The 64,215-nt window shown below is 47.6% G+C and overlaps 2 protein-coding genes, 1 long non-coding RNA gene and 1 pseudogene across 4 annotated transcripts; 2 read left to right on the top strand and 2 right to left on the bottom strand.

Moving 5' to 3' along the window:
* The first annotated feature begins 16,331 nt into the window (after positions 1-16,331).
* LOC149362845 (uncharacterized) lies at positions 16,332-21,623 on the top strand (annotated as a pseudogene).
* Positions 21,624-25,042: 3,419 nt separating this feature from the next.
* Positions 25,043-28,439, bottom strand: LOC149362844 (uncharacterized). The gene is made up of 2 exons (XM_089569829.1): positions 28,059-28,439; positions 25,043-27,803 (listed from the first exon to the last, which is right to left on the bottom strand). Exon 2 carries the CDS (start codon positions 26,633-26,635, stop codon positions 25,154-25,156), a length of 1,482 nt encoding a protein of 493 aa, XP_089425955.1. The 5' UTR covers positions 26,636-27,803; positions 28,059-28,439; the 3' UTR covers positions 25,043-25,153.
* An 18,238-nt stretch (positions 28,440-46,677) lies between these two features.
* On the top strand, positions 46,678-52,846 carry LOC149362843 (uncharacterized). The gene is made up of 3 exons (XM_089568393.1): positions 46,678-47,780; positions 48,942-51,174; positions 52,073-52,846. Exons 1-3 carry the CDS (start codon positions 46,678-46,680, stop codon positions 52,511-52,513), a joined length of 3,777 nt encoding a protein of 1,258 aa, XP_089424519.1. The 3' UTR covers positions 52,514-52,846.
* A 7,633-nt stretch (positions 52,847-60,479) lies between these two features.
* LOC149362842 (uncharacterized) lies at positions 60,480-62,708 on the bottom strand. 2 transcript variants are annotated; one of them, XR_016289054.1, is made up of 3 exons: positions 62,309-62,708; positions 61,917-61,985; positions 60,480-60,625 (listed from the first exon to the last, which is right to left on the bottom strand). It is a non-coding gene; the product is annotated as an uncharacterized LOC149362842 (long non-coding RNA). The 2 variants fall into 2 exon arrangements; XR_016289053.1 differs by lacking the exons at positions 61,917-61,985; positions 62,309-62,708 and adding an exon at positions 61,353-61,887.
* Between the last annotated feature and the right edge of the window lie 1,507 nt (positions 62,709-64,215).

The raw sequence follows: 64,215 nt of genomic DNA, 5'->3' as shown, positions 1-64,215 counted from the left end.
GGCCAGCCGCTGGCCAGGTAATCCGGCGCCCAGAAGCTGCTGTGCGCCAGCCACTGTTCCCGGATGCGGCGCGCCCGCGTACAGCGGCCCGAATTGTCCCGATGTCACCTGGGTCGGAAGCAAGCCCTGTGGCAGGCCCGCAGGGCGGGCGGCCCCGGGCTGGCCTTGTGGCTGGAGGGGGTTGGCCATGGCTGCTCGGAGACTGGAACGGATCTTCTTCTTTATCTCAGTAAACTGGAAGGGATCTGGTCGTCTCCTCGTCGTCTTCGTGTTCGCCTCTCGCCGCTGGCTCGTGCGAAGCATCAGAGAAGTAGAAGTTGTTGTCCTCCAGATGAATTCAACCTCCATGCCACCAAGGCAACAACAACAACAACAATTAAACCTCTGTTTCTTTTGGAGGCGCGCCCTCTACGGCTTTGCCTCGGTTTGCCAAAATCAGTGGCAAATTGTGTCCAGTTTCTGGAAGTTCGCGTACTGGACTAGAACTCTCGCTTCCAGCTTCTCACAGTGCCCTCCTTCTTACGGGGACTTGAGCCTATGCCTGGTGCTGCTCCTCCAATTTTTTTTACTAAGCCAGCTTAGTTTCCAGATAAACATTGGCTGTTCGAAACCTGCCTCAATTTGTGTTTACAGAGCACTTGTTTTCTGGAATTGCAGTTTTGCTTAGGTCCGTGCAATAAGTTAGCGTTGTGCAGGCTGCAGTAGTTCTGTGCGTCGACCATACGCTACCGCTATATGCAAAGCAATTATTTGCCAATGTGCCAAACGGCCTCCTGGAGGAATACCTGCTCCAGTATACGAGCCATGCTGTTATTTTCACAGATGCCTCTCAACAAGGCGTAAAAGCACCAGTAGGTGTTTATTCCCGCATACTAGATTAGTGTTCTTCTATCCTAGTCCCTGATTAAACACCATTTTTTGCTGCTGAATTTCTGGCTGTTGGTTTGGCCTTTCAAAATGTTCGCCGCAATATTTATCAAGTAATCATTCTTTTGGACTGTCTCTCAGTCTTGGCAGCGCTTGAAAGTTTGGGAACTAGTCTCTTCTACTGATCTCTAGTGTGCTTTGTGCCACTTCGTCTGCAAGAAGTGCGTTTTCAGTGGATCCTTGGACACTGTGGCATTACTTCAAATTCGATGGCCATTTCATAGCGAAGCAGCCATCAATGGACCCGTTAACTATTTTGTTTCGAACCTCACCCTGCTGACCACGACCCGTCATGAACGTTACCAAATACATTAGTACCTGATCCATGAGCCCATCCTTCGTACAGCGGATTTCGAGCATTTAAAATTTCCATGGAACACTTTCTAGCGCATCAAGGCAAAGTGAGATTTCCTTGACGGTGCTGCGCTGCAGGATTCCTCGCCTTATTCTATATTTATGCCGTTCTGGATTCACACCGTCGAGTCTGTGTGCTTTATGCGGGTACGTTGAAACGATAGATCATTTCATCCTCTACTGTGAGCGGTTTGCACGGCAGAGAATGCAGTTTTTTTCAAAATCCTCTCACTCAATAAGGGCTTCCGTTTACTCTTCCCGTCCTCCGCTCCTTTGGTGCAACCGTCAAAGGAGATGCCCTTAAACAGGTGTGTCAGCTTCTTCGCAAGTATGTTACTGAAACAGGGAGATTTTTGTGTTAACTTCTCGATGCCTTTACTTTTATCTCAAAATTATTTCCTTTCTGATTATTGCTTCAAAATTTAGTTATTCAACCCACAGCGCTATGTTTCCTCGATTTTAATTCCTATTTCTTCAAGATACCTCAAAATTTGTGATTTTTTTCTTCACAGATACCTCTATTTATATTTAAGAGACGCTTGGGATAAACCTGGATGAGTTTTTTCCTGTTTGGGTCTGCACAAAACCTTGGCCAATCCCCCACCGTGGGTCTCAGCTGTCGTTTTTTAGGCAACAACAACTGCAACATCATTCCTTGCTCCAAGAAGATCATGTCCTTGCTTACGTGTCCTTGTTGGCTGCTGCTGCTATCTAATTCTCCTGATGGTTCCGGTTTATTCATAATTGGCGAAGAAGTTCTACGTTGGGGCGCTTGGCCAAGGTTTAGGTTAAGACGCACTCAACCTGAGGGTGCGTTTCGCTTAAAGATGTCCTTGACCTCCCCTGGTGGAGGGCTTGCAGCTTGGTTTGCCAGCTTGCCAGCCCAAAGTCTGCCACTTGAGTCCTTCCAAAAAAATGGCATTGATGCAATTCCCGTGGCTCTCGTTTCAATAGGTGAGGGCGCGGTCAAAATAAAAACCCCCAAACTAATTCAACAGGAGCTAAGATCTTTGACAGCCCGTTAACTGCCGATCGCTGAAGTGCGTCAATTTGGCTGCAGAGGCATTGTCTGCAAGTCCTCAGACAACGCTTGTGTAGCAGACTTGCTTCAGTGACAAATTTCCAGCTCACAGCTGGTGAAAGCATCCATTCGCGAACAACTCGCTGGTGTCAAGGGTACGAGGAGTCTACCCAGAATCTTTCCTGCAAGAAATTCTGTAAGAGTTTCAGGATGCAGGAGTTGCAGGGCTTTTAGTCTATCGCTGCAGTAGAGATTTAAACGGCTCGGGTGTTGCTACTGAGTCTGTAATAACAATTTTTGCTGGCTCTTCCTGATGAACTAAAAATTTGGATGAAGTGAAGAGCGTAGCTTGTTTGATATCATCAAAGAGAAGCGGTGCTCTAGATCCGATGTTCAAACTCATCTTAACAGGAAAAAAGGATTCACATGCTAGTCGTCTGCGCTCTTCTGTTGGGAATATTGAGTAAAAATTTGACTCCCTCAATTGTGACCACTGAAGAAAAAGCCTATAACAATGTGGTTGAACAAAGCTAAACACTTTTTCTGGGGCGTTGATACAGCTTGTTACAATTCATTTGATGTCACCATCATCAATGTCCATTCTGGCAGCAACGCCTGCATCATTGCATCTTGTGCAGGAAGTGCTAGCCACTCAACACCACCTCCTGGTGCTTCTCAGGTCCCACCTAACATCTCTGTTATTAGAAGTGTATGTCGCACCGATATCCGCACAACAGACGTCGAAATGTCGTGCCCTACGCAGAAGCGCCGTGCTTACTCGTCACCATCTAAATCTAGTTCTCCCCAGACGACAGCTAAAAAGCGACCACCGAAACTTTTTCCCCAGGTTGATACACTCAAAAAGGCGGTTTCTGCCTATTCAATTGGTGAATAATCATGGCAGCTATCAAAGATGAATGTAGCGTTGAATTTAAATAGCATGCCGCTACAAAGAGTAAATAATTTCAAATATCTTGGTGTACACTTTGACCCTGATATGCACTGAAAAAATCAAGTGAAAAAAGTTTGCAGAAAGTTAGCTCACGGATGCCATATTTTATTCCAAGCGCGAGAATGATTCGATTTTTCAATCCTTCGAATACTCTACCGTGGTTCTATACAGAGTCAACTAATTTATCGCATAGAGTCATGGGGTAACAAGTATCCTACATATCTCGAACCTGTAATCCGATCACAGAAGAGAGCGGTAAAAATTATTACTTTTTCAAAATTATCTGACTCTTCCAACCCACTATTTAAGTCAACCCGTATTCTGCCTTTTCACTCAATATACATTTTAAAGGTAGCGCAGACAATTCACCTAATCTTAGGAATCAATGATCCACTTCCCCATAGCGTATTTATAAGACCTAAAATGGAAACGAGAGCGGCTATTGCCAAACATTTCAGCTTACCAGTGTGTCGCAATAGTTACGGGTTAAGACTATTAGAGTTCAGTGGAGTTTTGATTCGGAATAGTATACCTGATGATATTAACCTGAAAACAAACTTCGCTCAATCTTTCAAAACGTTCCTGATGAACATGTGAAGTTATGGTACATTGTTTTTCTTTCTGTTTTTGTGAGGATGTGTGTACTGTGTGCGCTTACCTTTGTTTATGCCGAAACTGTTGAGAATGTGACTTTTATTTTATGAACGCAATATGTCGTCTTAGCGTGCCGCATTTATAATATACAGTTTTGTGATGGACACGAAACTAGCCTTTGGCTATGGGTCCAATAGCATTGTGGGTTTGTGCCCATGTAAATTGATTTTCTGCTGAAATAAAAAGAAATCAACAAAGTTCTAAATTTGAATAGTCACTTCGTGCTGTCTTCTTTTCCAGATCGAGAACTACTTATTCACAAACGTAACTTTACAGGAAACGTGGTTATCACCTTATCAATCATTTTCAATGAGAAACTTTCGAGTTTTCAGATCAGATCGAAATGTTGGCAGAGGAGGTGCATTGATGTCCTTGCTATCTAAACACATATGTCATCTGGCTTCTATCTCTAAGAAAAATCTCCTCCCCGACTGTGAGCTTTTAGCGATTACAATTTCATTTCCGTATTGTGCCGATATTAGAATTGCTAATGTCTCTTTTCCTATAGGTGTACACAGGACAGACTGTTTAGACAGCTTGGTGGCTGGCGTAAGCATTGTATTCATTGCAGAAGATTTTACATCACACTATAGTGACTGGGGAAGTCGTACTGATTCCTGCGGCCAGCTACACTGGCCGTGGCTTTCTCCAAATGTTGTACGCCGCTGCAATTCCACAGAAATAACCTTTATGTGACGTCGCTCAGCCATTGACTTTACATTATCAGCAGGTAGGCTAGAGGTGACTGACTGGTCGACAGAGGATTCGAGTACATCTAGTGACCACTTTCCTATAACTTCAACGATCCGGTTATCTCCGCTAATAAATAGTTGTGCAACCCATAAATTCCTCAACTACAATACTTACAAAAATTTTATGTCTGCCTCATTCGCCTCTATAATTAGTACAAGCCGGGATGACAGAGCTCAGCAGACGGATTCATTTTTGCAAAATGCAGCAGACCACTCAATATTCGCAGTGCCCGCAGCAGCCACTAATAAACAGCCGTCTACTTGGTGGACCGAAGAATGTGCGAATGCCTACCGTCACAGAAAACCGGGCTGGAAGTGGTTATCCTGCAACCACAGTCTAGTTTATGTGCGCAGTTTTTCTTAAACTTGTAACCTTTCACTATTGCTATCACTATATCCGCCGATCTCCCATCGGCAGGCTTGGATTTTTTTGCTATTGACGTTTATACAAGCAACGAAAGCAACAAGACACGGACGGCGCACTTTTTAACACTTAACGTGATGTGTAAGCTTCTCAACCATTACTCTACAGCACTCGAGTGTGATTTTAAGATATCACAGAGAAAGTGTGCATAAGGCACAGCCGCAGAAAATGCAATGTCGTCCGTGTAGACGCAAGAGTGAACATGGCGATGGAGAGGAATGGAACCCAGAAGTAAAGTACTGAAACTGCAGAACTGTACGTTCTGAATAACAGTTTTTTTTCATCATAAGGTCGTTTACGAAATAATACAAACGATGGCGTTTTAAGTAGAACAGATTATTGCCTTTCATTTCTGCAATTTTAAATCAACGTGATTTTTGTTCGAGGCGAAAAAATAAGTTTGAAGTAAAGCTCTCGCGCCGCAAGTTGCATGGTCTGTTAAGGCTCCTTCACCGCAGAGCACGGTCGCGTCGACATTGCGGCCAGGCGAAATTTACAGTTCTCGTCCCTAAGTAGGTTTGCACTGCACGAAGGTAACAGAACATTGTGCAGTCGAACAGATATTCGTGCGAAAAGATTTACTTACCGCTGCCGGGCGGCATATGCAGCAGTGAGATTGTCCAGTCTGTTCATGCCGCACTCAGTCGTCGCTTTCAGAGCAATGGCGGCGTGTAGAGACCGCGAGGTAGAAGCAAGGCGGTGCGTCGATACCGCGGTCGCCAAATGTTCGGTCACTCGAGAACGAGACTCCTCTGCGCAAGCGTCCCGCGCTCACCGCCAGCGTGTATCGTGTTACTCGACGCAGCGGTGAGGACTTCGCTCCGTCACGTGCGCTCTCCGCGATCTTATCCGAACATGAACGAAGAACTGATGTTGCGGTGGCCGACTGCTCGTTCCTTCCTCGTAGTCCATTTTCGTTCTGCTCTTGGCTTCCCGGTACCAAAGCACGCCCGTTTGAACTCCGAGAGCGAAAACGATGAGGGACAAGCAGTGCGCCATTTGATTTCCTCAGAAACCAATTTATCTAGCTTATTGCATACCGCCCACCGAATGTCATGAGTTAGATCCTACCCTAAAGATGCACGACTGCGAGAGAGTGCAGTCTGTAGTGCTACCTGGCCATAAATGTCTTGTCAGGCCTGGTGTCGACCTCTACAGTGAAGAAGCATTAAGAAACTTCAAGAATTTTTTCTGGTTAAAAAAAATCTTTTAAACAAAAATCACCTTGATCGATATTTCAGAAATAAAAGGCAATTTGTGCTATGCAACAGTCTATCGTTTGTATTTTAGCGTCGGCCACCTCATGATGAAATGAAAGGGTGTTTGCGGTTCAAAACTCAATTTTCTGCAATTTCAGCATTTTATTTTGTTTCTACATATTATTGTCACGAGCTGCAACATTTTGTTGCAGGCAATAGACATCTGTGGAAGCAAGATAGCTTTTTAATGGTTTCCGAGAGCAACCTTGTGTTTTTTAAATGTACTGAAAGTAGTAGAATTTTAAATTTGGTTTCAATTCTAGAAAAAGATTTATACAAAAATGCATTATCTGGACCTTATCATAATGTGGAAACGCCATTAAAAAAATTGGGGTGTACGACTTTTTCAGTCTCGCATCACGCCATTGGAAACCTCTCAATTGAGCTCACATCATGTATAAATTTTGCGGCAAAAAGTATTTTGCGCTTGCATTAAGTACGTTCGTAGTGGTTGAGGGCAACGTCTGGCATGGGATTGTTTGGCCAATCAATTACCAAATTACCAAGTTTAGGAGCTGGAAGAAGCGATCATTAAGCAACTATTTTAAGATCAGTACTTTCTTTACATTAGTTAACTTGGCCTCCGCAGAGGCCATCCAAAAATTGAGCCGACAGAAACTCGTAACCGCTACCACTAATCATGCAGTGTGTAGCGCCGAGTGGCTACAAGATTCAAGCTTGTCAAGGCATATTTGTGGCAGTGTGCAAAACCCTTTTGAATACAGCAAGTACGTTTCTCTACTGAGGTCAATCATTTAGGCCGCCAGAGAGAAAACACTAACGTTGCTTAATCAGTAAAACAGAGTTTGCCTAATTCTCATCGTGCTTTCAATCTTTCACCCCAACGCCGATAAGAATCTTTGTTTAAATTTTCCTCTTAAATAGGACAACAGCTTGCTAGTAAGCCAACCTCCAAGGCATTTAAACTAGTTATCTATTCGTGAAAAATCATTTTCTTTCCGATGCTATTGCTCTCTGACGAATGGCTGTGGAAGTGTCTGTCTGTGTATTGGGCCTGTGTCGATAGATGGCGGTAGCAATTAAACGCGTTCTCGCGTTGTTGGCGTTTGTCAGCCAGGGTGTCGAACAGGAATTTTTTCGGGTTCGGTTCAGGTTCGGGTTCACGCCTTTCGGGTTTAGTTCCGGATTGGGGTCCGGAGCGACATTCCGTTCCGGTTCGAACCGGTTCGGACCGTGTTGAACCGGTTCAAACGGGTTCAGACTATGAGAAATTCTTAACGTAGATTGTTTTTATTCAACCTTATTTTGCCGTTTACTTTTCTTTGTCAGGTTATAAAACAAAACTGCAAAATTTGCTCAGTGCGAGATATATTGACTTCACCCACTTTAATTTACTGTCCGCGGCGAAAAGATTTAAATCTACGCAAGAACCGCGAAATCAAAAGAACTCACAATTAGTGTGCATCACCTATGTATATATAGTGGACTCTATCTGATGAGGTACGTAAGAAGAAACGCTGATGAATTTTTTATCTACAAAACCTTTCAGCTTCAGCAGTTTCGGAGATCCCGTCAGTCCAGTATTAGGTCTCTCTTGAAGCTTGTGCCATTCGGGAATTTCTCCTGCGCAGAGTACTTACGCGGGAACCGCCGGAACCGCTGCATGCGCCAACTATGAGCGGAAGCTGCCTTGTATTTGCAGGTATATACAGCCAAGACATCTTTCTCTCATCCCCAAAACGGCTTGCCAGTCATCCTTTCCGACGACCCACCTGCAGCATGCATATAGGCAGTTTACCAAAAAATATTTTATTTCCACCACCTGCTCTACATCGCTTTGTTAACTGGAGTTGTATACCTAGGCCACCTATAGCTCAGCTTCTTCAAAAACACAGGTAATCATGGCTTCTCTTTAGTACAGTGTAAAATTAAGATTTTGACCTATGCTGATGTCTTCGCCATCTCTTGTTCTGGTGAAAAGAATATGAGAAAAAAAAACAGGTTTGGATTGGTTGGGAGCACTTCGCGTGTGTGCGGACACAAACTTGCGACGTCGTCGTTGCGACATTGCGTTGTGACACTGTTGCAATTGCTGCATTTTGCGAGGAGTAAATTACAACTGTTACATATAATTTTTGTAATTTTTCTGTGGCGTTTCAAAGGGAGCCCATGCGCGGGGAGAATTTCTTGCTACCTTGATACAGTCTGGTGAATCTTTGAGGCAGTTTTTGTCCACTAACCTGTTTCAGGATTTTTATTTTTCAAAACCGAAAACCACTGTATCGTGGCAGCTGCGCTAGTTAGGTGACTTAATGCTCATCAGTCTTTTCTGCAGTTCATAATCGTGAGAGAATTTTGTGCTGATACATTCGATTTCCTCAGTTTTCTCTTTTCCTTAGAATACCTGTACATGATCTCCAGAAGGCAACGGATAAAGGTCCTGATCGCTCATTATTTTCTCTACGTGCAGCGTTACCTGGCCTTTCATGACGCCAGAGTATTAAGGCGAGTTCAGCGGATGTATACTAAATAGGCCCCCAAAACGATTCATTGAGTTCAAACGTGGACCTTACGGGTTAGAATATGCCATCTAGCTAACTGGACGTTTGTGCCGTGATCAGTGAATTTCTATATCTGCAAGCAACGTGAAACTATTGAACAACAAAATTATTTGTGATGCTATGTTCGTTTGGGACACAGTCCACTTCATCAGTCGCTTTTCTAAGGACATTGAGGTCATACCTTACTTTATAATGTTTGTGCCTGTAATGAAGGACACCGGAATTCCGCGTGAGCTTTTCCTGTGAATAAGACTTCTTAGCGTGCGGAAAAGCCGTATGGCTGATAAACACGCAAAATCGCCTCCTTCAGCGAGGTAAGTATTTAGAGAACAGCGCATTCTAGATCAAAACTTACATATTGCGCAATTTCAACCTCCTGACTGGTAACCTTTCTTGACGTGTGCGCCTTCAGGAATTTTTTATGTGCGGGCAGAGTAAGGGAGTGATAGTGGCATGAGGCCGTATGCCAGGGTCGCCGAATTCGACCCAGTCAAGTTAGGCACGAGGAGGTCAGGGAGGTTCGTGATATTTCATGCGATAACAATAAAAAGAATCTTCGAAGATGGCCGAGTAGCCTAAGGCATCAGCAAAAGAAGCTTCTCTGTTGCGCCCGCCGCCACTGGCTCGATTCCCACTCAGGGTTAGAGTATTGTAGTGTTTTATTTAAGGCGTCAGCAGTTTAGCCTCCTTTCTCAAAAGTTCAAAAATTTCCGTGGCGTGCGTGCGTGTGTTGTGTGTGGGTGCGTGTGTGCGTGCGTGTGTGTGTGCACGTGTGTGTTGGTGCGTGTGTGTGTGCACGCGTGTGTGCGTGTGTTTTCACGCGCGCATGTGCCGTAGACACCTTGTTCCTCTTTGTATAGTCACTGTTCATTTTTTTTCTAAGCATTGTACCACTGCTGCATGCCCGCCTTTTCTTGCTCATTTTTGTCGCGTGCAAGAAAAAATGTTGGGATTCATTAAAAAGAAATATCAATTTATATTTCTTTATTTTGTAATAACAGAATTAATATCTGGTATTTAACGCACCAATGCGACGCGGAGTTTATCAGGAACGCTGTAGTGGAGGGCTCCAGATTAACGTAGACAAGCTGGGGTTCCTCAGAGCGCACTCACATCGCACAGCACACGCGCATTTTTGTATTTCGCCGCCATCAAAAATATGGCCTCGCCACCGGTATCAAACCCGCGACCATGGCTTTAGCAGCCAAGCTTCACAGCCACTGAGCATCGTGAGAGGTCTTCTTCATTATCTGTTGTCTGAGACAAGCAATGCCTCAAAAATAAATGTTGCACAACGGGATTGGGTCATTACGCCTATGCTTCACATATTTATGGTACAGGACACTAAGAAAAGGAAATAATTCTCACTCAGTGCTTTACGAGTTAATGCAGTGCTAACAATTGGATTAAAGCTGTACATAAGCATGTGAACGGGAGATACTATAAAATCCAATATTTCACATCAATATGGCGTACAATGCTTTAGAATTACTAAAAGCACATGGCGGAAGCGCCAATTATCTTTCTTCCTAGACACGAGACTTCCTTCCGTTTTGTTGTCGAACTGGATGCCATTTCGACTGGATGCCATTTTCGCACTCCACAGCGCAGAGAGCTTTCGGTGGGTAAATCTACGCGCTGGCACATATCATTTTGTCTGAAAAAGAAAAGTATGCCGTGTTGCAAAAAATGTGCGGCTGAACCGAGTCCCGAAGCAGTTCGGAACGGTTCCTTTGAATTGTTCCCGTAAGGGTTCAGTTCCAAGATAGCAAAAAATATTTGGGTTCGGTTCCGGTTTTGGGTTCAGGTTCGGTTCCGGTTCGACATCCTGCTGTCAGCTACCGTGACTTTTGGATGTTCCTGCGCCGCGGATGTCATGATGGCACCGCGTCCAGTGCGTCGCTATGTGTTTAGGCGCTCGAAACGCCGCATCGTCTGTCATGGATGTTTGCATGCCTCTGCCGCTAAGCCTGTGCTGAATGTTTTCGCCTACAGTCGCGAGTGTCGTGGCTGAGCGGCGCTACTTCGCGGTTGCGGTTGCGTGTGGTGCCTTCCGGCGTGGAGCGGACGTTCCCCTCGGACACCGGCTACCCCCTTGTGTGTGCCTTTACCCTTTGCTAGTACCTTGACTCCTTCTCTCTGGTTCTCCATCTCTAGCTTTTTCCTCATCGCCACCTCTCATCAAGCGGCACGTTACGCACCTTTCACCATTCCGCAATGATCACAACAACAAGATGTTGTTGACCTACAACGAGGGCAAATACACGTAGCAAGAAACGTAAAAAAAGAAAAGTGCGAAACAATAACTTTTGCTTTTATTTATTTGTGGCCATATTGAAACTTTCCCGTTTGTGGTCTGTTTAGAGAATTGGTCCGAGCATAACACATAAATTTTTTTTTTAAAAACCTTGTTTCAGTCAGATCATGGAATGCAGGACAAAGGATTTGTGCGATGCTCCCAAGTAAAGGTAATGGTAACACTCCGAAGGCATGATCAGCCGAATACTCATATACTACGAGGTAGACATCAACGCAGCTCCGTGTTTTCCCTCAACGTTAATGTATGCTTTCAACGCAACGATGAGACAGAAAAAAGAACGGTATTGGGAGAATAAGCTAATGCAAGTTTTTTTCCTGTTTCAGTTTGCAGCTCTGAAAGTTCGCTAGCACAGGAATTAAGCAGTACGATCAAAACTACTTAAATAAAAAAAGAAGAACGCGATCTTAGAACACGCTTATAAACCTCACGCTATATCATTTCAGAGCAAGTCACAAGTACGGCGGAAAATGTCCTCTGAAGCGCATTGTTTAAACTTTGGGGGATTTTATATTTTATGGGGTGTAAGATCTCAAACTGACTGAGTCAATGAGGGAAGCCGTAGCGTTGGGCTTCAGAAATTTCGACCACCCGGGGTTGTTTCACGTGTGCACAGAACACGGGCCTCTAACATTTCCAGTCCATGTGAATGCGAAAGCTGCACCCCGTATCAAACGCGCGTCTTTCTAATGAGGAGCCGATAACCATAATCACTGAGCCATAGCGGCAGATAGTTTACACTTCACTGGTGAGTGAAATGCTTGCACTTAGCCTATTTCAGATGGTTGGCACACGATGAAACTGAATCAATTCGCTTGGCATCAGAGATGAAATACTCCACCGTTTAATCCGAACCTAGCCCAAGGCCCTCTACGTCGCAGTAAATTCTTCCGATAGTGACCTCTGCCTAGCCTTGGTCGATGAAAATGCGGTTCGCACCATTTGAAATGTCGCTGCTGTCCTCACGGCTATGATGTATCGCCATGGATTGATTGAAACCGCATTCAATAAGATATCCTGCGCGCTGCCTCAATAGCGAGCTCAACAGGCCGTCCCCAAATAAGCACTGGGGGTGGCGAGCGACGTAAACAATGCAAGTGTAGGCCGCTGATAGGCATTACCTGGCCCCAGCCAGGGCATCACTCCACAGCATATAGCGGTACAGGCATCGATTGCAGTTAACTGTTAATAGGTTCATTGGTTCATTGGGGTTTAACGTCCCAAAGCAACCCAGGCTATGAGGGACGCCGTAGTGAAGGGCTCCGGAAATTTCGACTGTAGTTGAGACGCAGGCTTTGATTGTACAAATATGGCGCCGGCGACTCCAAGCGAACTTTGGAGAGCAAATTTCGGAGAGAGCTTAGGCATCTCAAGAACCGCCAAAACAACGCTGCCCTTGCGCGCATAATTTTTACTACGACCGCGATGATCGCACTCGGGCTAACTCGAGCGTCACGAGTACCGAACTTTGGAAAGGTTCAGCAGCAGCGAGATTCTTGGAATGGATTCATAACAGGCTATTCGCGCAATCCATACGGGTCGGATTACTGCACAACTACGGGATGAGCTCCAAAAAGCTCTCACCAAACTGCGTCCCCACACTCTATAATTGGGTAGGATTGCTAGTCACGCTGGAATCCCGGGCAAGGAGGTGGTGGAACTTCAACGCCGGGTGCCTGGAATTCCTTTTCGTTATCCATCCACGTCCGACACTACTCTCCCTGCAAACAAGAACTGTTCACTATGATAGCGTTGGGGAAACTCTTCGTACACTTCCTGTTCCCGACAAATCTCTCACCACCATGCAACTGCGCATTCCTCGGCGCATACACCTCAATACACACCTTACCCCTGCCCGTTCTTATCTCTACCGCATCCGAAACTCTTCCACTTGCCCGAATCAACTCAACCGCAATGCCGCGTCGAAACATTGCCTTTACCCCTGCCTCGTTGCCATACACTCCCCTCTATTTTCATAGACTTCTGCCCCCCTTTGGCAGGCTTGGCTAGCCTCGGACCAGCTGACGGACCTCGATGCGTACGTATTCCCCGAAGCTTAATATTGCATCCAAATAAAGTTTTTAGTCTCTATTTCTATTGCAGAGGTTGCTTTCATGGTTTCTGATTCCGCCTCGTATGCGGGAGGTGTGGGGTTCGATCTCCAGTGCCTCCGGGTCCCCGCGAATGCTACAATGGGCACGATCTTTCCCTGAAGCCTGGTGCTCGGCTTCAATGGAGGGATATAAATGCTTGGCAATGGCTCTCTGACATAAGTTTTCGTCGACGCAAACACTGTACCGTGGTGCAGTTTTGTCGCCGATTAAAGCTTGATATCACCGTCAATATTCTTGAAAAAAAGGACACCCACATACCTCAGTGTGGTCTCTATTAGTAATGCAGACATTGCTTAGTAACACTAAAGCAAAATATTATTTGCGCAGCGGGAGAACTGGACTTTTAAAATAAAACAAAATCCGCGAACACCACTGAACCAGTGAGACAGCCAGCGAGCACACGAGTTGGTTCAAAAGTGTTGTTTTGACTGCCGGGGATCGTGAACGCGTCTGCTTGTATACCGTGAGAAAGCGAGTGTGTTAACTGATACCCGCCGGAAGCCCGCATTCCTCTCTTTTGTGTGTATGTGTATTGCGGATATCGGACGCCGTAAACACACGTTCACGAGTGTGACGCCATGGCACTGTCGCTCCCAGGGGCCCTTCGCTGAATGCAGATTTCGGAAGCAGCAGAGAACATCAAATTACTGCCCTGATGCTATGCGGGTGAGAGGAGTTAGTACTTTCGATAGCAGCATATATAGTTTTATCGATAGTACTATCGATAGTACTTTCGACAGCATTGTCGATAAACGTATCGATACTACTTTCTATATGTAGCACAACCCATTCGATAAAAAATAACGACGCGTACCCACTGCATCCTAAACTTGGTTTCCCGAGTGTGTGGTATGGAGGCGACGGTAGGAGTAACAGGCAGGACTCGCCCGTTTTCGCAGCCTACGCGTCACCGAGCTCTGCAGATGCTCCTTACGTAAAGTTACTGTATAAAGTCTGCTAATGTGCTAGTTGCGAAGAATGTGCGTGAAAAACATTTCTGGAGCGGTTACGTCAGCAAGACGACGTCTGCAGTGCGCGATGGTGTCGTGTTAGCCAGCACAAGTTGTTGTGCTGTCCATTCATCCGATGCAGTTCCAGATATTTTTCCAAACTCTCCCAGCTACCTTTTTTTACTAAAATGACCCGCGTTTGCGTGCGAGTTTAAAGTAGTAGTCAGGTTTATTTTATCTCTTGTATTCTCTCACAGCTTCGCCAGTTACCTTTAAGATTGATTAACTTGTATACAGGTCGGCGTATAGTAGGCATGCGCAGATGTCGTGCTATCACGAGCCTGCAAATAATGATATGCGCAGCAATTAACGTTCATTCTTCATATTCCATGCATCATGCCATTGAATGCCTTCGTTACTGTGTGATAAATCATTAGGTATGTTTATGTCGAACTGTCTCCTGCCATCTGCGATTTTGTGTTTATATTTAGCTTTTATCTACCTCATCTATCAGTTTTCCTTTTACTCTAGTATTATATTGGAAGTACTTCAGAGGAAATACCACGGGCCCGCTTACAACCTCACCATCGACAAAATGTTGGATAAGCACCGCATTACATTTCCATCCAATAAACACACGTTAGATACGACCTCTCACGTTCTAGACAACCATGTTGCAATGAGTATGCGACATTTCAGTAAACACAGAAGATCGTCCGGGACCGCTCAAAGTCGCGAAACTTGAAAAGAAAAAAGCTTTACTTTCGAGTATGAATGTATCGATGAACATACTTCGGGTCCTTTACTGCGGAATGAAATATTTAATTTGCCCACAAGATATTTCATAAAAGCATGAATTGAGTTTTGCTGGTAGTCCGTTATCGGAAATGCGGCCGTGGTGGCACGGGGGTTACAGTACACAGCTGATGACTGATGACTAGAAATGCACCCTCCTATCTAGAGTCCATTTCCAATCTTAAACCTCGTAAGATCGTGAAACCAACCAGGCAACGCAAATGTTTTGGTTACATGGCTGGCCAATAAATGCATAATAGCAACAGTGTTACTATCGACAGTCTCACTATCGATAGCGGTACTATTGGTAGCAATGATATCGAGTTTTTCATATAAAACTAGTTTCCAAAAAGCAATCGATACCATAGATAGTCAATGTGCCGACAATTATGCACCAGTAGCAGGGACTGTGTAGCAAAACTGGATTACAACCTGAGCCTTGCAATTAGTGCCTTACATTAATATTGCATATAATTTTCTTTTAGTGAGTAACAGAAGGACAAAAATTTTTATACCTCTCTTTTTGGAATTTAATACAGGCCTCCGAAGAGGCCACCCAAAAATTTAGCTCAATGAAACCCCACGCAACGCTGGGGGTTCTCGCATGAGCTTGCCTCCTCGAGAGGGGGCGGGCTTAACTACGCGTTGTTGGTTGCTGGCTATTGAGTAACTTGTACAGCTAGACCCAACAGAGGGAACTCATTTGGACCGCCTGCAAAGAAGTACTGACGTTACATATTTGGTACAAGTTTGTTTAACTTTCTTTTTGTGCTCTAATCTTCTCATAAACAAAACCAACTAAGTCCCCTCGTTCAATGTGTTCTCTTAAATCAAAAGACACTTGCTGATCTGGCAAGGCCCGGTTTATTTAAATTGGTTACTTATTTCTAGTACGTTTTTCACTCCGAAGGTATTGCTCTCTGGCGAAACTTTCTGGTAGTCTAATAATAATAATAATAATAATAATAATAATGGTTTTATTTGCGCCAAATGAATACATGGCGCGGGAGACCCGCAGTAAAAGCTGTCACAAGCGACAGCTTGACAAAGCCGGAGGCCCCCCTATACACTTGACAGCATCATAGGCGCAATGAAACGGCATGTCTCATCCAAAAAGAAAATAGAAACAAAACATGAAAACATCTGCAATTACAATCACTCATAAGAACTACATAAAATTATACAGAAAATGTGTTAGAATGAAGCTAGAAAGCACTTACAAAAGCGGTGCGCCCACCGCGCCGCGCTTGCGTGGTAAGCGGGCATTCGTTGCGTTAACCTCTGCGCGCGCGTTTCGTGCGCGGTGCGCTCGTCGGCGACAGCCAGCTGAAATTTCTGTGCCGATGCCGCTTGCAGCTCTCGCCGTAGGAGCGCGTGACTAGTGTCGTCCTCGTATTTAAAGTTTTGCCGCGGCTCTACAAGGATCCGCATCAGGGGCGCTTTGAGGACCGCCGGAGTCACCAGTTGAACTGCCGTCTGAGAGCTACGCTGGCGCGCTTTTCGGGCGTGCGCATCCTCAACCACGAGGTAAGGGCTGAACTACATTTTCGCAAGTTTTATCGTGCATTGAGGACTCATCAAATTGCGGCGCTTGTAACCTAACTTTTTTTTTCAGCATCATTTCCTGGATGCTTCTGGGAAGCCGAAGCTGCCATTGTTCGCCGCGGACCGCTGCCATGTAGCGAGAGATCGGGGCACCGATGAGATGTCTCAGATTGCCGTCGCGGCTCTCGTCAAAATCCACGGACCATGGATCGCTTCGGCTTCAATTGCAAGACTAAGACAGGTGTGCATACGTCGTGCACCGGTGTCGCCTGCGTAGAGCAAAAGGGCACAAGAAGCACCACTGCTGGGCCTACTGCTCACCGCGCCGCTGTAGGTCGACGTTGACGTTGAAGTGCTCCTCCAAACGGACCTTTTCAGGGCCACCTCATTGCTTCCTGGCAGATTGCGGACATCCCGTCTCGCGGCCGTGTTCCCTCTCTTTGTCGAAGTCGGCGCCAGACATCACAACCCGCGCTAGGCCTCGTTGCAGGGTTAACCGAGGGCATTGCGGCGTTACAGAAGCTACTTCGCCTAGCTACAGCATTCACCCAGTGCAGTGCATTTTTGTTTCTTTCGCGACTTCTCGCGCTTTGTCGAAATCGGCTTTAAATCTCACGCTAGGCCTCGTTGAATGGGTTAACCGAGTGCAGCGCCTAGCTTTGTTTCTTCGTTGTCTAACCTGTATACAGTGAACCTTTGTTTCACTCCTCGCTTTTGTTCTGTTCAGTAATTTCCTCAATCCGTCCAAAGAGCCGGGCTTTCCGGACGATTGTTCGCCGGGAATGGAACCACGAGGCGATCGCACTGCATACAGCACGACTTTGATCCCTTGTGTTGTTTAAATAAAAACATCAGATGTCGGAGGTCATGGCCGCGTCCGAGGATTGCTTCGACAGCTCGAGCAAAACCACGCGCTTCCCGCCTCGTGCTCATGTTCCCCTCATTTCGAATGATTTGTAAGTTGCATCAATCAATCAGTGCACTTTATTTACCAGAAAAATCTGGCTGGTCACCCTGGGCTAAAAGCTGTGCGCACAGCTTGAGAAGGCCCAGGGGGACCATTACAGGATTGTAGTGAACGTAAGAAAAACAAATTGCTGCTTTAAAAGAACATGGAAAATACACAAAACAACATAAGAGATACACATTACAATCGCAATACAATAAAGAAAAAGAAACAACACTGACAGCAGATATTACAGCATGAACAAGCGAGGAGTTCTGCAAAATATCCATCAGAAGTGCGAAGATAAAATGGGGTATTAGAAATGCGAAGATACAACTTGACAACTTCAAATTTTGAATAAAACCACCTTGGCGCCAATAATATCACAAGGACGAAAAAGACCAGGAAAAGTACTTCATCTAGGGCTTGTTGGTTAATGTTGCAATAATTTTAACGGCGCAAAAAAGGCACACCCACAGGAAAAGGCAGAAAGAAACGGACAGTAAGAGTTGGTTGGCAGCTGGCGCTCTTTCTGTCCGTTTATTTATCGTTTCCTGTGTGTGTCCCTTTTTTGCGGCGTTAAAAATATTGCAAGACGAGGAAATTGTGAGGTTAATTGCACCAAGGTGGATTTATTCGAAATTTCAAGATGCTAAACCAACTAGCTCGGTAGCACACCTTGCTGGACAACTTGAAAAAGGACAAAAAAGTGTCGCTGGAAACAAACTCACTGTATGTATACACAAAACCTCGCAACAAGATATATGTAAATACCCATAAATTTTATAAGAGCTTTGGGCAACGTTCTGAAATTAAGGGATTTCACATACCGGTCGCCTGAAAGCACTTAAATTTCTTTTTTTATGCTGTGTGCGTTCGATCTCAGAGTATTTTATGAAGGTTCCGAACAAATTATCCCACCTTAATGCAGTGAGAAGTACAGCCTTTAAACTTAAGCTTCCTGAAATGTTTTAGTATGTGGCTACCCTGGAAGCCTTACATGTCCAGCTTGCTGGCACGAGGCTTATATTTGAATGTTACTCTGCAACACTGCAACACTTTCTATTTGAGAGCATAATTATTTTTGAGTGGGCAGCTGTCAAATGTGCTCATGAGGTTGTAAAAAAAATCCTTCTTTGCTAGAATGAGTTTAGAGCTTCATGCATGAGATCCCTGAGCAAGGTTATTGATATTGGGTTGTTTTCAAGCTATGCTCGCATAAAAGTGTCCCACATGCTGGCCACACTTTATTCGTGCTCTCTGGTGGATAGCACAAACCTCTCAGTTTTATGCTGGATGAGTGTGCACTTGTCTCCTTTCGTCTGAGTCGTGAACAAAGCTGCCATGCATGGTAACACCCCAGCTTAGTGTTCAACCTGCCTTTTAATGCAGCTCTTGTTGCTGATTGTTGCAATCTGCCTCCGATGCTTATCTTTGGGTATAGCTGGCGGTGTCAACAGTGCCTTCTGGTGCAGCAGTGAAGATAAGAAAAATTATGCAGTATTTTTCTGTTGGTCTTAAATACATTACTTATCTTCATAGGATGTTTTCGTGCGGTGGTGATGCAAGGAATGCTTTTTCATACAGTAGTGAGGATGGGCAAATTGTGGGGACGCACTATTCCCCTGTGGTTCGCTTCCTGTGGTTCGCTATCCCCTTTGGTTCGCTATCCCCTTTGGATCGCTTACCCGCAATGCACCCTAAACTCTTTCATTGTGGTTAGCTTCCCCGCAATGCACCCCCCTTAGTTGTGTTACTTTAAGTTACAGGGAAGGGCGCTGGCATCGCAGCGATACGAGCGCCACGGATGGGGTGTTTGCTGCGCGCACGCGGGGAAGACGCGGTTGTCTTCTGCTCGAGCTCGGGAAAGCGCGCGGACGTGTCGCGCGCATCTCCACTCTTCGCCGGCGGGCGACCTCGTGTGGAAACATGTTCCCGTCGGCTCGTCCCGTCCGGCCTCGGATTTTTCCCCTTGCCCTAGCGTGGCCGAACATTCGCTCGAAACCGTGCTGGTGAGTCGGACGTCCTCGATTCCTCAGTGTATTTTGTTGCTAGCTGGCGTTGCTGTTGTTGTAGCAATAAATGCCTTGTTTGTGTCGGCCAGTGTGTCGATCCTTTGTTCCCTCAGAGCAAGGCCCGCCGTAGTCGGCGTGCGTTCGGTAGCGTACGCGACCACGGGGTGGGGTCCAGCGGTTTCGAACTGCGTCAGCCGTGCTTAAGCGGGGAGAACGTATTTATCTCCCCAATTGAAACCCCACAAAAATATACTAAAAAGTTTGAGTTCTTGATCCTGAACGCAAAATGTAGTATCATAACGTGTTGTAAAGGTGGCCATACCAGCAATGACTTTTGATTCACAACTCCAAGAGCCACTCATAGAGGTGACAGAAACGGAGAAGGCCAAAGTGCATACAGAAGACGGCAGAGGAGGATTTATGGGGGTGCAGGTGTCGCCTCCCTCACAAAGACTGAAATTTTACATAGGATAACCATTCTGAACGCCATTTTCTCAACGTAAAAAGTTCAAGAAATACATGTCTAAAATGTGACTGCCCCCGTCCATAAATCCACCTTTTGTAGCACGGCAACATAGCATGTTTCACATATGCACAGATCTAGTATTGTGCATAATATATATGACCGTAGCTTTTCAGGCTTCTAGAAGTTTAGGAGTACCCAGTGGCTGCAGTATAAGTTTCACGGTGTTGTGCATCATTTCAATGCTGTGCTTCATGCTTAATGTGCAGAGCTGCAGCTGTATGCAGCGCTTTTCGCTACTTGATGAAATACTAGCTTGTATAATGTCGCTGCATAACAGCACACTTTACTTGTGATCAAAGATACACAAAATGAAAGTCGTTGTATTGTAGGTAATGAATGCATCAAATTATTTTTCTTCAACATAACCACAAGCATCTATGAAATTCAGCCCACATATGCATCCTCATTTCACTAAGTACTTTTTACCCCAAACAACACTGCCACAGGACATGGGCACAATACACACGTGAGAAAAGGCCCCCAAGTTCAGTTGAAGCTTCGCCTTTTTCGCACTTCTTGACCATGACATAAGCTAGAACAGCAATTGAAAACCTGCTACAGGAAACCGGTCTAAACATAGCGCGCGTCCAGAAACACAGACTTGGCTAGGATATGAACAAATACAGCACTTGAGCCCGGCACGTCCTGGAGGCTAATAGCTCGCTAGACGCTTCAAACGTTACTCGCTTGAAACGGCCATGTAACAAAGTTTCTCTATACTAAGAGCAAAGCGAGTGCAGCTGCTTCCTTTAAAATATCGCCCTCCGCCCATGTCATTATCCCCACCGCTCACACAAGTGCCATCGCCGAAAAACGAAAATGACAGTTATACCAACACCAGTGACAATCGCTGGAGCGTTGCAAGAACACGCATAGGTAGCAACGAGGTTTCACTGCCGATGTAAACGGGAGCGCGAATGGCACACGCACACTGCCCGCCCAGGACGCGAAACGTCCGCACAACACGCCGACGACCTTTCTAGCGCACGCCGTATTGAACCACTGGTGAACGAACAGCGCGAATGCTCCTCAGCGAGCAGCGGCGGTCGCCCGACGTCTGCGAGCAGTGACGCAGTGGACGAAATGCCCGAGCGATTGTGTTCGCCGAGCACGTTGAAATCAATGCACGCAACAACGAGAGTTTTGCAGCGAATTCCATCTCAGATATGAGCGAACGGCGCCAACGTCAGCCTGCGAGCACGATCAAAAGCAAATTCGAGCAGGTGAGGAAAGTACGCTTACACCGCACCCCAAATGCTACGCCGCGGCCGTCTGCTACCGCCCGGTTTGGAAAGAGAAACTACGACGCTCTTGCTAAGCCACCCGGACAAGATGGCCTCTTGATCGAGAGAAACCACGTGATTTCCTCCATACCTTTCTCCCAGGGTTTTGTGTGGAAATCGTCTCTCCTTAGTTTTTCCTTCCTCCAAGGTAAAACCCCTCAATAAACTAAAAGTCACATCTCCTCCCTTCTCCTCCTATGCCGGCGCTCCTTCCCCCGTCTCCTTCAGGGCGCCGATGGTGGCGGCACCAAGGCACCAGGAAGCTAGCAGACGCCCTTAGGCGCGCAGTAGACCGCGCGTCTGTCGTCTGCCTTGGCTTCGCTCGAAATGAGATCATGGCATGGGAGACTGAAAAATTTGTTACTCAAATAACTGCCCCGAGCAGCGTTTTACTCCTTTATTGGAACGTTTTTTACTGTGATCGATTTGATTGCGGTGCACGTGGTAGAGGTGCCTGCGCGGCCGAGAATATCCTCAGAGTTGTTCTTGAACGCTCGCGCTTCGGCACGCAGTGGACAGCGCGCCCGAATAATTTGTTCGCATTTTCTGTCTTCGACTCAGCCGCAATAAGAGCATGACATGGGAGATTATAAAAAATATAGGTATACCCAAACAACTGCCCCGACAAATGTTGCACTGTTTTATCGGGATTTTTCGTACTGCCATCGCTTCCATTGCGGTGCACATGGTGGATATAGCATGCGCGAGCGAGCGAGCGGCACATCAGTGAACATTCTCGGAGTGTTGTTTTATGCGAAGCATATTACAATAGGTAACCCAAGCCCTTTGTGACGGTTACACGCCGTGCACACCACGTGACACAATGACGTCACGACAGATGAGAGACGGGGCTCCAACTCGTGCCGTCGCTGCGGTTGCACGCCGTGCAGACCACGTGGTATGGTGACGTCACACCACGTGACACAATGACGTCGCGACAGATGAGAGACGGGGCTCCAACTTGTGCCGTCGCTGCGGTTGCACGCCGTGCAGACCACGTGGTATGGTGACGTCACACTCCCGCGCATTTCGAACGCGCGTTCACACTCGGTGTAGGTGAAACGCTCGCTCCACTGGGCAGGCGGACGCGGCTTCCGTGGCAATCCAGGCGCTCACCCAACGCGCGTCTCGGGGTTAGTCGGCGTTCCGCTGTAGCCATGCCGTTGTCTTCCCCCACGACTAAGGCTTCTAGTGGTTGTATTAAAATGACCAAGTATTCAACCAAGGAAAGACATGTATTACCAAGCCTAGCCATCAATATGCTTTGCATCTGACTAGGCTTAACCTTAGCTAAGCCTCAGCCATTTTTTTGTACTGGCGTCTTCTGCCCAATCTTATTTAAAAATTTACTCCGCCAAGAGGAAGTGGTGCGACATACGACTATAGACGTGCGGCCTAGGCTTTATATGAACGGATCGTGGTGTAATGCTGCCATAATCATTGTTCTCTCAAAGGCGCGTTTGCTCGTGCAATGGGCTGTGCATAGGCGCCTGCTCATCTCAGTTTCATTTTTTTTAGTGCAGGAAAGCTTAGCCATTATTTCGGAGTTACTATACACCTCTGACACCTCGCAGGCCAACCTTAATAGGAACCGACTGATGGTAGTCCCTTATTGTTTGTTTGTAAATGCCTAGGTGACTATGATGCCCTAGTTGCGCACAGTAACACGACTGGCTGGAAGAATTTTGATGTAGGGCTAATTATTTGGTTTGAGTAACAGCAATAAAAAATTATTGGCTGGGGATTAACTAAGGTTAAGCCTGGATATCGAAGCTAAAAGCTGCGGTGATGCTTATGGATTAGCTTATGGTTATGCTTTATGATTTAGCCTAAGGATAAGCTTATTGTTTAGCTTATGGTTATTGTTTAAGATTTAGCCTATGGATATGATTACGGTTTAACTTATGGATATGCTTATGGTTTAACTTATGGTACGTCCCTGTTCAGGTTCGTTTGCACGCCGGTTAGTGAGATGTGCCTCTCGTACTTCTGGCGTTTCAGACTCGGCTTTGTGCGTCGTTTAGCGAGACGTTCTTCTCGTTGCTCGGGCGTCTCGGACACTCGTTGAGCTTTCAGCCTTTCATTTCTTGGCTCCTTTTCAGCCAACTCCCGTGGTAGCACTTCTGTATCGGTAGTATCACTCTCTTCTCCTTCCATGTTGAATGCGCACGCCTATTCTCTGGCAAGCGGTTATATAGCCGGCCTCCGCGATAAACACGCGCTTACGGCGAACGTCAAAGGATGACGCATAGCGCTCGGCAGCGTCCGCCTGTTCTATGGGCAAGCGCGCCTATATACCCCTACTTTCAAATGCGCACTGCGCACGGCTGCGGCGAAAGGTCAAACGGTGGCGAGGAGGAGAAGCGGCGGCGCACATGCGCAGTAGCCTGCGCCGTGCATGACGCCATTCGTGCTCTGACATACGCGGCGCACGCGAAGCTTTTTTTTTTTAGCGAAGCTTTTCGCTTCAAAAGGCTTTTAACCGCTGATTCTAGCGCAGACTCACTAGAATTTAGTTTGTTTAAGTGATCGTGATCTTGGGTCAGCATGTGCAATAATGGCTTAAAAGAGGACATTGTCTTCCCTAGCCCGTTGGACAAATCGCTTGGAGCCTCAAGGAGACCTCTCAGCAAACCCGATGCCACGAAAGCCAGCATAGCTTCCGCGCCGAACAAACGGGCAGCAAGCCGCAAGCTTCGTGGTGAACGCGCCTTGGATGTGCGCTGCGTCGTTCGCCGCTCACCGCGTGATTCCTGCATCCCCGTACGGCCAACTAAGGCCTCTCTGCTCCTCCGTGACGTCATCACACTACGACGGCCGCCGGAGTTCGTGTTCATGAAGGGACGCTGCGGCGCGCTCGTTCGTTCTTGTGTAACTGCAGCGCTACGTGAAATCTTCCTATGAAGATTTTGGTCCCATGATTTAATGCTGGCGTATATGTATGATGTAATTTCCGGTTCACAGTCCGCGGTGAATAGGTTTAAAAATTGAAAGTTAGCGGTTTCCGGATTATGAATTGGCTATTCATTATCGTTTACTAACGCCTAATATTGCCTGAAAGTCTGCACACTTTTTTTTCTGCGGGGCATTGATTATCCGCTGAGCGTTCACATATATCTTTATTTTTGTTAATAGCTCGTTGCATGACGCGGACTTAGAAATTATTTTCGGGCAAAAATTGAACCGTGTGGTATATTACCTAGAGCCGACTGTTTGCCAGGAATCTGACTCCTGTTTGTAACCTTTTCTTTCAAACCAACACTCACCCTCCCTCCACAAACACGCACAAAAAAACTTTGCCATAAGTTATGGCTCTCAGAACTGCTTACAGCTCCATCCATGCATGGCATCTGAACTGATCGACTGAGCAGATGCCTTTCTATTTTATAATATTGAAGCAAGCTGTGTTACATACGAAGGATATATTTATTAAGAATTACTTGCAGCTGGGCTTGTTGGTGCGTATTAGTGAAAGAAAGAGATGAGAGCGCAAAATGGCAACACGGACGAGTAAAGGAACAGGACGAGCGCTGCACTTTCAACTGTATTTATTCAAGGAAGAGCGTTTATATAGCCTCTACCCTTATTCAACTGCGATTAAGAGCATGGATAAGGGAAGAGGCTATATATAAACGCTCTTCCTTGCATAAATACAGTTGAAAGTGCAGCCCTCGTCCTGTTCCGTTACTCGTCCGTGCTGCCATTTGGCGCTCTCATGCGTTTCCCAGATATCTTTATTACAGAGTACAAGTATTCAAAAAGTTTTCAGAGGTGTGTAACACAAGAAGTTAGAACAGTCAAGATTTCAAAGTGTTAAGCTTCCGTTTTTCAGCAACTTTTGCTTGCACAAGACTGTCGTTCCTATTTTTACAATAGTTTTTCAGCAGAATGTTTGTTGCAGCGGTGAGAATGTGATGCATGACCAACTGAGGACTATGACCATTTTCACATTCGTCGAAACTGTCACAGTCTTTTATCAGGTTGGTAGCCAGTGTGAAAAGGACTTGCCTTTGGTTCGCTAGAGAATGGAAGTGCACAGCATACTTTTCACTTCGCAGCTTGTCCAGGACAATTTCAGCAGTCATTACGGCATTCACAACTCCAGGTTGGGGGAACTTGAGCCCCCCGCGATTCATGTTCGGTATAATTTCTGCATTTTCAATTATAATGTCCTCATCTTCGACCAAATTTGCTCGGCAAGCAGTGCATGCAAGTTTTTTGAGTGCTGCATGGGCGCAGTATCCGGCCACGTATGTTATGGCTGGAAGATTTTCTGCCTTCATTTCGAAGTCCTTGTCATTTACTTCAATGCTGAACCTCTGTAGAATCGCCTCATCAAAGCTGACAGCAGGTGCCCCTGAATCCATGTCTGGAAGCGCCAGGGCTCCTTGTAGGCGGAGCTTGCGTTCGGATTCGAACACTTGTCTGATGGACACGTGGTATTGCGACCCGGAAAGCTGCCTATACTTGCCAAATCTTTCCTCCAAGCAATCTGTCTGGAACTTCCCCAGAAGCACGTAGTCAAATCCCAGGTCTTCAAGGCAATAGTTTATTATCTTGACCAGGGCTTCCGTAGTGAGACGCAAGGCACTGTGGGTCTCCCGAGTGAGAATTCCATTGTCAAACTTCAAACTCTCCCAGAGGTCAAGCCATTGCATGATGGTTTGAAGGAATTCAACTTGTGGACACAGCTTTTCTGCAATAGGAGTCTGCAGGTCATCACGATGCCGGCGTCCTTTGCTGGGCGACTTCACATTAACAATCCGCCACCAGGTTTCGACAACCTTCAAATATTCCGCTGTTCCAGCTGCATGCTGCAGTGCATAGCGTTGACCGCATGTTTCTAGAGCAGCTATGGTTGATACGTTGAACACTTTCAGTGCAAGCTTCACATTTTGCCTTTCCATATTAGATGGATTGAGGGCCTTTACCGACAGTGTTGGAGCAGCCTTGATAAGGTGGTCTCGTTCTTTTAGGTGGAGATCACGGAGGGTCTTGAACGAAGCAGTGATAATTTTTGGGTTGGAGTTCAAATTCATAAGTGAAGGAAAAAACATGCAGGTTCCATGGTTCTTTTGGTTGATCCAGTTGTTCCGAATACATTTCAACAAGTGAACAGGGTCAATAACAAAAAAAAAGAGGACGAGTGGGATCTGATGGGTGAGGATAGGAGCTGCTGACTTTTGATGACAATCCAAAGAGAGACATTGTTTTGCGATTGATAGAGTTGTTATCTGTGATGACTGCAATGATGCGAAGCCCAACCTTTTCAAGCTCATTTATGATTCTGCGAAGAACAGTGTTCAGCTGTTGAGCATTGATTTGTTCAACTGGCAAAATGTGAACAACACTTTTTTGCGATGACAGGAGGCTTTGAATCATAAAGACATGAGCTGTCTTTGCTGCATTTGTAGTGTTGCTGGCAGTGCCGACAATCGTGCCACCCTTATAATCAAAATATGCCTGTAGATGGATCTCATCCATCATGAGAACCACTGACTTCTCATGATCCTTCATTGCACTCGCGAGCTTTCTTGCATAAAGCAGGAAAGAAACATCCTGCTGCTCAGCTGCTGGATTTATAACATATGCATTGCATACACGCCTAATCGTGGACTCATGCGGCAATGTGAGACCTCCGTAGTTACGCAAGTACCTATAAGCATGAGGAGAGATAGTAAATAGAAGGCTGGAAAATACCAACAGCTCTGAAGAGTAGCGGGGTGACTTGCTTAAAAGGAGAAAGACTTGTTCCTTTAAAAATGACAAAGCATCTTGCCGATCTTCGTCTTGCATTTCTTGATTTGTTGCGTCTTCAAGAAGAGATAGCACGAGCTTCAATATGCAACCAGTCCTGTCTTCAGGTTTGCGGAAGGCAGGATTCTTATCAGAGCTCTCAACAGCATCCAGCAGACCTATTAAGCACCGAATATCATTCACAGTTTTTGGAATTATCTCCACGCCATCAAGTTTGGTGACCTCGACATCATGAAAATACAGCTTTAGAGAGAGGTCCTCGGTGACTTTAACTGACTTTTTGATTGCTGGGGCACCATCGACAGTCAGATTGAGGAAGAGTATAAAGTCATGCTGGTAAACAACCGTCCAGAATTTAGAGACCTTGATACACGGTATGCATTTCAACAGCGCCTGAAAGTTGTCAATTTTGTTTCTGTCCTCTTCCGCCTGGTCTGCTGCAATAGACAAGTTGATGGCATCTTGTAACGCAGTTGCCTCTCGGCGCGTCCTCTTTTCATCTGGGGCCTCTCGAGACGTGCTTGCATTTGGGGCAGAAAGATATGCCGGGCAGTCGGGAAGTATGCTTGGAACAGCATCAGGTCGTAACCGTACGAGCTTCAGCGCCACTTCAATTACTTTTCCGGTCTTTGCATCCGTGTAGCTTGTTCTATTTACTATGTCGGACGGTTTAAAGTGGCGCTCGCAGACCTGGGATAAGAAAAAAGCAAAGACAGTAAAAGCTCTACAACCCGAAGTTGAAGACAGGTGCATGACAGTGCGAGAGAAATTTCTATAAATGTCGTGTGAACTGAATGTCAGCAATACTATTTCGCTATGACTTTACAGATTTACCGGGTCCAAAAGAGGCAGCACTACGGAATTATCTCGCAACACGCTGCCCGCAGCGCTTTCAATGCAACGGAGGGAGACGTAACCACGACAGTCAAAGGAATGTTTCCTTACCACCGACCGCTTTCCTGGAGTGAAGTCCACACGGTGGATAGCTTTAATCCATTGAGCTCTTCTTGCTTGGTCCGAAGGGAAGGTGAAAACTCGCACACGCTCACCACCATCATAGTTCCCGCGGCACCGCGGTACGCAACAATGCCCAGGCATTATCACAGCCTGCACACTAGACACACACCTCTTGGCACCGATGTACTTCCTCGTCGTTACCGTACATGTGGTAACTCTGAAACAGCGTTGAGTTTCGTGACACAAGCTGCACGGAAAAAAAAAGAAACGCAGAAACTCGAACACGTGCAACAACGTTCACGAAATGAAGGAACCACTGATGTTTACCGCAGTGTGAACGCATTTTCCAGTCGAGCACTCCGCACGAATACGAAAAAGTATAACAAAACCACGTAAAAAAAAGCAATATTACCTTCCAAAATAAGCGGTTCAACAATAAGTATAAATTTTTTACAAAATAATATTTTTATTTTTGGAGCACAGCAGTAATAAAAGCATCAAAATGTTTTCTTAAATTCGATACTTCGGCTGGTACTGCTCCGCGCACGTGTTGTTGCACCAAGATCACCGAGACCGGTTGGAGAAAGTGGGGGCACGACGGCCTCCCCTCGAAAGCACCGAGAGCTGGTCCGTCGTAGTGTGATGACGTAGCCACACAAGAGAGGAGGATATGGAGAGGCCTCAGCTAGTCTAGAGGGTGTTGGTACGGCCCCACTGCGCCCGAAGGAGACAAGCGGGAGGAGCTTTCACTGGAAGCGTGGCGGAGCGGTTAGCGTGCTCGTCTCGCACTCCAGGAGCCCTGGTTCGAATCGCGAACTCGATCAATTTCCTTCTAGGTTTGATTTATTACTGATTTAAGGATTTTTCGCTCACGGCCAACTCCGCCGACGACGCCACCGGCTCTTCTGCGACACGGGGCGCTTAGAGCTATCGCATTAGAATCTTGACCAAAAATCACCTTGGTCAAAATTTCGGAAATAAAAGGCAATCTGTTTCTATGCAACAACACATCATCGTTTGAATTTTTGCTTCGACCACCTCATGGAAATAAACGGGTGTTTGTGGTGCAAAACGCGGTTTTCTGCAATTTCAGCATTTCATTTTGCTGCTGCTTATTAGTTTCACAACCTGCAACCTTTTTCTATAGCTAATACACATCAAGGGAAGCAAGACAACTATTTCGTGATTTCTGAGAGGAAGCTTATATTTTTTAAATGTGCTACAAACAGAAGAAATATTAAATTTTGTTTCAGTTCTAGAAACAGATTTATACAAAAATGCATCATCTGAACCTTATCGATAAGCCTGCATCATGTGCTAATGTCATTAAAAAAATGGGGTGATTTTTAATTTTTAATTGACAATTCAGCGGGGTCTCGTTTCACACCATTTTAAACCTTCAAACTGAGCTCACCTCGTAGTTAAATTTTTGAGCAAAACTATTTCGCGCTGTGATTACGCACGTTGGTGGTGGTTGAGGGGAAAGTCTCGCACGGGGCAGAGTTACCAATCAACTGCCACAGCAGCACCGAGTTCAGAGGGTCTAACAATCGCACGCTCAACCATCAGTATTGGTACTCGACTTTTTTTTTTTTGATTGAGTCACTTGGCCTAGTAAGAGGCCATCCAAAAATTGAGCTGAGAGAAATCACCGCTACTTGATGAACACTACAATAACCTAAAAATGCAAGGTTGTTTCTCGACTCAGCTTTATCATTTAGGCGACCTGAGAGGAAACAAACACTTTGCTTGTTTAGTAAAGCAAAACTTGCTGAATTCTCATTGCGTTTTGAATCTTTTACGCAAAGCCCATGAGATCATTTGTTTAAAGCTACCTCTCAAATAGGAGAACAGTTTGCTTGCGAGGCAACCTCCAAGGCATTTCAAATTAGTTACCTATTCGTGACAAACAATTTTCTTTCCGATGCTATCGCTCTCTGGCGATGGGCTGTGAAAGCGTTTGTCTCTGTATCGGCTTGTGTCGAAAGATGGCGCTAGGAATTCAACGCGTTGTTGAATGTTCAGGTTAGCGTAAAACATGCTGGTCGCCTCAACCCGCATCAGAACGGTTGTAAATTATTATGCTTATGAGCTTGTAGCTGCCACTGAGATTCGGGAGAACAACAGCGTCTCAAATGGAATCCGAAACGCCAAAGCGATACGCCCTATTGGTGGCATCGTGGTTCGCCTGTATCTTTGCCTTAGATTCCAACTGTTTCGCCGGCGGTACGTCATGGCCGTGCCTCCGTTGTTTAACGGCTCTAATCTTCTCAGCATCATCAGCTGATACCGCAAGATACACTCGGCGTTGACGGTCGCGCAGGTATTCACAGGCGCTCGAATCCCATCGCAGTTATGGCTTCCTGTCACGCTCGCATCGGCGCCCAGGAAGTTGTTCCCAGCACTGGTTCGAACAACCCATTCTCTCAGGCACCGTAGCGACCAGGCGAACGACCACAACTCCACTAGCTGCGAGCGACGGTCGGCGTGTTCCTGCGCCGTCGTAATTCTCGTCGGCGGTGAACGGCGCCGCTCACCGTTTTGGAGGTACAACCGGTCTGTAACACCTACCCCCGCCCGCCGATCGAGCCGATCACATTGAGGATTATCTTGATAATTTGGTTACAGTGTGAAAGCTCCGTCATGCGATCAGCGCGTCTGCTGTTCCGCGGCCTGAGGAATGCTAAAAATACCAAGAAATATTAAAACCGAAAATGCAGCTACCGCTTAACCGACATATATATAAGTGATCAGTGCTGACAGTTCACAAAATGATTAACACGGGTACGGAGGGCGTCCTTGGTGGGTGTTCTTATGGCCAGGGAATCACAGTGCACACAGAAGTTTATTGTGTACCGTCAGAGCGCCCCCCCCCCTCCCACACACACACACACACACTCACACACTTGGAAGGCGTTGATACAAAAGCACTGATAAAAACTGCAAGACACAGATAGGTGCCGCAGATACACAAATCTGGCCTATACACTAATCACAGTGCACGGTGAACAGCGCCGCGCCAAACTTGTGAGCCGCCTGATTTCGCACACATCAAGGGTCGCCACGCACTCGGACCAAGCTGACATTTGCCGGTGCGCGTTCTTCTGCACAGCGCGTGTGCATGGGAGAAAAGATGTGAGCAAGGAGGACGCGTATTCTTTCTACGGGATGTAGCTCTTTCAGTTGTTGATTTTTATATTTGACTGCATTAAACTTCGAGCACAGACGTCGTTCGCGTGGCTCAGCGCCCGCGATTTTCATATATCTTTTTTTTTTCACTATTTGCACGCGTGTATACGCGCCGCACCAGTGAGATCGGATGCGTGAAGAGCAGGACTCGGCGCAAATTGTTTCAGCTGCCAACAGACAGACGGAAGAAAATGACGGTCAATGTGCGCAGCCACGCAGAACGCGAATTAGGTGCGCCAGCAGTTCGGTTTTCCCTTCGGTTTCCGTGTCCGGACCCAGAGTTCGGATCCCCTGTTCGGATGGCAGTTGTTCGGTTAGGGGTAAATAATTGATGCCCACATGAGCGGGACTGGTCCACCTCGACACTCCTAGATCCCTGGAAGTCTTCCTACCACACCTGGCGCGCAGCTGCAGCGGTCAAGCGATACGCCACTGACCTTCGATGGCTGGTGCTGCTTTCAGTGGGACTTGGACTGGGTTGCAATACATGTTGCTCTTCCCGCGTAGCGTCTCATGATTAGTTGAGCTGCCGCCTGACACGGTAGGCAGGCTCCTCACCTACCCATGAGCACCCAGCCCAAGTATACACTGTTACGACGATAGGCTTGGACAAAGAAGATGACGAAGTACCTTGCTTGCCTCTGGTGGACGACCAGGACGAAGTGTCTTCGGGCGCTGGCCCTTATTGCAGGCTCCTTGGCTGTCTCTCGCTGTATATTGTCACGTAGGCGTGACTGCAGTCCGGCGAACAGGAAAACAGCGAGAATGTCTTCTAAACGACACTCTTTATTTGGGCTGACTTGCGCCCACAAAGAACTGAACCACTCGGCGGCGGCGCAACAATGAGCGTGCTCAGCGGTCATCGAACAGAATCCCCGCCACTCTCGGCCGTGCTCTTTTTAAAGCTGATAGCGAACTTTCGAGATAAAGCTTGGAAAGTTACTAGAACACTCTGGAGCAAAGTAGAATCGGCCTCGGCTGGATGCCATCGATCGAGGTAAATATAGGCGCGTCTTGCATCACAAACGAAGCGATAAAGCGGCGTGTCGGCAGCGTTGAAGAATCAACAAACACTACAAAGATTCGCGGCATTACTCCCCTCTAAAAGAAGCATCGACTCGATGCTTTACAACATAACGCGGCTACAAACAATTAAAAACGGATTGTGCTAAAATAACACCGAATGCGGAAACACGGCGTCCTTTAGCGTACATGATAGGGCTTTAATCGGACGAGATGGACTATTTCTGGTCGTACGGGGCGTCGCTGGGATGCAGTCATCTGGTCGGGGACGACCTCACAGTCCAATTCACCTAGCCGACGAAGAACCTTGTACGGGCTGAAATAGCGGCGCAAAAGCTTTTCACTCAATCCGCGGCGGGGAATGGGCGTCCGAACCCAGACTCGGTCTCCTTGCTTGTATTCAGCGTTGCGTCTTCGTAGGTTGTAGCGTCTGGTATCGGTCTGCTGCTGGTATTTGATCCGTAATCTGGCAAGTCTTCGAACTACGTTGACCAAACAGCCAGGATCACCAAGAGGGTCACCAGCAAAAACAAAGGACTGCAAGAAAAGGAAACGATAAGGTTAGTGCAAGCCTTTGTGCTCAGCCGCATATGCTACGCACTCCCGTATCTCAGATTCACGCAAAAGGAAAGAAATAGGATAGACGCTCTAATAAGCTGGGCATACAAAACGGCCGCGAGACTACCAGCCAACACCCCAACAGGTAGACTCATGGGTATAGACGTAATAAATACCGCGGAAGAACTCACTAAGGCGCAGTTGACAGGGCAGATAACACGGCTCTCGAAAACTGCAGCCGGCAGAGACATTATGGAAAGTGTCAACGTAAAATACAGGCCGAACTCACCTCAAATCATGAATATCGATGGGGAAATAAGGGAACGTATCGTAATACCACCCTCCCAAAAAACATGCACCCTCTCAAAACATCAGCAGAGGGAAATCCCGCGCTTCAAATATGCACAATAAACTTAAAAACGATTGAACAACAGCTGTACTGACGCAGATGAAGTCGCAGTTTGTATCCACTGTGCTTTTTCACGCTCGTTCTCCTGTAAAAGGCCGTAGGCGAGCTGCCAGTTCTATTGCATTCTGAAAGCACGATGGCGGACATAGACTGCATGTCGCCTACGTGGCCCTTGAGTTAAATACAGTGCTTCACATCCCGCCATCGAAGTTTTCCCGAAAACTCGCAGCCAACCTGGACAGTGCGGCTACGTGACAATGTATATAAAGCAGTCTAGAAGGTAGCACTCGCTCACGCACTCGCAGTGCGTAAAGGTGCAACACGGCGTGTCATGGCGCTCTCCTGATGGCCCTGCGGCGCCCCTATATGTGGCACGGTACGCAGTTCTGGATCAGGCGTAGCAGTCGTCTAGGCTCTCCTCGAAGGCGGTGCGCTGATGTCTACGTTGGAGTTCTGGCCGATACAAGGAGCACGGACTAGCGATGCAAAACTAACGATAGTACTATCGATATATCGATAGTTGAGTCACTATCGAACTATTGACGGTAAAAAATGACTATTTTTAGTGCCATCGATAGCGCGCTATCGAGAGAACTATCGATAGCTAGTATTTTCGATAATAGTATCTATAGTTCTATCGATAAAGCGTTGGATAGTTCTATCGATAGGCAAATTTATACTACTTGGTATATGTAGTACTATCCATGACATAACGTTAAGAGATCGGAAGCGGGCGGAGTGGGTGAGAGAACAAACGCGGGTTAATGGCATCCTAGTTGAAACCAAGAGGAAGAAGTGGGCTTGGGCTGGGCATGTAATGCGAAGGCAAGATAACCACTGCTCCTTAAGGGTAACGGAGTGGAAAGCAAGAGAAGGCAAGCGTAGCAGGGGGCGGCAGAAGGTTAGGTGAGCGGATGAAATTAAGAAATCTGCGGTAACACGGTGGCCGCAACTGGCGAAGGACAGGGTTAATTGGAGAGACATGGGAGAGGCTTTTGCCCTGCAGTAGGCATAGTCAGGCTGATGATGATGATCCATTCTATGAAATCCACCACGCGTACCCACTACATTCTATCTCGAGTGAGTGGTACGGGGGTGATGGCACGAGTAACTGACAGTTGTCACTGGCTATTTATTGGTATTAAGGAAATTAAAAAAAATGCAGGAACAGATGTTGCTAGCCGCGGCATCTGCCGTCGAAGCCTGAAGCACCTGAGCTGCGGCTAGCGGGAATAAAACGACACGGAGAGGGCAGGGAGAACAAAGGGGGGGGGGGGGGGGGGGGGATAGAAGAAAGGATAGGGCCACAGCGGCCGGGCAGTGCATTAACTGAGTATTGAATATAATTTCCTATTAGCGAGGAACATTGGTGAACAAGTGTTTGTTTCGAATACTTCTTTCTAATGAATTCCTGACCAAAAATGTCGCTCGAAGAAGCCCCCCCAGCAACGCAGGGGGTTTCCGCATGAGCTTACCTCCACTGGGGCAGTTAACAGTTTTTGTGGCGTTTTTGAGCGATTTATTGATTATATTGCAGAATATCAAGAGGCATCCTGCGACGTAAAAACTGTCAGGAATATTAAAATTAGCAGCACAGATAGCTATTACGAAATCTTCCTTTTGGCATTCAACACAAGCCCCCCCAGGAGGAGGCTTTCAAAAATTATGCTCCACGCTGAGAGCGAGAGACCCTGAACACTGGCAGCCCCGATCAGGCTGCAATCTCTCACTCCGCCAACGGACGGCACTCGTTTGGACCTACTGCAGAGAACCACAGACGTTACATATGCGGCATTAAGTTAATTCAACTTATTTTGTCTGCTGTAATCTTTTTATAAACAAAACCGATTAAGTTCCTTTGTCCAATGTGTTCTCTTCAATGAAAGGACACTTGTCTATTTGGCAAAGTCCGGTTTATTTAGATTAGTTACTTATTTCTTGTACCACGTTTTCACTCCGAAGGTATTGCTCCCTGGCGAATCTTTGTGAAAGCCTATGTCTGTGTTTTCGACTCCTGCCAATAGATGGCGGCAGCATTTAAGCGCGCTGATGTTCGAGCGCATCCTTTTTCAGGGCGGGGACACCCTTCATTCCACCCAGCGCCGCCGTTTACCCTCGCAGCGTCATGTAGCGCCCCACGCGCCGGTCGCGTACAGTGCGCTATGCGTGTGGCGCGGTTCGTATGCGGTTACGTGGCGACTGGAATAATACGACTGAACTGGAAATATGCAGTACGCAGTTGGTTCGCTCGTCGCGATAATATTCTGGCACTTTTGAGTGTGTATTATGCATCGTACAATTGCTCTAATCACACGGCAACCGAAAATGAATGACGGACTGCTGTGTTCCCCACTCACTGGCTGCATTGAAATAGGACAGCGGTGATTTGGTGTTCATTCGTAGTTGTAATTTATAGTGCCATAGTTACCGAATTCACTAGAATTATGCTGCATTTGTTGTTCGTACGTAAGGACTGTTCACAGGGCTCCAAGTTTCTCTGGTATGCCAGCAGCGCGGAGAATGACCTACCAGATATAAGCATTTCTGCCTAGTTAGCACCCAATTTTTCAACATCATTTGGGAGCGCTTCGTCTTATTACTGCACCATATGTGGAGAATTCCACGAAGTGGTGGCAAAGTTCTCTTCCAAACGTCCGTCGCCACACTGCTCTGATGAGTAGAGGTGTGACATGTCTAAAACCTCTTGCTCATACTTTCTCAACTGCTTGTTCCGCAAAAGAATCATGCAGCGGTTGAGTTTCGCTCTGAACGGTGTTGACTGCATCTAGATTGATGATAGATGAGACCAGGTTTTGCTGACTCGTATTTGGTAAACAGGTAATTCCAGTGCTAAGTCCAGGACAAATTTAACTGAGAAATTTATTTTTTTTCAGAACTTCAAGAAAAAAATCATCAAAAGCGACCGATTTACAAAGTAACCTCACAAAATGAGCCTCTGATAACTACTTCGCTTGAATCTCATTATCCCTGCCAAGCTAGATTAAACAAAGGGAGTCGGAGCAATGCGGACTGCCTTCCACGCTTCGGCGGAACCGTCTGCTCTAGTTTCGAAAAGAGGCTGTCTTGTCGCCTCATTCAGTAATATTCGGGGAAGGGAACAGACCTCTCATTATGGTATGGGTCTGGGCTAGTTGGAAAACCACGTTTGGCGTAAAGCCCGCAGAAAAGACACGGACGAGTCAACAGAACAGACAAGCTCTCATCCCCGCAGGGGTCATCACGAGAGGCAATAAAAAAAAAAGCTTAAACTCTCGGGAATGCCTGCCCAGAAACACGCGGGACGAATTTTACTGATGTGGCTGCGTGACGCCAACGAAAGGAGCCTTTTTTTTTCCTTTCTAGTGGAGGAAAAAAGGATCCTATCGTTGGCGTTACGCAGTCGTGACTTCTTTGCTTACTGACACAAAGAATGTAGGTACGCCGCCAGCATATTCTTAGTGAGCTGGAGCAGAGAAGCGATGAAGGAGCAGGGGGCTTAGAATGCCTTCGTGAAATAAAGATAAATAAACTGAACAAAATGCCTGAGGAGAGCTCACACACTCGCTTACCAGAGGGAGCTCCCCTAAATAATATGGGTGCCTTACTGGGACGCGTCTTTGCCGTCAGGTTCTGTAGGAAGCGCTCAGCTAATCTCGATGTGGCCTGGGAAGTTTTAACCCTCGCCTCCCCCTGCCGCAGTCAAGCGCAGGACGATTATAGCTTCCGCGGCCTACGTCATCGGCGCAGGTGCTAGCGGTATGGATAAAACACGCAACTTCTGACAGCGCGGTGCGCAGAAGGTTCAATGTGTACTGAGTGTCGTATTTGGCCAAGAGTCCAACAGATGGCGACACCGCCCCATTGCTGTGCTTAACTGCACAGTTCGCGGAGCGCGCGAACATGAATAAAGTCAGTCGTTCACCGGACTCTGTGTTGGCTGTTCGTTCTCTGGCGCTCGCCCGCAACGCGCGGGGCTCGAACGTCACACTGAGGCTACTACACAATGATGCGTCTCCAACCGGGAGAAGAAAAGCAGCGAAGAACGCTCGATACATGCAAAACCGAGACGAAAATATACGCAAGTTCGCTCATTGGGCCACGCTTCTTTGCTTGAAGTGCTCGTGTTGTGAGGGTGATGCAGCTGTCGGAGGTCAAAATGTGAGCGTCTGTTGTGTTCCCGGGCGTTCTGCTCAAGAAGGCAGCGGCTATTTCCCTTTGCTCGGGAAAGCATGCGGAGAAAGAACTGGGGATCACCGGGCAAGTGAGACGGCTGTAAACCGACATAACTCCAAGGTATGCGAGGCAAAGCATGCGAAATGCTTGAATTCCAGAACAATGTTTGCTGGTTGCGGAGTTATAATGCGCGAATTTAACGTTTGACCCTCGTAAACTTCTCGCACTTGACTTAGCGGCGGACGGAGAAGATGTTTAAATGGCAGTCTTTCGCGAATAAGAAAATGTAGCTCGAAATAAGTAATCATCTTTGTTTGTCTTTAGATGACAACAAATTTTCAGGATTTCACGCGGTAGACGCAGTTTTCTCTTCGAAACAGCCTGCCGCCGCATTGCTCCCAATGTAGCCGAACGGGAGAGAGGCACCCAGCATGCATGCCTCCGTCGAGAGCGGTGTCCTCACCCTGAAAACGGCGCTGGCCATCGAGGCACCCTAAGCGCGCTAAGGGTGCCATGATGTCCGCTCCACCTCACACGGATACTACTAATGGTGAGCCTGCTGAGCTTCAAGCTATCGCGGGGATTGCCATACTCGTATGAATTGATAGTCGCAACGGAACATGTAATGCAAAACGAAACGCCAGAGTGGCGCGATCGTGGTAAGCCCAGGGACTCCGGAATAGCGGAGGGAGTGGGCTACAAGCTGTCTAGGACGTGAGTCAGAAAACCCATAGAGTTTCTTGCTATTACCTAGAGGGAAAGCTGGCGGCGCTGCACTTCAGCCAACATGGACGCTCAAAGCATTATTGGCCGGTGAACTGCTTGGTGCGGAACAGTCGAATTTTTTCGGGGACACGGAGTGTCACTACTAAGATGTTTCATTCCGAAAACGCTGTTCGCGTGTGCGCAGACAACATTGGCGCGAACGCAGTGTGCAAAAGCCATAGTAGCGAAACTGCAACAGCACAACACACCAATCAAAGGTTTCTTTTTTCGAAATGCCATTAAAAAATCTGTTAAAGTGTTTAGCAACAACATTTTCTTTGATAACATATTTCCTTTTAAAAGTGCGCCTGTTTAGCCCGAAATATTAGTTGTTGTAGTGTTCAATACTTGGCCAATAGGAGAGCTAGCCATCTCTTTTTTTGGGCAAACTTCGCATTTACATGGTTTTCTGCTCATTTGTTGGAATGATTATACGTGTTTTTAAATATTAGGACATTCTTGATTACCGAACAACGTTTATTTTTTCATTATCTTTTAGCCAAAAGCTGTAGTTCTGCAGTCGGCAGCTCACCGGCCCATGATGCTTTGAGCACCCATGGAGGCTGAAGTGGCCTGGTGGGAGCTCCATGCAAACTCCCATAAACGGGGCGCGATATTTCCCTCCAGGTAATAGTAAGAAACTCTATGATAAAACCAGAGGTGTATGTCCGCCAAAGCAAGGTTAACTGAAGCAATCAACATCAACTACAAAACTAAACGAAAAGGGTTTACGTCACATAGATAAACATAGATAAACGCAGGTGGTGTTAAGAATAACGCCAAGTAGTTCTAATTAGAGTCTTTAGAGTCCATGTAGCAATCTAATGAAGAATAATAAAAACAGACCAATCGGTACTTAATGGTGCACTGAAGAAGAATCTGAACTCGTCTTTTTACCGCGCGAACTCGATCTACACGTTCCCAGCATTCTTAGAAACTTCGACTTATTGCCCTGTGTGGCCGATTTCCCTAATTAAATCGAATTAAGGTCCGGCTCCCATTTTTATCTTTTGAATTTTCCCCGTACGGTGGGCGGAGTCGACCAACGCGTGAAGTGCCTTTCAGCCAGCTCCGTGGAGGCTTTGCGTTCGCTTTATTTTGTTTTTTAGGTTTCCATGAATAAATAGTTTCATTCGCAGATAATATAGCCGCAAAATAAGCCAGCAGAAATAAAAATACGCGCGGACTATTTGCTTCTACGGACTACTACGTATTACTCCGCCGATGGCAGAGCGGCAAGCCGCCACGGGACTGTGTGAACGCCACTCCACGCGTTGGTCGCGACTCCGCCCACCGTACGGGGAGAATTAAAAAAAAAGGGCGGGAGCCGGACGTTAATTCGATTTAACTAGGGAAATCGGCCACACAGGGCAATAAATCGAAGTTTCTAAGAATGCTCGGAACGTGTAGATTGAGTTCCGGCGGCGAAAAGACGAGTTCAGATTCCTCTTCACTGCACCTTTAAGGTGGATGGCGGGGAGGAGTGTCGCTATAGGAGACCTCCCCGGAGCCTGCGGAGCGTAGCCGAAGGAACACCTCGACGGTCCGGGGGTAGCCTCACTGGCGTTAAAACTCGAGTTCCCCTTGTCTTCCCTGGGGGGAGCCGCACGGAGGGGACGCTGTTGTATAGACCTCCTCCATGTTTGCAAACAAGCCAGGTGGCGCTGCAGTCGCTAGCGGGCTCGCGGTAGGCAAGGGGCCAGGGAGTGGCGTCGAGTTGAGGTGGTGCAGCGCCGGTTTTCTAGGCTTGTAGGCGCGTTTTGAGTTTCTGAGAATCGTAACAATGGTTACAACCATCTAACAATGTCGTTGATGCTTTCAACTTAGTATTCCTCGAAGTACACAGGGTCCCGTTGGCCATGTACGGCGTATTTCGCCGCAGTGTATTGTATCATGGCTAGAAAGCGTTTCTGCCGTTGGTTCCTACCTAGGCGTTGAATAAAATGACAAGTTTTTGACACTCGGCACTAGACAGAATGATTTTACCTCGGGACAGTAGTGAGGGAAGCACTGGCGTTTTTTCGGCAGAGCCGACGTGCGCTCACCGTCTGTTGACACGCGTCACGCACAGCGAAAAGTGGGGACAGCGTCGATCATGTCCCGATCTCATATGTCTCGCGTAACCGCTGTTTTTAGCAGTCAGATCAGGCACGACCCAGGCCGACTTCTCCCTTTCTTAAACTGGTCGATTTGGTGAAAAGTTTGAATTCCTGAAATTATATTCTTTCGTAGACCTGGGTCTTCGGTTTGGTGACGAAGAAATATAGCAAAATATTCAGCAGAAATTCATAAAATTACGGTTTTTAGACCATTGGTCGGAAAAAATTGTGAGTTAATGGGGTTTCTGATGGTTCTGGTACGTCACGAATTCTGCGGGCTTCCGACGACGGAGCACAACAATGGTAGCATCACTACGAAGAGGGATCAGAGGTTTCGTTGATTTCAGTGCCACATTTCTTTGACCAAAAGGAAAGCGAAGAGGCCATAAACAAGGGAGTAAACTTAACGGTTTGTTTTGCGATCTAACACATTTTCAGGGATTGGCATCACACACCCCTTCGAAAATTTATAAATAATGGAAATAGAATGATTATATTTGTCGCGGACGATTCCAGAAACGTTGAGGAGTGCAATAAATCTTCCGATTTTTTTCCTACAGGAGCAGGAGTATGTTAGTTATTTTTATAACAAAAGTTTACGTGTGACTATGCAAGCATAAGTACTGATAATCTAAAAGAAAGAACTAATACCGCCATCATAGAGAACAGGGCTTTGGGGACATGCTGGCATAAAAAATTTCCGCACTCTCTACTTAATTATTCAAGACCCGGGGTGACTTGACGAGGGTGTTAATTATAATTACCCAAAAACTGTACGAGGTATAACTGAAAATAAAACGCATTACTGAAATTAGCAGAGGAATTTCATATTTGCACCAAATTTGGTTGCATATATCATGCATCAATAAAAAAAACTTTTCATTGCCTCATCTCCTGTCAATCTAGCTACGTGCCTCGATGGTAGCCCGCCTGCGGTTGCTGCTTTCCAAACAGGCTTCGCGATCATGTACTACTTCATGAAGCAGATTATGACACATGCACGGTGCAATGAAAAGCAGGTGGTTTTTAGCACACTTAAAGTACGCTGTTCGAAGCATGGCAACGTGAGCGCGCAAGATTGTCAAAACTTACCCGACTGCTTTCTACTAGAATCAAATAATTATATCGGTCATGTTAAGAAATAGTCTAAAGTATATATTAAATGCCCAAAAACGCTCCATTATATTTTCGTATAACTTCTACACACGTTAAAACATGCTGTGATATCAACAAATTAACGCACTCCTTGATGGTGAGTGGCCCTGCTGGCACCCGTGCGCACCAGCTCAGGGCGATAAATATGTGCACAGCTACATGCTTTTTTTTCCTCGCGCAATTTTAAGCGCACCATGCTGTTGTTCGGGTGAATGAGCACAACAATTTCCCTGCTATGAAGTACGTTGACTGGCAGCGCCGGTCGACACCCAGACTTCGCGCTTTTAGTACCGCGGCCCATTTCCTAACGCGGTATTTATTTGCGAGAAAACTATTAAGGCTAATCTGATTTTCCGTTTTATGATACTACGCGGATCCAACAGTGACGCAGCTGGTCAGTACATGCTGCATCTGCAGTGCGCAGCCACGATGCCGCCGCCGGTAGCGGCGGCAGCTGCGGTAGGCACGGGCAGGCGGAACCTGTTTTGCCTACCGCGCGAAAGTCGCTACTGACATCAGCGCCACCGCATCTTCGTGACGTCGCGGGGTGAAGGAGGTCTATACCTACCTCATCGCCACGGGGCTACGTTGCAGCCATGTATCTTCACGGCCCCGGAGCTGCGCGCTCACGTCGTCTGGTTTTCTTCCGTCTCCGTGCAAAGGATTATTAACGCGAAAGCATGTCTAGGCTATGTCAGCGGGGTCGCGTCAAGAAATGTGTCCGCTGCAGTTGTGACGTGTTCAGAAGAGGCAGCATCAAACGAATGGTTGTGATCGATAGAGGACGGCAAGAAGATGATGCGAAATGAAAAGAGAGAGAGAGAGAAAAGGACGGAAAGGCAGGGAGGTTAACCAGGCGATGCCCAGTTGGCTACCCTACACTTGGGGAGGGGAACAAAGGGGAAAATTGTCACTAAGATGATGCAATGATTAATTACCGCCAAGACAGAATGTCGAAAATGAATGTCGAAATAGCGTGTACGGCAAGCGAGAAGCAGGGAATCGTACAAAATGAGTGAAAAAATAAAAGTTCGAACTGGATTGAAACGTCTTTGGTGAATGAAATCCAAAGCTTGGTTTATGGTTTCGTTTATTGGGGTTTAACGTCCCAAACAAACTCAGGCTATGAGAGACGCCGTAGTGAAGGGCTCTGGAAATTTCGACCACCTGGGGTTCTTTAGCGTGCACTGACATCGCACAGCACACGGGCTTCTAGAATTTCGCCTTCATCGAAATTCAGCCGCCGCGGCCGGGATCGAACCCGCCTCTTTCGGGACAGCAGCCGACCGCCGTAACCACTGAGCCACCACTGCGGGGCTGAAATCCAAAGTAATCGATTAAAGACATTTCATTTATTTGGAGTAGTTAGTTAACTAATTAGAAAGAAAAGCAATGTAGGGTTGAATTGTTTGGACGACAGAAAAAAGTGGACGGAAAAGCAATTAAGGCGTCGAATTTGAAGAAGGAAATGGGTAATAAATCATCTACCGATAAGGTTAAAAAATAGACAATCAATCAATTGATTGACAATGAATCAACTGACCTATAGATAATCAGTTGACCGATAATTAATTATTTCACCGATAATTAATCGACTTATCATTAATTAATCAATAAAGAGAGGCGACGAGCGCCGAGGAGGCATCAATGCTTTCGCATTCTCTCAACGCGGGTTGGCGCAGTGACCTTTAATTTTGCTTCTGTGAAGACGCGCGCACTTTGAACCGTCTGTTCGCTCCCTCCCAGTGGCTAAGCCGGCTGCGTCCGCTGCGTGCCATAGTTTCTGTCTTCGTTTCCTTTCTTGACGAGTCGTCTAGCACTCACTGGTGACATAGGGGCAATCAAACCCCGAATTCGGAGTCCAACAGCCGATGAAGCGCCGCTCTGCTTCCCAGCCTCGAAGCTCCGTACCCTTTCTACTAGTGTCGAATTTATGGCTTAAGTGCTCCTACTATCCAATGCCAATAACTTAAGACAGAATGACTCATCTTATTTATTTAAAACAGCGCAAAAGACAGGGACACAGATAGAAAAGACACACACAGCGCTGTCTTTTGCGCTGTCTTTTGCGCTGTTTTAAATAATCATGGTTCACCAACTAGCCTGCACGTCTACCCTTGTAAGCTTCATCTTATTTGTCACCGGAACAGATAAGTGAACTGCTTCTTGACGAGTCTTAGGAATTATGTATCACCGCGATCGTCTCGATCTTTAGGCACTTGTCCGTTCTTGCTTTGCTTCTCGTTTCGTGTAGATTGTGTCCGCTTCAGTTTCTTCCTATTCGAGCGTTGCCGCCTTTGTCACCACTTCTTGGATCTCTGTTCCCCGGCGGAGTCCAAGGTTAAGTCCTCCTTTCCGTAGAGTTAGGATTTCGAAGCCCTTTGGAGGTAGACGCTGATGGTGCGATTCCTCCGAACGCTGCGCCAACTTTCTCCAGGTGCGATGCGCCATGACGTCTTCGTGGTTGTCCGGTCGGCCGCCGTATTGACTTTCTTGCCGTTCTTCATTGACGTGGTGGTCCCTTTGCTCTTGGGGCGAAGATTATGGTGCTAACAATAATGGATCGTCCTTTTCGCCTCCGAAAGCGTCCCAAGATGCGTCAACAATGTGCGCCCTAAGCCGAAAAAATACGAGATTTGCCGGATTTGCGGTACCTAGGACGCAGAGCAGATGTGTGCACCGACGCAGGCGACACAAGGTGCCAGAGCTGCGGGCTAGCTAACCCACCAGAGGGCCACCACTGCGACCACAAGTGCCCATTATTCGGCAAAGGCCACATCAGAGTGACAGAAAGTGCAAAGAACGCTACTGACCCCTTACATAGTCAAGAAAAGACAATAGCAGATCAGGATCAGAGCAGAACGAGAAGCTGCAAGAAGGACACCTAGGGCGCCATCGAGGACGGGACAACGCCTGGATGGAGAGACATCCGCAGGGAAGAGCAACAGACGCTCCCGCTCGACGTCCTTCCAGAGGTTGGTCAAATTTGTAAGGGAATTCCCCAAGGTGGAGTAGATTTGTAATAAGGGAGTAATTACTCATTGGCATCCACCCGAGCGCAGCCATACGGCTACAAAGGAAAGCTATACAGCTTTCTCAGAAACTTTGTAGTTAAAGAAACATTCGTCCTGGTCTGGGGTTCGAACCCAGGACCACCGCTCCCTTATTACAATTACTCCCTTATTACAAATCTACTCCACCTTGGGGGATTCATTTAAAAATTTGACCAACACAGTTCCCACTTCGAGTTATTGATCAATTCGCTCTCGTCCTACCATAAGCTTGCCGTCCTGGTTAGCTCAATTGGTAGAGCGACTGCTCCGGTGAAGCGGTGGTCCTTGGTTCGAACCCCGGACCAGGACGAATTTTTCTTTAACTACGAAGTTTCTGAGAAAGCTGTATAGCTTTCCTTTGTAGCCGTATGGCTGCGCTCGGGTGGATGCCAATTAGTAATTACTCCCTTCCAGGGGTTGGTGAGGAGCAGATCGTGGACAGAGTCCAACTCCAGGGAACGGGCAAGCTCCTGGGCCGGGTCCACGCGCAGGACGCCAGAAGCGTTACTAGCCTCCACTCTTCCTGCCAAGGGCACCCTGTATCCCTTTTGGCTAGAAGAATAATTCTTCCACTCCGGAAACTGCCAGGGAAATCGCAGCTCTGAAAACACCGGCGAAGAGCACATTTTAAAGATGGACCTAGGATTTTGCCAGTGTGCCAGGTAAATTTCGACCGGCAGATCATCCGAGCTAGGCCCTGATACCCGTTTGATTGTATTTAGGGCAGCCTACAGTTCCTCCGAAGTCGGAGGGACCAAAAGTGGGTCATGTACCTCAGGGGCAGCTTGCGGCAACGCGGTCAGCATGGAATGTGCTGCAGCAGCCGCTTCATCTACAGCGATTACTGTTCGCGCCATAGTCTCGAAGTGCGACAGAAACCGAGTACGATCTGGAAGCCGCGACAACAGATTGGGCGACTCACCACCCGGTATTTAGCTGTGTACACAGCTGTATGCTGCAAAGCGCAACACTTCAGGATGGGCACAAGGTCCGTGCCTGCATCGCCATGATGCAGCAGAGAGGGACGAAGCAGCAACAAGGCGTTTTATACTGCTCCTGTAGCTCTTCATACCATGCGCGCATAAGAAGTATCTGGCGGTGTGCCCTATGGACCATTCTATGTATCGCTGCCGCGTCCACCAGTTCATCGGAAATCCGATGGCGCAGTGCGCCACCCTCCATGGAGCTATACAAGCACCATAGCGCTTTCAGTATGTCCCACGTGTTCCGGCTACTGCGCAGACCTGGACGCCACGGCCGACTGTTTCCAGCTCCAGGTAGAGGCAGTACAAGCAATATCGGTCGATGATCTGAAACATAAAGCCTTGACGGCAAAGCCCTTTGACAACGTTCGTCTGTGACACGTACGCACAAAGCGTTTTATGCACATAAGCGCGGTCTAGTCTGCTGGCCGATGCACCACGGCGTTATGTCGAACAAAATTGAGTGCCGTATAGGAGCTAGTGAGCATCCACCAACGAAAACTGCTGTGCAAGGCGCCAAAGCTCACGAGAGTTCTAGCTGGACGTACCCCAGCCAGGACTTGCACATCGGCAGAGGTGTCAAGAACGCAACAGAAGTCACCCTCAATGATTAAATGTCGCCCATCGAGGAAGAACGCACCAAGGGTTTTGTAAAAGTCATTACCGCGGCTTGCATTAGCCAGCGCTTAGACACATAAGACGCGCAACCTGAAAGAGTACAAAACGGAGTATGTGGCTAAAAGGCGGCCAAACTCGTCATATGTCATGTGGTAAGCTCTGTTTAGAGCTATTGCCCCAACCCCACCTGAATGTGCCGTGGCAAAGAAGAGGAAGCAGCCCAATTTGAAAGTGCTCCTGTGAGCGCCAGCTCATCCCCGCCGACCGAGATCCTTCGCCGGAGGGCGAGCAACCCGAGCCGCCCGTGGGAGAAGAGAGTGATGTGAGGAGAGGATGAGGAGGACGAGCGCTCGCGCGGCGCGTGAAGAACAACAGACTCAGGTGTTGGACACGAAAGAAGCAACACGGCCTCTTGTTAACCCAGAGCTCCTTTGTAACGGAAAGACGAATAAACGTCTTTTGAATTGTTCGTTTATCCTAACAATTCAGGAGTGGGATAGAGTCAACGTTCGCCCGAACTTACGAAGTTAACCGGCAAGCCCCACCATGCCTGTCACCCGCACCGGAGCATCTTCAACGGATATGGCAAACGAAGATGGCGGACGACCGAGCAACGACGGCGGGAACGACGACGCCGATAACTCAAGTGAAGGCGGATCCGACAACGTGGTGACAAGTGGAAACTTATCCCCGATACCTCCGTCAACGATTAACGTGGCGGAAATCCTGCAGGCCAGCGTTCAGGCCGCAGTGAGAGAAGCCATCAATGGAATTGCCTTGCTTCAGACGCAGCAAGCAGCGGCCACACCCATCATCGGCGCGGGAGAGACAGCTCGGTTAGTGCCATCGTTTGATCCAGTGTCATCCAGCTCTCCGACAGTAGACGCTTGGATAAGACGCGTGGACTACTTGGCACAAGTCTACCATTGGTCCGACCGGCTGACATCTGGAAACGCACTCTCGAGGTTGGAAGGGCCTGCAAAGACATGGTATGACTCCCTCTCTTCCGTCAACAAAACATGGCCGGAATGGAAAGAAGAAATTAAGCGCGCCTTCCCCACTACCGCGGGATTCCAACGACTCCATCGAGAAATGGAGGAGCGACGACAAAAGCGTGGTGAGCCCATCGAGTGTTATTACTACGACAAGCTCTCGAAAGCTCGCCGTTGCAACCTCACAGATGAAGCTTGCATTGAATACCTCATCACGGGTCTATACGATGACGACCTAATTAGAGCAGTGAGCGTACGCACGTACGAGTCGCCGGAAGATCTTCTTCACTGCCTGAAACGCATCGAAGAAAAATTAGGAAACACTGCCCCCAAAAGTTCAAAATCATGTGGTCCCCCGAACCATTCTCGTTTCCCCGCATATGCCAACGCCCATGGCAACAAAAGCGAAGCAATGGCGTCGACCTTGAACACTACCGACCACAAGAACCTTTCTCCGAAGGCGAGGAGGAAGCCGCCATGGAATGAAAGAAGAGAACCCCTCTGCTTCAACTGCAGCGAGTACGGTCACGTGTCCCTCAATTGCCCGGCCCCACAGCGAAAGGCGAGATGCAACGCTTGCGGACGAGTGGGCCACGGAGAAAAAGACTGCAGGGCAAAAACGGAGAGAGGAGCGCGCGTCGCTCAGAACGCGTTGGGCTTTGACCTCCGAGCCGCTGAAGAGGCGAACGAAAAGTACAGGCGCCCAAATCTATAACTGGCGTGCGCGAGCGGCGACTTTTCTGTGCGTCAGCGCCATATGACGGGGCGAAGTTGGAAACAGGATGAGGCTAAGCGCATGCTCACAAAGCCCGCTCGGCTGGGCCCGTCGTCTGCCAGGCTGTTCCTTCTTAAGGACGTCACCCCTTATTATCGCGTTTCGACGAGCAGGCAGCGTGAGTAGACGAATGGTTTTGCTCGCATTTTACGTTCCGAAGAACAGCGTTGTAGCAACCAAGCGGGGAAATAAAACTGAAAGATAGGCCGAACACTCCCAATCATGCGATAAGCCGGAGAACATGGATCGTTTATGTGTTACTTGCTGACGCGAAAGCTTTTTTTTTTCATCTGCACAAAGGGCGCTTATCAACACTCTGCGTGCTTTATGCTTCAGCGTGGCGACGAAACTAAAAGGCCGCTGTGAAACTGAAGTGAAGCTGTTCTGCAGCCGTGCTCGCAGCAGTTCAGAACAGTTATCAAGATACCACTCCGTGTATGTCAAGCGACAAGACTCCGAATTATAGGGATGTCATTGGGTGGCTCATCACAGAAGAAGATGCTAAAGCAACTGGAGTGGCTGGGACTTCAGTGGGCAGAATCAGTCGTGCCTACTGGGACGAAGGTCGGATCGAAGATGCTCCTCGCTACCTCATCAGGAAAACAAAAGAAGAAGACTTGCAGAATGTTGCCTGAGCTAGTGATAACCCTTTCATAACGATAACGGTCCATGTTCTCCATTCATAATGATAACGACCCATGTTCTCCGGCTTATCGCATGATTGGGAGTGTTCGGCCTATCTTTCAGTTTTATTTCCCCGCTTGGTTGCTACAACGCTGTTCTTCGGAACGTAAAATGCGAGCAAAACCATTCGTCTACTCACGCTACCTGCTCGTCGAAACGCGATAATAAGGGGGGACGTCCTTAAGAAGGAACAGCCTGGCAGACGACGTCCCCAGCTGAGCGTGCTTTGTGAGCATGCGCTTAGCCTCATCCTGTTTCCAACTTCGCTCCGTCATATGGCGCTGACGCTCAGAAAAGTCGCCGCTCGCGCACGCCAGCTAAAGATTTGGGCGCCTGTACTTTATGATGGCGAAAGCGAACGGCTGCGACATACGAGCATACGTCGATCTCGGTAGCCAATGCGTAATTCTGCGGAAGGAGGATGCCAACCGAATCGGAGTCGCTTACACGAAGTTGGCAAAGCCGTTCACTATCGGGGGCTACGGGTCCGGACATGTGACACCGTGTGGGGAAACGAACATCACCCTCACGGTCGACCAAGCTACAGCGGACGTTCCCGTGCTGGCCGTGCCGGACGCGTCACAGTCCATACCCCTACTTGTGGGCCAACCTTTCACCGAGCAACCACACATCACGATTGTGAGGCGGAAGAACACAGTGCGGATTTTTGAGGAGCACAGGAACGAGGACAATAGAGACGACACGCTTCAGTACATTGAAATTCCAGAGCTCCCAGAACGACCTGTGTGCCTATGGGCGAAGGAAACAACGGTTGTGCCCCCAAAATACGTGGGTTTCGTTAAGCTCTACGCCACTGGTAGCGCACCACGCTCAGATGTCTTCGTGGACATGCAGCTCAGGTGTCAAGAAGGTCGAGAGCATTGCATACCACGCTGTGTCCTCAGCGTTGACGGGACCAACGAAACAGTAGCCCCTATAATGAACATTTCCAATCATGAACTGACCATCAAAGAGAACGAACGAGTCGCACGAGCGGAAATTTGCTACCCAGACGATGCATCGCCACGAGAGGGTGAGTCGGACATTAGCACTGACCAGCCCTTATTGATACCGAGCGAAGAGATTCAAGTAGGTCCTGGTGTTGCTCCTGAGGAACGTGCAAAGCTCGAACAGCTTATTTTTGAGTATCGGGACTGCTTCGCAACCACCGTTTCAGAGATTAGCTGTACAAATGCCGCTGAAATGAGCATTGAGCTAACAACGCTGGAGCCAGTGAAATTTCGTCCCTACCGACTCTCTTACGCCGAACGGGCACACACAAAAGAAATGGTTGAAGAACTAAAGCAAGCTGGCATTGTTGTCGACTCCAAATCGGATTATGCAAGTCCTATCCTACTGGCGCGAAAAAAGACAGCGGAGCAACGAATTTGCGTGGACTACGGTGCCCTCAACCGTGTCACAAAAAAGGACCGGTATCCACTGCCTTTAATTGAGGATCAACTGGACCGTCTGAGAGGGAAATGCTTCTTCACAAGCCTAGATCTTGCGTCAGGCTACTATCAAATTCCTATGACCGAGGAATCGAGACACAGGACTGCGTTCGTTACTCCAGACGGCCATTATGAATTCGTTCGAATGCCATTTGGCTTGGCCAACGCACCGGCAGTGTTCCAGAGAATGATCAACGCTGTACTGGGTCCTCTACGATACACCGTGGCTCTCGCCTACATGGATGACATCCTGCTGCCCACAGCGACCGTGGACGAGGGGCTTGACCACCTGAGGATGCTTTTGGATGTCCTCCGTGGAGCGGGATTAACGCTGCGATTAAGCAAGTGCCGTTTCTTCTTCGAGAAAGTCGATTACCTTGGCTACGACATTTCTGCCAGAGGAGTACGACCCGGAAGTTTAAAGATCCAGAGCGTCGCTGACTTTCCCGAACCAACGAACGTACACCAGGTGCGTCAGTTTTTGGGTCTGGCAAGCTATTTCCGAAGATTTGTAAAAGGGTTCGCCAGCGTCGCTAAACCTCTAACGCGACTGACGTCTAAGGACGCAGTTTGGAAGTGGACTTCAGAGCACGACGCCGCGTTCACTGAACTGAAGATGAAGTTGACTGAAAGGCCAGTTTTGGCGCATTTCGCGTTCGACGCAAGAACAGAGGTGCACACGGATGCCAGCAAAGACGGCCTAGGAGCAATACTTCTGCAAGAACAAGCAGATGGGCAGCTTCATCCTGTCATCTACGCAAGCCGGCGGACAACTGACTACGAAGAGAGATACCACTCGTACGAACTAGAAGCGCTTGCGGTTGTTTGGGCGTTAGAAAAGTTTCGAGTGTATCTAATCGGGATGAACTTCAAGGTGCTCACTGACTGCAACGCAGTACGGGCAACGATGAGCAAAAGGAATCTGCTTCCCCGTATTGGCAGATGGTGGCTGCGACTGCAAGAGTTCACCTTCGACATGGAATATCGTAAGGGGGCGGCAATGGCTCATGTTGATGCACTAAGCCGCTCTGCATACGACCCTCCAGAAGATACGGATATTGTTCCTGGCCTTCATGTCTTTGCAACATGCATAGCGACCGAAGACGTGCTAACCGTTGCCCGGCTGAATGATCCAAAGGTTCAAGCTTTGAAGGAAAGGCTAGAAAAAAAAGAAGACCTATCCAAAGAAGACAGGCGCGTCAAAAACGAATACCGGTTGCGTAATGGCAGTATTCAAGAAGAACCAAGAAACCGACATGAACGAAGGACTGCTGTGGGTAGTTCCAGACCAGACTCGCTGGAGAATCGTCAGGACATGTCATGATGACATTGGCCATTTTGGAGTGGAGTAAACCTTGAAGAAACTTAGGGAAAGGTATTGGTTTTCCAGCATGAAGCGTTACGTTAGAAGATACATAGCTTCTTGCATCGAATGTCTTTTCCACAAGACGCCATCTGGAAAGAGACCGGGCAAACTTCACAGCATTGACAAGGGCAACAAGCCATTTCGATCAATACACATCGATCACCTAGGCCCATTTGTAAGAAGCAAGTCCGGAAACGCCTACATAATTGTAGTCGTCGACTCTTTCACAAAGTTCGTACTGTTGCGTGGAGTCCGCAATACATCAGATTCACCAGCGGCGCAGTTTCTACACGATGTGGCAGGAATCTTTGGCCCACCTGCTATGGTGATCACGGACCGCGGAACTGCTTATACAAGTGCCAAATTCAAAGCGGCGTGCCAAACTTACAACATCGTGCACGTCAAAAACGCTACTGCCACTCCGCGAGCTAACGGGCAAGTCGAAAGATATAATCGCATGATAACCCCGGCAGTGGCAAGCTTGACGAAAGATGCAAACGGCAAAGACTGGGACTCTGCGTTGCCTCAGGTGATGTGGGGCATAAACAATACGCTCCACAAAGCCACTAAAACTACTCCGTTCGGACTGCTCTTCAACTTCAGGCCGCGAGGCATCAAGGGCGACACCGTGGAAGACGCCCTCGCCGAGGAATTTGACGATGAAGTTGAAACCAGGCGAGCCGCAGCGGCGGAGAATATCCGAGAAGACCAACGCAAGCAACAGGAGCGGTACAACAGGAAGCGGGTGGAAGCGCCGACATACAATCCCGGAGATGTTGTACTAGTTGAGCGAGAACCGGCAGCAAGTGGGGAGTCAAGGAAACTGAAAGAAAAATACAAAGAACCGTACATCATCCGAGAAAGGCTTCCCAACGACCGCTACCGCATCGAAAACGTGCCTCCGGGGCGGCAAAGGCGAAGAGCATACGGCAGTATTGCACCGGTTGACAAGCTGAAGCTTTGGGACCAGGAATTCAACGAGACAAGTTCGGAAGAATCGGAACGCGAGGACGATTCCGACCGGGACGGTCGGTGGCACAGGATGGCCGAATGTGAGCGCCAGCGCATCCCCGCCGACCGAGATCCTTCGCCGGAGGGCGAGCAACCCGAGCCGCCCGTGGGAGGAGAGAGTGATGTGAGGAGAGGATGAGGAGGACGAGCGCTCGCGCGGCGCGTGAAGAACAACAGACTCAGGTGTTGGACACGAAAGAAGCAACACGGCCTCTTGTTAACCCAGAGCTCCTTTGTAACGGAAAGACGAATAAACGTCTTTTGAATTCGTTTATCCTAACACTCCTAAATGCTATTTCATCAGAGAGTGCGGTAAATTTGTTCCTTGAAGACAAAGAAAATCACAACCAATCATTCGTGCCAAATGAATTACCTTGTATAGCTTAAGGATACTACGGACGCCTTGCACATTTAATCTATGTAATTTGAAATATATTGCCACTTTTAAATTTGGAGAAATTTATAAGAATGTGTCAACCTAGACGGCATCACTAGGGTGTCATACACTCACATGAAGCTTGATCTTCCGCCCCCCCCCCCCCCCCCCCCCCCCAATGGACAGCTAGGCTTTCTTTGTAGGCTGCTCCTTCGGGGACCGTCTTGTGCACTGTTCAAACCCAATGCCGAGGTGAGGCCACGCTTCAAGTCACGTGAAAGTCCCATGTCAGTGTCACACTCACTTAGGTCGGATGAAAATCTCGGGCAACTATGAACACCCTGGCTAAAGGTGTCACGAAGTGTCTTTCACGGTCCAGGCAGCGCTGCACTGGGGACGATTTTCCTGCTCTTTTCGAGGATGGGAAGAGGGGCCGCCGTTATAGCCGCCGATGGTGTCAGCAGAGGAAAGGCGTGAGCGGTAGCGTCCAGGCATCAGCGGCGCACGGGGCACGCCAGCGTTGGCTGGTCGCCACTGCAGCGCCAACAGGGACGCACACAGCCGTCACTCGTGTGGCTACGTATGCCACAACATCAACAGAATGGCACCGTGCATTGCGCCCTGAGGTGCCTCGAGGAGCCACACCTGCAACAGACGGGCATGCCACGGTAGTCGATGACTCGGCGGCCTACAGCCCGTAGGTAATTTGTAACGGGGTTTGCGTTCTTCATTTCCATGCGGACAAACCGTGTGCCGGTCAGTATCTCACTGCGTGTTCACGCCTGGCCCACGGTGACGGAGAGGGCCTTCCTGTGCAGGCTAAGAACTGGAACAGGGCAGGAGAGGGCAGACGACCATGGTAACTTGTGGCCCCACTTCAACGATGGAAAGCCACTCGCCGCCGATGACAAGGCAACCGGCGTCGACGATCAGAGACAGGGAGGCGTGGCTCTTGACAATGACTTGACTGGACTGGGTGCGGATGTGCTGAACAGAGTAAACATCTGACATCGAAGACTAAACCCTTCGAAGGACTCCATGGTGCCATGAATGCCCCTGGCGTGACACACGCGGGGACGTCACAGACGGATAACGCTAGACAAGGCGGATGCACAAGGGTGGCGAAAGCTGGGCCCAAAAACGGTTTTGCGCGACTGCAGCGCCGCCAGAATCTGCGGGGCCAAACACTCACATGAAGAAATACAAAAGTAAGTACAGATTAAATTTTATAAAACAACCAAAAGAAATAGATACTTTATTCCCAGGTTTTACAAAATAGGTAAGTTATTTTAGCCATACTTTGCACCGAATTTTGTGCTTTTTTGCAACGCTGTTGTTGCGCGCTCTGTTTATCAGTGTGTGGTGCATTTGCAGCGGGACTTCGAAGGCCTTGTTTTGGTTTTCGGCCAGTGGCGGGAGCTTACGAAGCGATTCCTTATTGCCAGCTGTCTGCAATGGCGCGTCTGGGAAAGCGTACAGGTCAAGCTCGCCAGTTTCGAAATGACCCCTTTGAGAAGTTTTGTCGTCCTTCCTTGCTCGTCGCTTCTCTGTCACCGCTTGGCAAGTTTGCACCCCCCTGCAGCGCTGTAGCAGTTTGGTTGTATCGTTTCCTTCGGTGTACGGCCAGTGCGAAACCTTTTCCCGTCGTTGTGTCAGGCTTCGAGCACATCGTTCCAAGCGCTTAGCTCTTCTTTTCAAGAAGAGCTTGAGGCATCTGAAGAAACCTTCCTCGGTGGCACTTTGCAACAGGGTGGGTTGTGCCATCGGTGCCTTACTACACTGCTTCCAGCTTACTTTCACAGGTTAGTTCTTGCAATTCTTGTCTGCTGTAGACTTGCTTTTGTTGGTATTTCCGCTCCTGTTTCGTAGCTGCAACCCTTTCATGCGTACTTGGCTCCATGTTGTCGGGGATATTTAAGTAAACCGCAGGGCATGCACTTGCAGTCCTAAGATGTGCGAAAGAGGACCACCATTTTTCTTATTTACAGTTGATTTCGGGCAGCCGACTGTCACCATCGTGAACTTGATACCGGGCTCTCAGGAGCAACCACGTGCCTTCTACTGACCGCAAGGCCAATTTAAAACCAACTGTGCTGCCTAACAGCTCCGAGCATGACATTAATAGATTTTCCAACACCATGAGGCCAATTTGAGGATACCCTTGCAACTGAGAGTGTCGAAACTCAACCACGTGCATTTGGGCCGCCTTGACGGTGCCTTAAAGGGACACTGAGGAGAAATTGAAGTTGGCTTGTATCGACAGAGTACCAGCTCCTGATTACAAAAACGCCACTCATACTGACAACAAAGCTCTTGTAACGTAGAAAAGAGAAAGAACCAAAACACAGGTATCGCCGCCACAGGCCAAACTCGCAAGTACAAGCGTTATGACGTCATAGGACAAAGCAGTGCTGCTAGAACCAATGGTTCTAGCAACTCTAGGACCCGAGAAGCCACAAATCACTGAGGCGCAGCCAATGCATGCGCAAATCTCCTTGACGTCGCCAGATGGCGCCACTTGCCCGGCAGCTACGCGCGCGCCTGCAGCATTGGGACCAATCAGCGCCTGCTCACCGCCGGGCTCCCGGTATTCCGCTAGCGGTAAGAAGGAACACTGTATGCTAAAGGTGTCTATCTGCGAGAACTTCGTTGAAGACTTCGAGAGCGGGATCCATCGTAACGCTGGCGAAACGCCGATGCAAACGTAAACGAAGCGACGGTAGCGACGGCCGCAATAGCCGATAGATGCCTTCAACGTGCGGCCGGCGGTAGCTTTATTTTCGGCTGCTGCTAGGCCGCACTGCTGGCCGCCAGATATCACGGAGTCTGCGTTACGTCATGGTCACGTCATGTTTCACGTCACTTAGTCCTGTGTCGTCATAGGAGAATCCCAAGTTTGAATCAGAGCGGCGGGAAAAACTTTTCAACTTCGAATCCAAATTTCATAGAAATAAATGCATCTTTCGCTGCCGGCCAAGTGGCAACAAAGACATGACATGCCGAACTATCGGATTTTGCTATAAAAAAAATATTGATAGTGCTCTACTCACTGTCCCTTTAACTGAATTCGGTCAGCAGTAGTTGTTGCCGTTCTGCATATACACGATCGTCAATGCAGTCTTAAACTCATTTCGCTGCTCCGCTCTCGTCAGTCTTTGAGCATAGGAAAGCAGGTAGCCGCGTGGTATCAGGGAGAGCGTAACCGAACTTTGAGGCGCGGAGGCTTGGCGCGACCATTTACTGCCATAGTTAAGATATATTGTACTGCATTTAAGTGAAAGGAATTATGGCATATTTACGTCTGGAGTATATGATATTCATTTCGGTGCAGTTGTGCAACGTGCATGCTGCATCATGTGCAGGTGCAAAGCCTGGGTGCAGTTCTGCCGCAAACTCAGCCTGGAGAAGACGCCGTGCCAGTTGCGAGACATGAGGGTTTGTTCCAAGCACTTCGAACCGTCTGCATATCTGCGACCAGGATGGTTGCGTCACGTTCGATGCTGTGGCTACGCGAGGAAGGTCCGGCGGTATTGAATGTCATTGCATTTAAATGTAAACTGCATTTCATGTATGCTTTAGTTTGATTAGAATTGCTTCAAAATTACTCTCGTTGGCGACAAGTAACAGGCCTCGAGGTTTTCCGCAAGTCCCATTTATGGTGAAATGAACGGCGGCGCAACAAGAAGAACACAACAAGAGAGGGGACACCACATGCGCACACTACCAACTGTTTTATTGCATGGAAAGGAGGCATATTTATACAGCTCAGGCATGACACTAATCGCATTATCGCTCAGAACCCAACACGTGGAAAAGAAACAGCAACATCAGGATAAAAGAAAAAAGAAAAAACCCTTAACCTCTGCAGAAAAACTAAAAGATTTTGATAACAGAACTTTGAGCAGGCCATCTCGTAGCAAAAGCAGAGTCAAACAATCGTAGCAAAGGCAGAGTCAAACAAGAGAAGCAAAAGCAGTCAAAAAAAAAAAATACAATCGTAGCAAAGGCAGAGTCAAATGTATTAAGCAAAAGCAGTCAGAACCCGAGAAACAACAAAACGGAAAGCAAAAAACAGTAACAAAGTTAACAACCCGCCTAAAACAAACAACAGACGGCCGCTAGAAATGCAGGGCTGAAAAGATGCACAGCACATGGCGTTACAAAAAACTGTCAAGAAAGGACACTTCATTTCTACGGAGGGATACTGAGGAGTCGCTAACACAAGTGCTTCCCTTCTTATTGATCATAAAGGCCTCAAGAATTTCGCGTGCCACCTGATCGCGACTCCTGCCGAGAATCCTTATTCCGTTAAGCACTGGCTCACACTTGCAATCTTTACAATGTAGGGGCAAATTCGACCCGCCTCCGTTTTCTAACGACTTTTCGTGTTCCCGTGTTCTGTCGTTAATGCAGCGACCTGTCTGGCCTATATAGACCCCCCCGCACGTCAGTGAGATTTCGTACACCACTCCGACGGCACAAGAAACGAAATGCTTGCCGTGCCTCTTTCCGCACATGGCTTTCTTCTCTTCGCTGATCCGCGAGCATAACCCGCTCAGCTTTCTTGGCGCAGAGAAAACGACAGGAACGTCGTACCGGCCAGCAACTTTCTTCAAGTTGTGCGCCACACGGTGTATATAAGGGACCACTTGTGGTCGCTTTGATCCCGGCTTAGCATGGAATTTCTTCTTCTTTCCTTTCATTTTTTGAAGGAGGGTCTCCGCTACGCTACAAACAACGAACTTCCTGACAACAACAGCTTGCAGTTTTTAGATATTAATATCAAGCTTTTAGAAGGACGTGTTTGTTGGATGTATTCCCCACGAGCAAAAAAGGAACTTCTTCCGTACGGATCAGCGCACTCTAAGACAGTAAAAAGGGCGATCGCTTCACTTTGCCTCGAGTCCGCATTGCTTAAGTCCTGTGCTCACATGGCTGAGGCTAGCTTTAACAATCAGATCGAAAGGCTTCAAATGGCTGGCTTCCCGTGTTCTGTTGTTTGTAGCGTAGCGGAGACCCTCCTTCAAAAAATGAAAGGAAAGAAGAAGAAATTCCATGCTAAGCCGGGATCAAAGCGACCACAAGTGGTCCCTTATATACACCGTGTGGCGCACAACTTGAAGAAAGTTGCTGGCCGGTACGACGTTCCTGTCGTTTTCTCTGCGCCAAGAAAGCTGAGCGGGTTATGCTCGCGGATCAGCGAAGAGAAGAAAGCCATGTGCGGAAAGAGGCACGGCAAGCATTTCGTTTCTTGTGCCGTCGGAGTGGTGTACGAAATCCCACTGACGTGCGGGGGGGTCTATATAGGCCAGACAGGTCGCTGCATTAACGACAGAACACGGGAACACGAAAAGTCGTTAGAAAACGGAGGCGGGTCGAATTTGCCCCTACATTGTAAAGATTGCAAGTGTGAGCCAGTGCTTAACGGAATAAGGATTCTCGGCAGGAGTCGCGATCAGGTGGCACGCGAAATTCTTGAGGCCTTTATGATCAATAAGAAGGGAAGCACTTGTGTTAGCGACTCCTCAGTATCCCTCCGTAGAAATGAAGTGTCCTTTCTTGACAGTTTTTTGTAACGCCATGTGCTGTGCATCTTTTCAGCCCTGCATTTCTAGCGGCCGTCTGTTGTTTGTTTTAGGCGGGTTGTTAACTTTGTTACTGTTTTTTGCTTTCCGTTTTGTTGTTTCTCGGGTTCTGACTGCTTTTGCTTAATACATTTGACTCTGCCTTTGCTACGATTGTATTTTTTTTTTTTTGACTGCTTTTGCTTCTCTTGTTTGACTCTGCCTTTGCTACGATTGTTTGACTCTGCTTTTGCTACGAGATGGCCTGCTCAAAGTTCTGTTATCAAAATCTTTTAGTTTTTCTGCAGAGGTTAAGGGTTTTTTCTTTTTTCTTTTATCCTGATGTTGCTGTTTCTTTTCCACGTGTTGGGTTCTGAGCGATAATGCGATTAGTGTCATGCCTGAGCTGTATAAATATGCCTCCTTTCCATGCAATAAAACAGTTGGTAGTGTGCGCATGTGGTGTCCCCTCTCTTGTTGTGTTCTTCTTGTTGCGCCGCCGTTCATTTCATCATGCACCAACTCGCCCCTCAGGCCATTCTTCTGAAGTACCCATTTATGGTGTAATGGTCTAGGGTTCAGCAGGTTTGTTGATGCTGAAGCTTGTTTTTCAATATTGTCATGCAGGTGTAAACATAGCTGCTATATTCTTTCAGTTGAAGAAATGAAATGTGAAGAGCAGTCTGGTGCTCTATGGCCGATGGGTATGGTGCGCCTCTTTGATTTCGTTTTTGCCTCAGCTGTAGCTCTCATACCATGTTTTCTGTACATTTAAATTTTCCATCTGGCAACATTTGTAGCACTTCAGGGCTTTTTCCTGTTTGTACTGCGACCATTGACATCATTAGCCAGCTTAAGCAGTGCTACTGTTTGTGCTGCCTGTGACATGCGTTTTCGTTGGTGTGCTTTTCACTATATTTGTTTGGTTGATGTAATGAAGCAGGAATATGAAAACGATGCTTGCCGTACACTGTTGTGAACTTCGCTCATGAGCCTTTTCTTTGTGGATCATACCTTGCTGCAATCGGAGGTCAAGTACTTCGAAGGGTACTTGCTGGAAATTCTGCAAGTTTATCACTACAAAGTTTGTATTTTTTTATATGTGTGTCGTGTTCTGTGTACTTTCTCAAGAGTTCTTGTGGCAAAATATGGCAAGATCAGAATGCATTTTTACCCGGGTGGCTAACCCTTCTTTTTCTATATAAAATTACAGTACAACTGGTGTGAGCAACAATAGAGTAAGCAACAATGAAGCAGAGTGGCATAGGTAAGGTGTATTTTGTATTGAGTGTACATGCCACTTAATACCCTTGGCTCGCTGGGACTTGGCGTTCGAGGTAGGAGCAAGCAGTGGGAACTACCTAGGTCATTTGCGAGCCTCGACTGTTGGTTGACAATTCCTCATCTTCACGCTAAGCGCAGTTCTCCTTTGGCGGCAACACGCTGGCTCGTATTGAAACACATCGAGTCCGGATATGCTCGTCATCTTCAAATTTTTGTTGATGGCTCTGTAGACAAGGCCACAGGAGCTAGTACTGCTGCTTTTCACAATCCTTCTTTAAAATTGTCCTGGTCTGTTCGCTTTACAAAGTCGTGTCTTCCTCAACGGCCGAAAGCGTTGCCATTGAGGCGGCTTTCAAGAAGCTAGGTTCTTGTACGGCTCAGGCTGTGGTTATTCTTTCGAATTCAAAAACTGCCCTTCAATGGTTAGAGCATGGGTTCCCTACTGATGTTTTCTGTTTTAGCTATCTACGCTTGTGGCATAATCTGAGGAGCAGATGCTTCTCTATACGCTTCCCAATCAACCAGTGTACATTCGTCGGACGTCCGAAGTATGTCCTTTACTGGATGTACGGATATCCGTGGGAGATCCGCCGACGTCCAACGGCTCTCGTACGGACCTACGACGGAGGTACAAATATAATTATTTAGACTGCCGACAGATATCCATCTCGGATATCCGCCGGCGGATCTTTTGAGGATATTTGCAGGTAATGCATTCTTCACCATTATGAGGCAAGCCAGAACTACAACCACCAATCAGTGCACCTCGCAGGGCCACTGGGCTTATTAAAAGCCCGCAGAGTGTCTGAAATCGGACATACACCTTGCTGTATGTAATATGCATGAATCTGTAAAGCAATTGACCAAAATGACAAAGCATATCAAAGTCTGGATGATTTTATTATGACATAAATGCCGTCTTCAGTCTTCATGAGGAATTCATCAAGCTGGCCATACATTTAGTTAACGCAGCAGGAAGGATACTGTACAGACCATGATGAATTTGTAGCCAAGCCGGGGACGTCTTCTGCAGAAAACAGTAAACACTAAGTTCAGAATATGTCATTAAAGCAAGCGAATTTGACAGACACCATTCAGTTCTATGCAGTAACTCCACCGTGCCAAGTAAATTAGTCATCTGTAGCTACGAAAGCATGTTTACATCTTGAACAACTAGAAAGTTGTAAACAACAGAGGTGAGAATATTTCTTGCAATAAAAAATATTTTGCTTTTCCAAAAAAAAACTGCTAAAACAAATGCCCCACTGCAGAGCTTTGTACCAGTTCATGAAAAATGCGTTTACATTGCAAGACACCACAGCTACTCCCACAGGCAGTCACTTCCACACTGATGGCCAAAAAAATTCAAGTGTAAGAGTAGGGATCCTTACCACACCATTGCAAGCTAGCTAATGACTTAGGTTGGGCACAAGGTACACTCATAGAGAAAAGTTTGCTGGATGTAGATTTTCCGAAAATATTTATTTTTGCATTGCCTCGCCAGGCAGTCAGCTGAAATTTGTTCAATACGATTGAGTATCCATGTCCTCTCATGATTCTAGGCTTTTGATTAAATTGCTCTGGCTAACAGCACAGAGAAATTATTTTACAAAGAAATCTCATCCCACAAATTTTTATCCATTGCTGTACAAGAACACTGCAGTATAGCTAGACACCCTCCGCTGCACAGAGCAAACAGAAGGAACGTATCCATTATGTGACAGGGTCAAACTTGCACTGTAGTTCAAACTTACCTGAAGGTTGCTGCTGTACGCTGCAGGTACTATATAGCTGCTAGCTTAGGTCAGTCACATCCACATTGTATAGACAAGAAAATAAAGTATGAGAGAGCAACTTATACAGCACGTTGTCAACGATGCAGCAAAACACAATCTCTGTCGAAACTACAATGCCCACAGGGTTCATTGATGAATCACGCATCAGGGCACTGACAGCATATTTGATGATCCACAGCTGCACAGAAGTAAGGAAGAGAGGTCTGGTCACAATCCAGGAACATGTGGCTCTAGGATTGCCATATATGGTCCTGCTACCTGGCTCAGCATTGAGCCCTGTGGGCATAACATGTTTGGCAAAGTTATACCAAAGCACTGCAAGAGCTCATTGATTGGGAAGTGAAAAATGTGTGACTGAAGCTCGCAAACTTAACACAACAGTTAAGCTGTCCTAAACAATGCTACTGCACAGTGCAAAGTAATGTGTAGTGGATGGTTGGAGACTTCCATTTGGCAAGCCTAATGAACAAATTGACAAGCTGTGGAAGTATGAACAACTTTTATATGACATTTTCAACCTACCTGTGCTTTCCATGGCTTGGCATAATTAATGTAGGCACCAATACACTCGGTAGCCGGGCCACATCCACACTGCAAAGGCAACAGAAAAGTAAGAAAAACTCAGTCACGAAGCACTGAAAAACTAACACCGTTCTGGCACTATGCTTTTCCTGCGCTCTGTTTTATCGCAGTTATGAACCTACGCGCAATTGCCTGAAGATTCACACCATGCAACTGCACACCGTCTCAACTTTTTTTCACAAACACGAGAAACGTTTGCGGCAGCTAATGCATAGTGCATGTAACTTCCACTCCGTGGCAAACAAGTTGCGCAACAGAGTACAACTGCGTTAATGCGCTTCACTCATCCCACAGCAACATCCTGAAAGTAATTTTCAAGCACAGTTACTTACCTCGCAAGTGGTAACACCATGGCCGCTTCTTTCATCCAAAGCAACAAAGCATGTCTCGGCAAGGGGTCAGGTGCAATACGACATCGGAGCATTTTCACGAGAGCTTCAGAGGCAAACGAAGGTCTTTTCGAGCGCGTAGGTGACACATCACATTTGTAGCACAGCCAAGCAACCACAGAGCGAACAAACCGCACATTGCAGCAAAAGTAAAGGTCGAAAGGAACACCACGCGACGAAAACCAACGAGACCATCGCGCCACAAACATTGGCTTGGATTGGATTGACTTTTAGGCTTACCGCTCTGCCGCGGCCCCTAGTAGGAGTTTATTCGGGTTTGTTTTCATGGAAGGCAGCATGCATGGCTACATGCCTCGGTTACCTTGAAGGATTGCTGCAGGATAAAAGGGTGTTAATTATGAGCACTGGCGCCAGAAAGCCAAGCAATTAGTTTAATTCTGGTTCTTTTACATCAACACCATAGTTGATGATCTTAATCAATTGAATATTACTAGTTGGTGGAAGAAATGTGACTGTGTGAATTTTGTCATTTCGAAAATAGAATTTCTTTTAAAATGTTCGTCTGAGGGTAAACAAAATATATATGCCATGTAAGCTCACATCCCAAGAGGGATGTTTACGGATACTCCTCGGACATCCGCCGGCGGATGTCCGCCAGCCATCCGATAACGAACGTCCCTCGGACATCCCAGCCTGGCACTGGAGATTCGGACCTTACTCGGACCTCCCACGGATATCCGTGGTTCACTGGGTTCCAATGGGTTCCCTCGCATATAAGTGTCATCGGCAACGAGATGGCGGACAGCCTCGCCCATAGAGCGCTGTCTGGGAACCCTTCGAGAAAAGTTAATGAAGATGACAACAGACTCTTCAGAGAGACAGTGTTGAGTCACTTCACTTCTTTGCGGGGCTAACACTTCGAGTTTGGCTACAGCGCTCAGAGATAAGTATCTCTGCAGCATTCAGAACTCCCGCGGGTCGGCGTACTCGTATGCAGGCTCTGAGAATGAGGAGCTGGAGAGACCGTTCCAGCTTAACGACCTAAAAGCGGCCTTGGCAAAAATGAAGCCTAGCACAGCGCCCGGACGGTATAGAGTGACGGTTAAGCTCCTTGCTAACCTCCCGGACCCGGCATACCTGTGCCTCCTTCATTACTTTAACGACGTATGGGACGGGGCACACCCCTCCCAATGGACTGGAAAACCGCTTTAGTCACTTTCATACTGAAACCCGGAAAACCCATCACTATTGAGATTCTCCGTCCTATTTCAATGACTTCTTGTGTGGGGAAGTTGGTGGACACCATGGTCAGAGACAGACTTTCAAAACATCTAGAATCCAAACACACCTTTGCGAACACCATGTTCGGATTCCGCCCACACTGATCCGCGCAGGATGTTCTGTTGCGATTACACAAGGAAGTCTTGGATCCGGTCGTACACCCCAGTGACGACAAGGTGGTCCTCGCCTTGGACCTCAAGGGGGCGTTTACGGGATCAACGACATCATCCTCAAACATTTGTCACAGACGAACTGTGGTCAAAGACGCTTAGGTACATCAGACAATTTATCACTCATCGGCAAGCCTATGTACGTATCCAAGACCAGGAGCATGGCCCGTACCCTCTAGGTACCAGAGGAGCTCCACAGGGAGCAGTCCCCTCTCCCCTTCTCTTTAATCTCACCATGGCTCACCTCCCCCCCCCTCCCACTGCTTAGTGACGTCTCAGGCATCAGGCATGCCGCGACATAACGCTCTGGCAACGCATGGGTTCTTGGGCCAGTCGAGGCCAATCTACAACAAGCGGCTCCTATCGTGGACGGATGAGCTCACCGCGGTGGCCTGGAATGCTTCCCGACCAAATCAGAATTCGTGCACCGTCGGCCCA

This window comes from Amblyomma mixtum, chromosome 2, assembly GCF_055824585.1.
Source record: "Amblyomma mixtum isolate Tamu chromosome 2, ASM5582458v1, whole genome shotgun sequence".
NCBI classification, from domain to species: Eukaryota; Metazoa; Arthropoda; class Arachnida; order Ixodida; family Ixodidae; genus Amblyomma; species Amblyomma mixtum.
This window is presented reverse-complemented; position numbering and strand designations above follow the sequence as displayed.

Bases quoted from the DNA above. Each gene is read 5' to 3' on its own strand.
- LOC149362843 (XM_089568393.1), top strand. From the start codon at position 46,678: ATGGCAAACGAAGATGGCGGACGACCGAGCAACGACGGCGGGAACGAC. The intron at 47,781-48,941 runs GTACAGGCGCCC...CGATCTCGGTAG, and splicing joins GCTGAAGAGGCGAACGAAAA to CCAATGCGTAATTCTGCGGA. The intron at 51,175-52,072 runs CTATCCAAAGAA...ATCCGAGAAGAC, and splicing joins GGCTAGAAAAAAAAGAAGAC to CAACGCAAGCAACAGGAGCG.
- LOC149362844 (XM_089569829.1), bottom strand. From the start codon at position 26,635: ATGAGCTTGAAAAGGTTGGGCTTCGCATCATTGCAGTCATCACAGATA.